Here is a 66,879-nt window from a genome sequence, read left to right as displayed (position 1 = left end):
TTTATTTTGGGTCTTTTTTTTCCTTCTTTTTTGTTTTTGCAGGGCAGTGGGGATTGGGTAGCTTGCATGTCACATGGCTGGGTGATTGTTGGGTTTATGAAGCTGGATATGGACTCAGGTGCTCGTGGCTCCAGGGCTGGTGCTTCATCCATTGCGCCACCTGGCCATACTGACAATTATTACTATTATTTTTTTAATTTTAATTTTTTTCTCTCCCCTTTACTTTTTTCACCCGAGAAAGTCTATCTATATTCATGGGGGGAGGGGCATTTTGTTTACTTGTAAGCAAGAATATTTTATTAATGTAAAAAACATTTGTAGAAAATGAGAATAAAAAATAAATTTAAAAAAAAGGAGTAACATTTAACTTTATCTGTTTCAGAGTTTAGACACTAAGACCCTCTCAACACACAAAAAAATTATTCTGTATTTCAAACTTATTAAAGCGAGATTGTTGGACACCCTGGCTGGCACCAAAATCTCAAAATATAGAAACATTCTCCCACCTCTCCAGGTCAGTAGAGAGTTGTAAAATGCCCTATAGATGTTCAAATACACACATACACACACATAACCAATCAAGACCAATCAACAAAAATATAAGCCATAGGCACAGACGTCATTTGAAAGACAAAATCCAAATTTCCCGATCTCAGAAAAAAAAAATCTTCTTCCCCTTTTTTCTTAACTAATTGAACCTCGAAGCTTCTCAGTCAATAACCTATTGAAAAACATACTCATTGCCTAAGCCCCCTTCCTCCCTGAACCAGGAAGAAGGCGTAGGGGTCCCTTGATTTTTAAACTAAGTTTTTGGAGGGGTCTTGTCCTTGTCGCAAAGCCTGCATTCCATTTGAGACATAAGCTTGAGTTTTGAAGTTCCAAGGAGGATTTCCCTTCTCCCTCCCCGCTCCTTCTGCAAAGGGTGGGAAGGATAGAGAATGAGAGAGAGCATTTGAAATCACCTAAGGGGTTAACACCAGTGTAACCTAGAGCTGCCCACCTTGTGAACAGTAGCCATCACCATAACAAACTATCTAACAGCATGTGACACTCTCAACACAGGAAGGGAGCAACTCGTAGCCCTCTGCTGCTGAAGCAACAGCAGAGTTGCACCAGCCTGTAGGTTGAAAACAAACTCCTTCTTGAGAGAAACTCATCCTCTGAGTCAAGGTCTGCATCAACAAAGAGAGGTTTCTGCAGCTGGTCTCAGGTCCAGGGGCCCGGTTGCACCCAGAGTGCACAGCATGGTCAGGCAGGCAGCCTTGGTCTAAAAGAACAGCAAACAGGTACTCCACATCTGGTTCGTGGCTAGTATGGACTCCTGCTGAGCAAGAAGCTTCATCCCCGGGACATTGCCTCTGAGACTACTTACCTTCTGACTCCTTAACTTTAACTACTTCATTGTTTTCTCACTTGTGCTGCTTCCTCTTTGTTTAAAATCAGACCCCTAAGTAACAAATCAACTTGTTATTTTCTCCAGAGTCCTCCGCTCTTGTCCTGATTCTCTTACTGTAGCTGCTATGTCCTTCTTCTGTACTTTACTCAAATAACATGCCTTTATGCCATGTTTAGTCCCTGTTGGATGCCAGTATGTTGAGTCCCAGTTCATGGACTCCACATAAGAGTTCAGGAACTGGGACTTAACAGGAATCTATCTGCTAAGGCAGACTCAAAAACTTTTTGAAAACAATTACAAAACGCTTCTCACAGAAATAAAATCAGATTTAAATAACTGGACAAACATCAACTGCTCTTGGATAGGCTGAGCTAATATAATAAAAATGACAATTCTATGAAAACTAAATTACCTATTTAGTGCCCTACCAATAAAATCTCCAAAAAATTACTTTAATGAGTTAGAAAAAGTTGCAAGAAAATTCATATGGAGAAATAAAAAGTCAAGAATTTCCCAGGATTCAATGAAAAAAGTGCAAAAGAAGGTGGCTTAGTCTTACCAGATCGAAATTATATTATAAAGCATCACTCATCAAAACTGTCTGGTACTGGATAAGAAACAGAGTGGTGGATCAGTGGAATAGATCAGGTGCAATAGCAGGAAATGATTATAGTAATCTGCTGTTTGATAAACCCAAAGAGTCCAAGCATTGGGATAAAAACTCTCTCTTTTATAAAAACTGTTGGGGAAAATCAGAAGTTAGTATGGAAGAAACTTAGATTGGACCAATACCTCACACCCTATACCAAGATAAGATTAAAATGGATACAGGATTTAGACTTAAAAAACATAATTATAAGCAAACTTGAAGATCAAGGAATAGTTTACCTGTCAGATCTATGGAAGGGGAAGCAGTTTATGACCAAGGAAGAGATGGAGAACACCATTAAAAATAAACTAGACAATTTTGATTACATTAAATTAAAAATCTTTTGCAGAGACAAAACCACTGCAATCAAGATAAAACGAAATGTAGTAAATTGGGAAACAAATTTTATAATTAGTATTTCTGTCAAAGGATTCATTTCTAAAATATACAGAGAACTGAGTCAAATTTTCAAAAAAAACCAAGCTATTCCCCAATTGATAAATGTTCAAAGGATATGCAAAGGCAATTTACAGTTGAGGAAATCAAAGCTATCCATGGTCATATGAAAAATTGCTCTAAATCATTACTTATTAGAGAAATGAAAATTAAAGTATCTCTGAGATACCACCTCACAGCTCTCAGATTCATCAATATGACCAGAAAGGACAATGATCAGTGTTGGAAGGGATGTGGGAAATCTGGGACACTAATACATTGTTGGTGGAGTTGTGAACTTATCCAACCTTTCTGGAGAGCAATTTAGAATTATATCCAAAGGACAACAAAAATGTGCATACCCTTTGATCCAGCAATACCGCACTAATGGGTCTATACCATGAAGAGATAATGAAAAAGGGTAAAAACATCACTTGTACAGAAATATTCATAGCAACCCTGTTTGTGGTGGCAAAGAATTGGAAATTAAGTGAAAGTCCTTCAGTTGGGGAATGGCTCAACAAACTGTGGTATATGTATGTCATGGAACACTATTGTTCTATTAGAACCAGTAGGGATGGGAATTCAGGGAAGCCTGGAAGGATTTGCATGAACTGATGCTGAGCGAGATGAGCAGAACCAGAAAACCATTGTGCACCCTAACTGCAACATGTAGGTGATGACCAACCTTGATGGACTTGCTCATTCCTTCACTGCAACAATCAGGGACAGTTTGGGGCTATCTGTGATGGAGAATACCATCTGTATCCAGAGAAAGAATTGTGGAGTTTGAACAAAGACCAAATGATTTCTCTCATCACATTCAATTTAGATCAGTGTATACCAAGGAAACAATGTAAAGACTAACAGACTGCCTTCTGTGGGTGGGGGAGGGAACGAAGACTGGGCAAAAAATTGTAAAACTCAAAATCTTAAAGAAAAAAGATGACTAATTTTGTGTTTCCCTCCATGGTATTTTTCCCCCTATTTATATTTTTCTCTTTCCTTTCCTCTTTTTCCTCCTCACCAAAGTTTTACTTCCTTTCCCCTATAACTTTTCTTTTAAAATTTAGCTTTCATTTTATTTTCACTTATACCTTTGCTGGTGCAACTGTTTTTAGAGGTAGTTGTGGGAGTCTCTAAGTTTTCATTTCTTCTGAAATGGTATAATCCAAGGAGATATGTTTTCCTAGTCTCCAGAGCTCTCTTCAGGCCTATAAGTAACCACAAGTACTCTTTTCTTCCCTGGAACTCTGACCTGTGACCCCGTTCCCCTCTGGCTGGGACCAACTCTGGATTGCAAGAACAAGTGTGACTTGAATTTGTTTGTGTGCATTCAACAGATTCCTTCACCCAGTGCCAACCAAATACACCCCCTGTAGTGTCCTTATGACCAGTCATCCAATCTCCTTACAAGCTGTGTACTGAGAGTCGTGGAACCCTGCCATTGCAGCCACTGATTCAGTTCCCCATAGGTCTGCTGTGCATTTGTGGCTTCATGGTCTGGGCTAGAGCAGCTTATACTAGAGAGGCCATGTTCTCCTCTGTCACTCTGGTGACACAGGCCTTTCCTTCCTGCCCTTCTAAGTGTCCTGAGTTAAGATATCATTTCACGCTATGCTTTTGTGACTCCCTGCTGCTCCAGAATTTGTTTTGAGGCTTTATTTAATGTTATCTGGAGATTGGGAAAGCTCATAGAAATCTCTATCTTTTCTTGGCTATCTTAATGCCAATCCTGTTTTTCAGTTTTTGACAGTTCTTTATATTCCAGAAAAATTCATCTAGTCCTAAATGTTGTATTGTTTTCAACATAAATAAATATTGCTTTGCCAAATGCTCTTTTTTTTTTTTTTAGGCTTTTGCTAGGCAATGGGGCTAAGTGGCTTTCCCAAGGCCACACAGCTAGGTAATTATTAAATGTCTGAGACCAGATTTGAACCCAGGTACTACTCCTGACTCCAAGGCCAGTGCTTTATCCACTGCGCCACCTAGCTGCCCCAACCAAAAAGCTCTTTTAAAAAAAATCTAATTCTGTGTCTTTGGGGGCTTTTAAAAATATATAAACCACACAATTTCTTAATTTTGAACTATTCTTATTTATGAGTTTGAATTGATTTTGCTCACATTGAATGATATTTTTCAAAAATTGCTATACTCTGATGATTTGATTATAAATATTTGAGTAAATATTATTAGTGATATTTATTTTTTCTTTCATATATTCTTAGTCATGTAGATCTGTAGTTTTTCATCTTTCTTTTATCTCTTTCCCTGTTATAAACCATAAACCTATATTTTTTTAAAAGAGTATTTCAGTTTTTCTAACTTTTTTAGAATAATTAGATTAGCAGTTAGTTAATTGTTTCTTTGGTGACTGAATTGTCATAATTTGGTAAAGGCTATTGTCATTATTTTCATTTATAGTTCACTTAACAATATTACAATTCATTTTATTGAAAGTGAATGAGTAAATACTGCCATTTGTTCTATAAATATTGCTAACTTGTCTTTATACATAAGTCCATATTTTTTGAATTTTCACAGTTGTTTGCATATAATTTGGTACAGAAAAATATAAAAAAATTATATTTTTTCTATTCTATGTCTTATAACTATTTTCATTGATTTTTGTGCCCTCATTTTGTTAGTTTTTTGATAAATTAGCTCAGTTTATTTATGAATTCTATAGTATTTCACAATTCCAATTTTTGCATTTTTCTTGAATTTTCTAGAATTTCTTTCTATCCTGTTTGGGTTTCTTTATTGGAATTTCTTGGAAAAAATCATGTGTTCAGTTCTTTGATGGTCATAATATTCTCTAAATATTTTTGCTATACAATATATATTCTTTTAATACTCATAGAACAAAGAATAAATAATGGTGTGTTATCTCATCATCATTTCTTTAAACAGTTTAGTAACTATTTCTCTAATTTTACTTTGACATATATGGCTAGAATTATGTTATTTAGTCTCCATTTCTATTGCTTTTGCTTCTACTCCCTTCATAGGTTTCTTCTTATGTAAATTATAATCTACATAAAGTATGAGCTCTTTTACTGACCACAAAAATATGAATTAATAAATACTCATTTAAAGTGAATTTGGTAGCAAATTCAGAATTATATGAAAGAAGGGATTTTTAATGAAAATATTGAGCATGATATAAGAATAAAAATAGGAACAAGATAGAAGAGAAGAAAAATGATGGACAGAGTGCCTAGAACATAAAGTATATGAAAAAAAATAAGGTAAGTGGATATAGGTTGAATATGGCCTAAAGAGCCTTACTGGTTCCATGAATTTTTATTTGGAAAATTGTTAAACATATTTAGAAGATCTTTAAAATTAAAAAAATTCCACCTTATAACAATTAAAACACTTTAAAACACTATATAAATTTTATTAAAACTGTTTAATTATTATTTACTTTATAAGGTAATTAGTATAAATATTATTAGATCCATTTTAATAGGAGAAGAAATGCAAGCTATGAGAGCCTTAGAAATATGCTCTGGTTATAACTAATAATTGTCTTAAATAGGATTGAATTAAAATATTTTAGGTCCAAATCTGATATCCTAGATGATAGGACACAGTGACTCTCATGTAATAGCTCATATAATAGTACTCATATAGTAACTTATAGTCAACTGTTGTAAACTAGTAAATGTCAACAACCAGTTCTCCAAAAAATATACAGCATATTTTAAATTATTTAAGTTTAAATGGCATTAGTTACCTATTTTTCTATTTCTTTCTTAAATCAAGACAATCAACAAAGCAATAAAACAAGCCATGATGTAGAATGTTTACCTGTTTCTAAAGTGTTCATACCCATGATGAAAAGTTATGAAAATGAGTTTGTATAAGCAGTCTTCAGATCATCTTGTTTGTGAAGCACTTTATATACATTATTTAGTAGAGCCCTCATCACTGTGACAGTGAGAGTTGGGTCTCATGGTTAAAAAGGGCAATAACTAGAATTTATATCCAATCATTCTATCTCCAACTTATATTCATTTTTCCCTAGGGTTGGCAATGGGGAATCACAGGGAGAAATTGAGTAAGGGTATATATATTAGAGCAAAGTAAGATTACTCAGCCCATTTTCAGGAGGAGAAATTGGACAGAGGATAACCTGGGCTCAGGAAGAGCAGATAGGAAACAATTAGAATGGCTTTAGCAAAAAGAGATCCAGACTTGAAGAGGTTGGTTGTGGAAGGTGAGACAAACTAATTTCAAGAACATTGCAGAGGCTGACAAAGAGCTGGAGAACAAACTATACATATAGAGGGGGGCAGAGAGAGGAATTACAAATGATTCCAAAATGAACAAAGGATGACCCTGGTAGTGCTAACATAAGCAGAACAGTTTCTGTCCTTTCTTGAAGTTTTTCAAATAAATTAAGGTAACAGAAATAAAAGGATGTAGAATTTCTTTTGGGGATTTTTAAAGTTTCAGAATGCCCTTTTCTCTAGATCAAAAAATCTTCGAGAGCAAAAGGGATGTGAAAAAACAAAAGGAAAGTGAATTTATGTCAAACATTGAAAAAAGAAGCAGAGAAAGCAGCTTCATCTTTTGACAATAAAGAAAATTTAGATGAGGTAACCCATTGCAGTGAGCTCCGCAATCAGTGTACCAGCAAAATTAAAACTACAGCACCATGATTTAAATAAATCCTGGCAAGTAAAAGAGCTGTATCTGGGGGCTGGATCATTAGCTGAGGGGATTCTGTGAATCTGAAAGGTCCAGATAATTCACACACAGTTACACTATCATTTCCCAAGGAAATACAAAGTTAGGCTATATGAGGGGGCACCCCACAACCCTAATGAACCTTGAGTGTCTCCTGGTAGAACAAGTGTCAAAGGGGAATCACAGGACAAGAGTCCCTGCCTTACTCTACCTCATGATGAGAGTAAGAACTGAGATCACAAGTGACTCCCTGAAATGGAATCTCAACTATCTGACTTCACAGGAAACCTCTTTCTCCTTGAGGCATAAATCTCAGATAAGAGAATGTTGGAAACAAGGAGGAACTTAAGAAATAATTCCCTGTTGATTTATTAAATTCTCAAATTAGGCACAATTTGATTTGAAAATAGATTCAGTTCAATGAGCTTATGTAAATATCTTTGTCTTTGTGTAATTCAATTAAATTTTCTTTATGAATTTGAAAGGTCCAAAGGATAATGAATACATGTTTTAATTGGTTAATTTTTATAATTTATATTTTATAAATTTTATAAAAAATTAATTTTAATTGGTTAATCTTTATGCTGTTATTAAATTTAGAACCTTGGTTTTTTTCTGAAAGGACAATGATTTTTTTCTATTTTTGCTATGTTTGAAAGCATTTGTCTTTCAGATGATTGTGTACTTTCTCCATTACTGTGCCATCTCATCTATGAGTCCATGCATATGAGCAAACACAAGCTTATGGTCACACAGTCCTGCAAGCCAGTTGCCCCCAGGAACACACAGATTCCTTTCTCATTAACCAAGATGCCATGAATGGAGACAAAGCATTTTCTTAGAAAAAAGGTCCAGAATAAAACCATTATAAGTTGACCTGCCTTCTCTATGGTTATATTATTTGATCACTAGATGAGCCAGGGATTCAAAGATGATTTGAAGGCATAGGAACACAGTTTCATATCTACCCTCTAGGCAAGAGCCTAGAGGATGATAGTGAAAGATTGAAGAATGACCCCTTCAAGGATCAGCAATCTATGGGGTTCTTTGATAAGGATTTTGCCTTGTGAGGTTACTTCTCTATTTTCTCTTTATGAATTCTGCTATAATTGATCTATATCTAGCACCTGATTCCTCTTGGAATAATCTTTGGGTCAAGAGAAGGTAACTTACTCTCACTGTTAAGTAGTGATATGATCCTCTTTAAGGATCCCATATTCTAAGAATTAGAGAAAATACATGTAGGGAAATGTCTTCGGGGAGGAGTATTTTCTTATGCAATGTCAGAAGTGCATAATATACTGTTGATAGAGTTGTAAACTGACCTACCCATTCTGAAGAGCAATTAGGAACTATGTCCAAAGAGCTATAAAGCTTTGTATATAATTTAAAGCAGCTACACTGATATATATATGTATATACATATATATATATCCTATAGAGATCAAAAGAAGGGAGAAAGACTTACATAGACAGAATTATTCATTTGCAAATCTTTTTGGTAGCTAAAAAGGAAAGGCACAACAAACTGTAGTTTATGAAAAGAGAAAATGTTATTGTGCTATAAGAAGTGATGATCAGGTTGATTTAATAAAAATTTGGATTTATATAAACTGATGCAAAGTGAAGTGAGCAAAATCAGGAAGACATTGTCTATTTAACAACAATATTATACAATGAAGAACTTTGGATAATATAGCTATTCTAAATAATCCAATGATTCAAGATAATTTTAACATGCTACCTTCCTCCAGATAAAGAACTGTTGTTGTCTGAATACATATTCGAGCACAACATTTTTTTTTACTTTCTTTAAGTCTATTTTGGTTTTCTTTTACAAAATGGTTAAGGTGTAAATAATTTGCATGATTTTTTATGAATAACCTATATCAGATTACTTACTATACCAAAGAAGGACAGAGGGAGAATGGGAAGAAAAAGGGAAAGAAATCCAAAACTTAAAAAATGTTAAAATGATTTTGACATGTAATTAGAGAACAAATAAAATACTATTTTTACAGAAGTTACAAATCTATTTCCTCTGGGGAATGGATTTGTATAACTTCCCAAGAACATGACAGAGATAACCTGAATATTCCCTCAAATTTGGAAAGAATGAGGTTAGGGAAGGCAGACCACAGAGGTTATATACATGCTTAACTATAACATAGCAGAGTTAAATTAAGTATGACTGGAGGAAATTTTAGATGTAGTGAATGATATGAAACAACCATTACTCAGGAGGATTAGGTCATATTGTCAGAAAGATAGGGCTACATTTATCAGAATATGATTTCTGATCTGAATCATTGGAGAACAGGTAAAGAGGAGACCAGGGAGTGAAGTAAAGGAAAGAATATACTTGAAACCAAAGGAAGACACAAGATAAGGAAAACCTAAACACATATGATTAAAATAGAGTTAGTATGAAGAGGACTGGAATGAGAAATATTTGAAGGATTAAATTAATAGCATTCTATAAATCATTATATTTGCCTCTCAAGGGAATGAGTAAAAATAAGTAAAATGAGATGCCTTATTTCAAAGATCTTTATCTGTAAATTCCCTTTAATGGCAAATTTGGTTACAGTTCCATAAATATTTTGAAGATGGGGTTGTTTCTAGATGAAAAAGGAAAGTAGCTTAAAGAAAAATGGAAATTCCATTATAAGTAATGAAAATTATTTCAGCACTATTTAAAAGACATTAGCCCAGAGGCCAGATAACCAAGACACTGAGACAAAGACTCACTGATCTCCCAGCTCAGTCAGACCAAAACTATCTATCAGCATCAACATGACCTCCTGGGCCTTATTGCCACTTGCCCTGGTGTTGCTCTGCTCCAGCTCTTTCTGCTCTCTGGGCTGTGACCTGACTCAGGACCTGCAGGAAGACTTCTTACTTCTGAACCAAATAAGCACATTTCCCCTGGTGCCATGTTGGAAGGACAGGACCAGCTTTAACTTCCCAAAGGAAGTCATGGAGGGCAGCCAACTGCAGAGGGGGAATGCCACAGTCATTATTCATGAGATGCTCCAACAGATCTTCACCATCTTCAGTCTGAAAGCTGTTCCTGCTGCTTGGAATCAGACCCAGTTCATGCAACTGTTCATTGGACTGGATCGGCAGCTGCAACAGCTGGAGAAGTGTCTTGGGCAAAATGGGGAGTGGGAAGAACCTTTCTTGGAGAGTGAAAACCTCAGGCTGATCTTGAAGAACTACTTCCAAGGAATAAGCCATTACCTGCAAGGAAAAAAGTATAGCCACTGTGCCTGGGAAGTTGTGAGAATAGAGATCAGGAGGGTCTTCCTATTTATGAGTAAACTAACCAGAAAACTCAGAGACTGAGCAAGTAAGAAATAAGACTTTCAGTTCTTCAAAGAATCATCTGCTTCCTACAATTGAGCAAGCTTTAGAAAGAATTATTACTACGACAAACTAAAAATCATCTATATATTCACTAAATGATTTTAACACAATATAAATTGCCCTTCCTCTATTGACAGGAAATTTGAATTCAGGGAATCATCATCTGTGTTTAATAGTTAAACATTTCAAAATTTGGCATTTTTATTTATATATCTTAATTTATAATATTTATTCTTGTGCTAGAATTTATATTTATTCTTCATAGAAGGGATATTTTTCTAGTACTTACATTGATGCTGTTGTGAACTGTTATATTTGTCATATAAAATTCATTCTTTTAAAGAACTCTATTTTATTAATAAAACCTTTGTATTAATAAGCCTCATGTGAAAATGTTCACTTAATCATCCATGTTTTCAGAGGAGATTCATTGCAAGAATGTGGTTCAAGAAATCAAATCATCATTGTTCGAGACACTGTGCTACTTAGTAGGTCTATATAGGTGCAAAAATCATATAGACATTGGGGCCTCAAATGAGTTTCAGTCTACAGAAAAAGTATAACCTGTTCCAAAATACATTTTTCCACAAGCAAATCATGATAGAGACACCTTTGCAGCACTTTGAAATGATAAGACAATTCCAGGAAAGGTATTATAATCAAAGAAATAAAAGGACTAAAATTTTCATAACTGTTGGCTGAGAAATTCCATTATTAAGTTTATGCCCCAAGGTAATCACTAATAAGAAGATTGTCCCCGATTGAGTCAAAATATTTTCAGGAACACTTTTAGGAGCTAGAAAGAATTGGAAACAAAGCATATCACCATGGAATAAAAACTAGAACCATTGGTTATATTGTGACCAGAAACATTCCCATGTGCTGCCTAAACTACATTACAAATGTAATTGGGAAATGTTTAACAAAATAATGAAAAAATAGAATAAAGATAATTTTCATAAATCAATTTCCTAAGTCAATATGTGGCCTTCAGAGATCCTTATATTCAGAACTAGATGGCACAGTGGATAAACTTAGTCAGGGAGATCTCAAAATCCTTTCAGAAGCACTTCCTGAATAACTGTCCTTGGACAAGTCACTTCAGTACTTTCAACATTATTATCCTCATCCTTAATTGGAGAAAATAATAGCACCTACCTGAGAATCAAATTATTTGACATATGTAAGTGTTGAATAAGTGACAACTCTCATTGTTATCAATAATTACAATCTGAATTATTCAAAAATTATTCCCACATGGAATGTTCCCATTTTAGAGAATTTAAAGCATCCTGTACAGAAATATCAAAGTAAATTAGAAAGTGGAATAGTGAATAGGAAAGGATCTTAGACATTTAGAATTATGAATTTTAAAAAAAAATGATGATAGTTGTAGCATATTATAAGAGAGGAGAAAATCCCAGATTTCGGGTGATTTATAAAGACAACACTTTTGTGTTTTCCCAAATAAGAGAAGGGACATTTCTGTTTCATGTGTCTTTCAATAGTGCCATTTTCTGATCAGGCACAATTCTATTCTTTTTTTTTTTTTGCAAGGCAATGGGGTTAAGTGGCTTGCCCAAGGTCACACAGCTAGGTAATTATTAGTGACTGAGGCTGGATTTGAACTCAGGTACTCCTAACTCCAGGGCCAGTGCTCTATCCACTGTGCTGTGCTATGTAGCCTCCCCAGGCACTATTCTTAAAGCTCAGCCCTGTATTCACATTCATAAAGGAGGGAAAGGGAACTGTCACATATTCATGAAGAGATGAAGGGTCATATCTTTTGTCTGTGATTCACTGAGGGAAACTTGCCCCATTTCAATGTTGATTCTTTTCTGATCTTTTCAAGCAGGGTTTGGAGTAAGCAGATAATAGGGAGCAAAGGAAGGAAAAATACTGTTTGCTGCTCTTTAACATTAAGAGTTTCTCTTTTCCTCATTTGACCTTAGAAATCTTATTGTATTGGCATCACTGGATGGGGTACCAAGAAACCTGAATTCTAATGCTAACTTTCCTATTGATTATCTGTTTCAGGGAAACCCATCTTGTCTTCTTTTTGTTTCACTTTGCTAATTTTCAGACAGAGGGGATGTGATGTAGTTTCCAAAGTCTCTTTGGAAAGTTTTTGATATCTGAATTGGATAGATGTGTTTTATGAGAATGCTTGCATTACTACAATCATTATGTACATCCACTCATCTTCCCTTTGTAGCCTACACTTTCAACTCTTCAAATAGGGAAAAGACCTGCAAATAGTTTTCTCCAATGCCTAACAAAGGCAATAATGGACATTAATAATTTCTTTTACTCTCAAGTCATTACATTTGATAATTTACTCTGCACCTGGATTTTTTACTGACTCATAATCAGGCAAAATTTTTTTATCTCCCTGGAACCATTTCTATCCCTACTCATAGTTGTTCCCATAAACAAAAGTATTAGATTAAAATCCTGAAATACTAGCAGTTGGGATTATGGGTATGGAATCACCATTTTAAAGAGGAAGACTCTGAATCTTATAGAAGTTTATGGTCTCAATGGCAATAAATGTGATAAGTACAGAGAAGCTTGGAAAGATGCACAATGAAAAACCTCCAATGACTTGCAATGCAAAAGGAAAGAATAAACACCACTTTCATGTACACCAGAAACCCAAGACATTGGGACAAAGACTCACTGATCTCAGCCATACCCAAGCCACCCATCAACATCACCATGACCTCCTGGACCTTGTTGCCAGTTGCCCTGGTGCTGTTCTACTCCAGCTCCTTCTGCTCTCTGGGTTGTGACCTGAATCAGGACATGCAGGAAGACCTTACTTCTGAACCAAATGAGCACTTTTCCCCTAGTGCCATGTTGGAAGGGCAATAAATGTGATAAGTACAGAGAAGCTTGAAAAGATGCATAAACTGATTAAAGTGAAGTTAGTGGAACAATGAAAAACCTCCAATGACTTGCAATGCAAAAGGAAAGAATAAACATCACTTTCTCCTAGACCAAGAAAACTGAATGCTACAAAATTAAAATGATCAAATTTGATCTCAATGAAGACATATGAGAAGACATATTTGCCCATTTCTTTGCAGAGCTGAGGAGATCATTAGCAGAGTACTTTGCACATAATACTACTTTATTACAATCCATTTGCTAATTTTGCTGTCCTTTTTTTCCCCTTCTTATAAGTGCTAACTCTCTAGGAGGATGGGAAGAAGGATACAGTAGGAAATGTAGGCAATGATAAATGTTAACTTTTTTAAAAATAAAGAACAGAAGTTCATTGAGAGCAGCAACTGTCTTTTCTTTTTAAGTAGCAAGCTCTGCTCTTCATACAGATGCTCATTTAGCATCTTATATTCTAATAATTTCACACAATATATCTAGAGACATGTTGCCAAGATGGGATATTTTCTTCTTAAATTTTAGAAGTGCATAAGGTACTGTTGGTGGAGTTTTACACTGATCTAATCATTTAGCAGCTTAGAATTATACTATAAAACTGTGTATATCCCTTAATGCAGCAATATACTGCTAGGCTTATATCCCAAAGGGATCAAATGAAAGCAGGAAAGACTCACTTGTACAGAAATATTCATAGAAACTCTTTTTGTAGTGGCTAAGAATTGGAAACTGAAGGTATGTCCATCAAATGGGAAATGGCTCAACAATTTATGGTATATGATTGAATGTCATCATGTTATATGAAATGATGATGAGGATAATTTCAGAACAACCTGGAAAGACTTACATAAACTGAACCAAAGTACAGTAAGCAGAAACAGAGGGATTTTGTACTTAAGTAATATTATACATATTATACATATGTATTATATAATATTATACAAGAAAGAATTGTGGATAATTTAGCTATTCTTAATAATACAATGATCCAAGACAACTTCAACATTTTCTCTTCCTCCAGAGAAAGAATGAATATTGTCTGAATACATACTTCAAGCATACTTTATACTTTTTAATTTAATTTTGCTTTTCTTTTACAAAATGACTAAGGTGAAAATGGTTTATGCGTTTTCGCATGTATAGCCTATATCAGATTTCTTATTGTATCAGAGAGGGACAAAGGGAAGATGGGAGGAAAAAGAGAAAGAATATTTAATGAAATGAAAACTTAGAGAAAAAATGTAAAAATTGCTTTAATGTGTAGTTAGAATACAAATAAGATACTATTTTTTAAAAAAGTTACAAGTTTGTTCAGGAAATCTAAAGTGCAATAGATTGGCATAACTTTTCAAAAACATGATGGGGTTAGCCTAAATAAGCTCTCAAATTTGTAAAGAATGATGTAAGGGAAGGCAGACCTCATAGGTTTTCACATGGCTAATTAGTAGATAGCAGAGTAAAATCAAGTATGACCGGAGGAAGGTTTATATGTGGATGATATGAGGCAAGTATTTGCAGGAGGACTAGGTCACAGGTTGTGAATTATTGGGATGAAAGGGCTAATAGGTTCATCAAAATATGATATGGTCTAAATAGTGGAGAACAGGTAAAAATGAGGCCATGGAGTGAAGAAAAAAAGGAATATTATTGAAACCAAGGAAGATAAGAGGTAAAGAAAAACTATGGATAGATGGCAATGGAGGAGTGGGAAGAGGACTGGAGTGAGAAACATGTCAGTGTAAAAATTAATAGCATTTCATAAAGGACTTTAAATGTCTTACAAGAGAATGAGAAAAAATAAGTAAAATAGAATTCCTTGTTTCAAAGAGCTTAATCAGTAAACTCTCTTTAAGAGTAAATTTGGTTGCAGTTACATAAACATTTTAAAAGATGTTGTTTTAATATTGAAAAAGGGAAAGTAGCTTAAAGACAATGGAAATTTTGTTATAAGTAGTGAAAATAATATTCAGCACTATTTAAGAGAGAGTAGCCCAGAGATTAGAAACCCAAGATATTGAGACAAAGACTCACTGATCTCCCAGCTCAGTCAGACCCAAGTCATCCATCAACATATCACCATGATCTCCTGGACCTTGTTGCCAGTTGCCCTGGTGGTGCTCTGCTGCAGCTCCTTTTGTTCTCTGGTTGTGATCTGACTCAGGACCTGCAGGAAGATTTCTCACTTCTGAACTAAATGAGCACATTTCCCCTAGTGCCATGTTGGAAGGACAGGACCAGTTTTAACTTCCCAAAGGAAGCCATGGAAGGCAGCCGATTTCAGAGGAGGGATGCCACAGTCATTGTTCATGAGATGCTCCAGAAAATCTTCACCATTTTCAGTCTGAAAGCTGTTCTGCTACTTGTAATCAGACCCAGCTCATACAACTGTTCATTGGACTGGATCAGCAGTTGCAACAGCTGGAGACATGTCCTGGGCAGGGGAATGGGAAGGGCCTTTCTTGGAGAGTGAGAACTTCAAACTGGCCTTGAAGAGTTAATTCCAAGGGATAAGCCAGTACCTGCAAGGAAAAGAATATACCACCTGTGCCTGGGAGGTTGTACAAATAGAGATCAGGAGGGTCTTCTTGTTCAAGTCTAAACTAATAAGAAAACTCAGACTGAGTAAGAAAAAAAAATACTTTCAGTTCTGCAAAGAATTTACTATTTTGTAAAATAAAGCAAGAATCAGAAAGAATTATTTATTCATCAACTAAAAATCAACTGTATTCACTAAATGATTTTAATACAATATAAGTTGCCATTCCTCTATTGAAAGGGAATTTGAATCCAGGGAAACATCATCTGCACTCAATAACTGAATATTTTATGATTTGGGACCTTCTATTTATATATCTATTTATAATATTTATTTTTTATATTATATTTATATTGTCTTCATAGTAGAAACATTTTTGTAGTACTTATATTGAACCTGTTATAAATTGTTATATTACTCATAGAAAGTGCATTCTTTTCAAGAACTCTTTTATCAATAAAACCATTTTATTAATAAGCCTCATGCGAAAATGTTCATTAAATCATACATGAGTTCAGAGAAAATTCATTGCAATAGTGCTGTTCAAGAAACCAAACCATCCTTTGTTTAATGGTACAAATTGAACTGGGGAACTGTGCTACTCAGAGAATATATATATATATATATATATGTAGGTGTAAAGTCATATAGACATTGTGGCCTCAAATCACTTACAATCCAAAGTAAAGATAAAATTTGATCCAAAGTACATGTGTCCGTAGGCAAGACATGAAAAAGACAAATCTGTGGAGCTCTGAAATGGTAAGACATTCTGGGAAAGAAATTATAATGATGAAAATAAAAGGACTAAAATTTTCATATCCTTTGAGAAATTCCATTATTAAATTTATGCCCTATGGAAACCACTGATAGGAAGAATGTCTCCAATCAAACCAAAATATTTTCAGGAACACTTTTAGTGATTAGAAAGAATTGGAAACAAAGTATACTGCCATGGACTGAGAAATGGCAAAACTTGGACCATTGGCTATATTGCAACCACCAACATTCCCAAGTGCTACCTGAAATACAATAAAAATGTAATTGGGAAATGTTAACAAGATACTTAAAAATGAAATCGAGCACAGATAATGTCCATAAGTGATTTTCTAAGTCAATATGTGACCTGGGGAGACCCTTAAATTCAGAGAGGGATGACTCAGTGAATAACTTGGAGTCAGTGAGCTCTTAAAATCCTGTCAGGGAAACTTAGATAGTGACCTTGGACAAATCCCTTCAGGGAGAAAATAATAGGACCTACCTTTCAGGGTTGTTGCTGTGAGAATCTAATTAGTTGATATATGTAAGTGTTGCATAAGTAACAACTCTCATTGTTACCAATAATTACAATCATAATTATTCAAACATTACTCCCACATGGAGTGTTACTGTTATAGAGAATTTGAAGGGTCCAGTATAGGAATATCAAAATAAATGAGAAAGAAGAAGTAAATAGTGAATAGGAAAGGAGCTTAGGAATCTAGAATCATGAATAAAAAAATGATGGCAGGAAGCAGTTGTAGCATATTATGAGAGGAGAAAATCCCACAATTCATGTGATTCATGAAACAACTGTTTTTAGTCTTCTATAGTAAAGGAATTGACATTTCTCTATTTCATTTGTCTTTTGGTTGTTCCATTTTCTGATCAGGCACAATTCTTGCAGGTCAGCCCTATATTCTCATTCATAAAAGAGGGAAAGGGAACTGTCATATATTCATGAAGAAGTGAAGGGTTATATCTTTTGTATGTTATTCACTGAGAGAAACTTGCCCCATATCTATGCTGACTCTTTTCTGATCTTTTCTGGCAGGGTTTGGGGTGAGCGGAGCCTAGAAGCAGTGGAAGGTAAAAGGATAATATTTATGAATCTTTAAAAATAAAGATTTCTCTTTTTTCTCATTTGACCTTAGAAATCTTGGTGTAATGGCATATTGGTGTAATAATGGTGTAAAGGGATACCAAGAAACCTAAAATCTAATGCTAACCTTCTTACTGATTATCTGTCTCAGGGAAACTCACATTGGCCTGTTTTTGTTTCACTTTCCTAATCTTCAAACAGAGGGGATTTGATTTGACAAATTGCAAAGTCTCTTCTGTCTAGGAAGTTTTTGTTATCTGAATTGGATAGATGTGTTTTATGTGGATGTTTGCTTCACTACAATCATTGCATACATCCACTTATTTCTACCTCTGGAGACCACTTTAATTTTTGACTGCCCTCTTCAAATTGGGGGAAATCTTGATCATAGTTTTTCCAAAGCTATAAAAGACAATTAATGAAAATTAATAATTTCTTTTATTATTGGTCATTATATTTGATTATCATTACAATATAATTTTAGTTTTCCCCAATTAACATGAAAAAAAATTTGGACATTTGGTTTCAAATTTCTGAATTCCAAATCTCCTTTCCTCTCTTTCAATTCTAATTTATGAAATTAGAAGGCAAACAACTTCATGTAGATTATACATGTACAGTCATATAAAACATATTTGCTTATTAGTCTTGTTGTAAAAGAAAACAGACCAACCTCCCCAAAAAAATAAAGAAAAAATTTTTTAAAGCATGCTATCCTTTTCCCCTAAGATAGCATGGCAGGAGAAAATAGGAAGCAGTTGCTTCTCCACCCTCCAAGATAGAAGTAAAGTCTAAGTCCTTGAAGACCAAGAAGGTGGTGTTGAAGGGTGACCATAGCCACAAAAAAAAGATTCTAACATCCCATAGCTTCTGGACCCTTGCAAAAGTGGCTCCTGAAGAAATTAGCCTGATAATGATAGCATCATGCTTTCTTTAACTACTGAATCAGTTTTGAAGAAGATAGAGGACAACACCACCCAAGTCTTCATTGTACAGATCAAGGTCACAAGCATTAGATCAAGCAGGCCTGCTTGTAAAGAAGACATCAATGTGACTGAGGAAAACACACTAATGGCCTGATGGAAAGAAGAAGAAGAAGGCCTATGTCCTATTTGGTCCAGACTATGATGCTATGGATGTTGCCAAGAAGATTGGAATCATCTAAACCCTGTCCAGCTATATTGTTCCACCTACCATTAAAAAAATTTCTAATTTAAAAAAAATTACTTCCCCCAGCTTTTGGGCTAAGAAGTCAGAAAACAACTACTGGGAAAACTGGAAAAGAAAACCACATTATGTACCAAATACTTCACACCATGTACCAAAATGAGGTCAAAATATAGGTATGATTTTGAGATAAAGGATGACACCATAGGCAAATAAGATGTGAATGGAATAGTCTGCCTGTCAGATCCATAGGGAGGGGAAGAATTAATAACCAAAGAAGAGCTAGAAATCATATCAAAATGTAAAACAGATATTTTTAATTATATTAAATTAAAAGACTTTTGCACAAAGAGAAACTAATGTAACCAAGATTAGAAGGAAACCAGAAAACTGGGAAATAATCCTAAAAGCAAGTGACTCTGATAAAAGATTCATTCTCAAATGTATAGAAAATATATTTAAATTTATAAGAATACAATCCATTACTCAATTAAAAAAAGGTCAAAGGCTATGAATAGGCAGTTTTCAGATTATTGTACATGTATATACTGTAAGCAGCTGATAATGAACATTTTCTGAGGTGAGGAGAAGAGGGAATAAGTAAGAAAAATTTGGAACTCAATATCTTCTGAAAATGAATAAGAAAATTTTATTGATATATAATTGTGGGAGGAAATGAAATACTATTTAAAAAGTAGCCATCAATCCATTCTGACTAAATTAGTTTTTTCTCTGGAGATAGCATTTTTCATAATAAGTATTTTAGTATAAAGACAAGGACTTGCCAAAGCTCTCCCTCAAACTCCTCCAAATACCTTTAAATAATGACTCTGAACAAATTTTAGAGTTACAGAACCCACAAAGAGATGGAGTGAAATAATTTTCCAGCCCAAGCCAACTTGGAAGATTGATTGGGAAAGGCCTGTTGCTTTGAGGTGAGAGGAGCACAGTGCAGGGAAGACCAGGGCAGCACCAAACAGCCCTAACAATCCAGCATCAGGGATCCAAGTGAAGGAGTCAGTGGCACATTGGTGGTTTCCAGACCTCCCAGCCCAGAGACTGCCAAGAACAACTTTCTGAAACTTTCATATTTGTTAAGAAAATTTATGAAAATGAGCTGGTATAAGCAGTCTCCAGAATATCCAGGTTTGTGATGTACTTTATATATGTTATTTTATAGTCCTCAACTCTGTGACAGGGAGAGACATGTCTCATGGTTAGTAAGTAAAAGACCTAGGATTTACACTCAGGTCTTTCTATCTCCAGCTAATATTCTTTTCTCTGCCATGGTTGGAATTGGGAAGCCACAGGGAGCATCTGAGTAAGTGTCTATATTAGAGAAATGGAAAATTGTTCAGTCCATTTTCAGAGGAAAAACTGGACAGAGAATAACCTGGGATCACAAAAAAGAATTAAGAAACAATTGAAAGAGCTTTAGCAAGGAGATCACAACCTGAACAGGAATGGTTGTTGAGGAAGGTGAGACAAACTAATTGCACACAAATTTCAGAGACCTACAAAGATCTGGGAATGAACTGTATGTAAAGGATGAAGGGGAAAGGAATCATTAATGGTTTCAAAATGAAATAGGAATGACAACATTATCATTAGCCAAAATATAAGAATTTATATCCATTCTTGAAGTTTTTCAAATGAATTAAGATAATAGAAATAAAAGGATATAGATTTCTCTTGGGGGTTTTTAAAGCATCAGAATTCTGTTTTCTCTAGATCAAAAATTCCTTGAGGGTAAAAGGGATGTGAAAACACAAAAGGAAAATGAACTCCTGTAAGACATTGAAAACAGCAGTAGAGAGAGTGGTTCCCTTCTAGTCAATGAAGCAAATTTAGCTGAGGTAAACCCAGTGCAATGACTTCAGCAATTTAGGGTACCAGCAAAACCAAACTACAGGGCCATATTCTAAGTAAATTCTGGCAAGTAAAAGAGCTGTACTTGGGAAGTGTATCACTTAGCTGGGGTGGGGGGGATTCTGAGAATCTGAAGGGACCAGACAGTTCACACAGGTACACCTTCCCCAAGTGTAGGGAAATGCCAAGTCAGGCTATTTCTGTGGGCACCTAGTGTTTCTTGGTAGAGAAATTATCAAAGGGATAGTCACAGGACAAAAGTCCCTGCCTTACTCTAGCTCATGATAAGAGGAAGAACTGAGATCACAAGTGATTCCCTGAAGTGGAGTCTCACCATTCTGACTTCAAAGGAAACTTCTTTCTCATTCTTGAGGCATAAATCTCAAAATAAGAGAATGATGGAAGAATTTTAGAAATAATTCCTGTTGACTTTTAGAACCCTCAAACTTAGGTTCATTTTGATGTGTTAATAGATTCAATTCAATAAGCTCATGTAAATGTGGTTGTCTTTTTGTAATTCAGTTAAATTTTCTACAGTATAATGTATGTATCTTTTAATTAGCTAATTTTTATGCTGCTTTAAAGGATAATGTCTTCGTTTTTCTGTAAGGAAAATGATAATTTTTATTTTTGTTTTGTCTGAAAGCACTTGTCTTCTAGTTGATTGTGCTCATTCTCTTTAACTGTGTAATCTCATCTGCCATTCGAAGCATTTGAGTCAATATAAGTTTATGCTCACCCTATTCTGAAAGATAGCTGTCCCCAGTAGCTCACATTTATGCCCTCATGAATCAGGATGTTATTTATGGCGAGAGTATTCTCTTAGAGAAGAGGTTCCCCATGGCACTAACTCTTCTTAGAATAAACCTTTTGGAAGCTGACTTCCCTTCCCTGTGGTAATACTATTTAGTCATTAGATGAGAGAGGGATTCCAAGATGATTCAAAGTTTGGGAAAACAGTTTAATTTTTAAGTGCTAGGCAAGAACCTAGAGAATTGTAGTTGAAGGGTTGAAGAGTGACCACTTTAAGGATTAGTAAAGTAAAATTCTACTGTAATTGATCTATGTCTAGCACCTCATTCTTCTTGGAATAGTTCATTGGGTTTGGAGAAGGTGATTTGTCCCCACTGTTTATCGATGATTTGATGCTCATTTAGCATCTGATATTCTAATAATTGGAGACAATAGGGAAGTATCACCTGGGAGGGATATTGTCTTCTGAAATTTTAGAAGTGCATAATGTACTGTTGGTGGAGTTATAGACTAATCCAACCATTCTGGAGAGCAATTTGGAACTATGTACAAAGAACTATAAAACTGTGTATATATCCTTTGATGCAGCAATACTAATAATACATCTATATCCCAAAGCGATCATATAAGAGAGGGAAAGATATTTTTTGTGCAGAAATAATTATAGCACCTCTTTGGGGGATGGTTAAGAATTGATAACTGAGGGTATGCCCAACAGTTGAGACATGAATCAGAAAGCTGTAGTATGTGGTATTGTGTGTCATAAGAAATGATGATCAGGATAATTTCAGAAAAACCTGGAAAGACTTACATAAACTGAAGCAAAGTGAGCAGAACCAGAAGAACATTGTACAGAGAAATGTGGTACAATGAAGAATTGTGGATAACTTAGGACTTCTCTGTAATATAATGGTCCAAATCAGCTTCAACATGCTATATTCCTCCAGAGAAAGAAATGATATTGTCTGAATAAATACATAAGCATGCTATACTTTCTTTCCTTGGTGAATTTTTTTGGTTTTCTTTTAAAAATGATCAATGTTACAATGGTTTACATGATTTCTCATATATAAGACAGCCTACTGTATCAGAGAGGGGCAAAGGGAGAATGTGAAGAAAAAGGGGAAAATACGAATTTGAAAACAAAGAAAAACAAATGTTTATTTTTTAAGAAAGATTTTATTTATTTTGAATTTTACAATTTCCCCCCATTCTTGCTTCCCCGCCGAAAGCATTCTGTTAGTCTTTACATTGCTTCCAATCTCAGTTGAATGTGATAAGAGAGAAATTGTATCCTTAAGGAAGAGAAATAAAGTGTAAGAGACAGCAAAATTACATAAGATAACTTTTTTTCCTAAATTGAAGGTAATAGCCTTCAGTCTTTGTTCAAACTCTACAATTCTTTCTCTGGATACAGACGGTATTCTCCATTGCAGATAGTCCAAAATTGTCCCTGGTTGTTGCACTGGATGGAATGAGCAAGTCCATCAAATTTGATCAATACTCCCATGTCGTTGTTAGGGTGTACAGTGTTTTACTGGTTCTGCTCATCTTGCTCAGCATCAGTTCATGCAAATCCTTCCAGCTTCTCTGAATCCACATCCCTCCTGGTTTCTAATAGAACAATAGTGTTCCATGACATACAGATACTACAGTTTGTTAAACCATTCCCCAATTGAAGGACATTCACTTAATTTCCAATTCTTTGCCACAACAAACAGGGCTGCTATGAATATTTTTGTACAAGTGATGTTTTTACCCTTTTTCAAAATCTCTTTAGGGTATGGACCCAGTAGTGGTATTGCTGGATCAAAAGGAATGGACATTTTTGTGGCCTTTTGGGTATAATTCCAGATTGCTCTCCAGAAAGGTTGGATGAGTTCATAGTGCCACCAACAATGTATGAGTGTCCCAGATTTCCCATATCCCTTCCAACAGTGAGCATTGTCCTTTCTGGTCATATTGGCCAGTTTGAGAGGTGTAAGGTAGTAAGTATCTTAGAGATGCTTTAATTTTCATTTCTCTAAAAGTAATGCATTTCTCTAAAATATAATGATTTAAAGTTTTGTAATTGTTTTCAAAAAGATGTTGAGTCTGCCTTGGCAGGTAGACTCCCAGGTATTTTATATTGTCTGAGGTTACTTTGAATGGGATTTCTCTTTCTAGCTCTTTCTACTGTATCTTGCTAGTTATATATAGAAACGTTGAGAATTTATGAGGGTTTATTTTATATCCTTCTACTTTCCTAAAGTTTCTAATTGTTTCTATATGATTTTGTGGGATTCTCTAGCTATACCATCATGTCATTTGCAAAGAGTGAGAATTTTTTCTCTTCTTTCCCAATTCTAATTCCTTCAATTTCTTTTTCTTCTCTTATCGCTGAAGCTAACATTTCTAATACAATATTGAATAGTAGTGGGATAATTGCATCCTTGTTTCACCCCTGATCTTATTGGGAATGCCTCACACCTATCCCCATTGCATATAATGCATGTGATGGTTTCAGATCGATATTGCTTATTATTCTGAGGAACAATATATTTATTCCTAAACTCTCTAGTATTTTATTAGGAATGGTTGCTGTATTTTCTCAAAAGCTTTTTCAGCATCTCTTGATATGATCATATGATTTTTGATAGGTAGGTTATTGATATAATTAATTATACTAACAGTTTTCCTATTATTGAATCAACCCTGCATTCCTGGGATAAATCCTACTTGATCATAATGTATTATCCTAGTGATAACTTGTAATTGTTTCGCTAAGATTTTATTTGAGATTTTTGCATCAGGGAGATAGGTCTCTAACTTTCTTTCTCTGTTTTTAACTATTCCTGGTTTAGCTATCAGCACCATATTGGTGTCATAGAAAGAGTTAGGCAGAATTCCACCTTCACCTATTTTTCCAAAGAGTTTATATAGAATTGGAACCAATTGTTCCATAAATGTTTGATAGAATTCACTTCTGAATCCATCTGACCCTGGAGATTTTTTTCTTAGGGAGTTCAATAAAGACTTGTTGAATTTCTTTTTCTAAGACAGGGTTATTTAGGTTTTTAATTTCCTCTTCATTTAATCTGGGAAACTTATATTTTTGAAAATATTCATCCATTTCACTTAGATTGTCAAATTTATTGGAAAAGAGTTGGGCAAAATTATTCTGAATTATTACTTTAATTTTCTCTTCATTAGTGCTGAGTTCACCTTTTTCATTTATGATACTAGCAACTTGGTTTTCTTCTTTCTTTTTTTTAATCAAATTGACCAGAGGTTTATCAATTTTGTTGGTTTTTTTCATAAACCAAGCTCTTGGTTTATTTATTAGTTCAATAGTTTTCTTGCTTTAGATTTTATTAATTTCTCCTTTAATTTTTAAAATTTCTAATTTGGTATTTAATTGGGAGTTTTTAATTTTTCTCTAATTTTTAAGTTGCATATCTAGTTCATTGATTTCTTCTTTCTCTAATTCATTCATGTAAGCATTTAAAGATATAATATATCCCTTGATAGCTGCCTTGAGTGAATTCCAGAGGTTTTGGTATCTTGTTTCATCATTGTCATTATGTCATATGAAATAATTCTTTCTATAATTTGTTGCTTGTTCCACTAATTCTTTAAAATGAGGTTATTTAGTTTCCAATTAGTTCTGGGTCTATATCTCCCTGGACCAATATTGCATATGATTTTTATTGCATTATGATCTGAGAAAGATGTATTCACTCTTTCTGCCTTTTTGCAATTGATCATTAGGTTTTTATGCCCTAGTACATTGTCAGTTTTGAAAATTGCAGAACAAAAAGTACATTCCTTTCTATCGCCATTCACTTTTCTCCATAGGTCTATCATATCTAGGTTTTCTAACAATTTCTTTAACTCCCTTTTTGGTTTTTTAAGATTAGATTTATCTAAATCTGAGAGCAGGATGTTGAGGTCTCTTACTAGTAGAGTTTTGCTGTTTATGTCTTCTTGTAGCTCTTTCAATTTCTCCTCCAAGAATTTGAATGATATACGATTGGGTGCATACATATTTAGTATTGAAATTATTATTGTCTATGATACCTTTTAGGAGGATATAGTTTCCTTCCTTGTCTCTTTTAAAGCTATCTATTTTTGTAGCTGCTTTGTCTGAGACAAGGATTGCTACCCTTGCTTTTTTTCACTTCAGCTGAAGCAAAATATATTTTGCTCCAACCTTTTACTTTTACTCTATATGTATCTCTCTGCTTGCAATGAGTTTCTTGTAAGCAGCATTCTGCTGTCTTGGTTTTGTGTAAGAGAATCTTATTGTCTCATGAAGTCATGAGTTTCCACTGATTCCATTCTTTTTCTTAGAGAAGAATTTTCTTCATTTACCTTTTGCAAAATCCAGGATTCTGGTTTTTAATCCACTCTGCTATTTGCTTATATTTTAAGGGAGAGTTCATCCCATTCACATTCAAAGTTAGCATTACTAACTCTTTATTGCCCTCCATGCTATCTCCCTTCTGTTTGTATTTTCCCTTTTCCCCCTTTTATCCATATTCCTCAGTGTTTTGTTTCTGAATGCTGCCTCCTTCAGTGTTTTTGCCCTCCTATATCAACCCCCCCTCCCCTTTATTTCCTTTTTCCTCTTTACTCCTTCTTCCCTTCCTTCTGTTAGTTCCCCCCTTTCTCCCTTTCCCATCACTCTCTGCCCTTTTCTCCTTTTAATGCCTGAAAGGTAAGATAAGTTTCTTATCTTAATTAAGTGTGTCTAAGTTAACTTTAAGCCAAGTCTGATGAGATGAAGATTCAGGTGGTTCTTACCTCCTTCCTTCTTCCCCACCATTACAATAGGTCTTTTTGACCTATTGATCCAATGAGATTAACCCCATTCAGTCTCCTCCATCCTCCCATCTCCTTACTGTCCTCCTTTCTAAGGAGGTATTGCTTTTAAATCATTCTATCCAGTCACAGAAAAGTTGAGTGTCTATCACTTCTGGGTAAGTATATTCTCTCTAATAGAGTTACAATTCTCAAGATTTATGAGACTCTTTCTCCCAAGTGGGTATACAGCCAGTTTCATCTTATTGGATAGAAGTTTTTTTCCTTTACTATTTTTTTTACCTTTTCATGTGTCTCTTGAGCCTCCTGTTTGAAGTCCAAATTTTTCTTTAGTTTTGGTCTTTTCATCAGGAGATATTGAAAGTCTCCCATTTCATTAAATGTCCATCTTTTTCCTTGGAAGAGAAGGCTCAGCTTTGCCAGATAGTGGATTATTGGCTGCATTCCAAGCTCCTTTGCTCTTTGGAATATCTTATTCTAGGCCCTTTGATCCCTTAAAGTTAATGCAGCCAAGTCCTGTGTAATCCTGACTGTGGCTCCTTGGTATTTAAATTGTTTCTTTCTGGCTGCTTGCAGGATTTTTTCTTGTACCTGATAGTTCTGGGATTTCATCACAACATTCCTTGGTGTTTTCATTTTAGGATCTCTTTCTGGAGGGGATAGTTGTATTCTTTCATTAACTATTTTGCCCTCTGGTTCCATGATATCAGGGCAATTTTCCATCACTAAATCCTGTAATATTAAGTCTAGGCTTTTTTTTCCTCTTCAATGTTTTCAGGAAGGCCTATCATTTTCAGGTTGTACCTTCTTGATCTATTCTTGAGGTCAGTGGTTTTGCTGATGAGGTATTTTCTTCTACTTTTTTATCTTTTGGTTTTGTTTGAGAGAATCTTGTCTCATGAAGTCATTAGTTTCCCTTGATTCCAATCTTTTTTTTTAGAAAATTTTCTTCATTTACCCTTTGCAACTCCTTTTCCATTTGGTCAGTTCTATTTTTGAAGATGTTTTCCATTTGCCCAAGTGTAGTTTTGAGAGAATCATTTTCTTTTTGCATTTGCCCAATTGAAGATCTGAGTGAGTTATTCTCATTTTGTTTTTGTCCAGTTGTAATTTCCAAGGATTTGTTTTCTTGTGGCAAGAAATTAATTTTCTCTTGAGTTTATTTTCCCAATATTTTCCAATTGATTTTAAAGTCCTTCCTGATTACATCAAGGAAGTCTTTCTGGGCTCTAGATCAATTCATATTCTCCTCAAAAGTGCTAGATCTCTCTGGGTTAGAATTTATTTCTTCTAAGTATTTCTCCATGGGTCCCACCCCCCTTTTCCCTGGCCTCTCTTCATATTTCTAGGATCTTGTATTGGGGGGGGGTGGCTGACCCTCAGAGATTTGCTTTAGAAGATCCTAGAGGCTTTGTTCCCTTGGTTTAGCAATTCCAAGGGTCAACTAGTATCGAGCACAGTTTGTTTTTCCTGGAGTGTTTGGGGCCCTCAGCATCAGGGTCTGAGTTGACTTTGAATAATGTGCTGAGCCCTGGGTGAGGGAGTTAATCTCTTTCCCTTGAGTGAACTCTATTGCTCACCCTTAGCCTGAGGGGGTGGGGAGTTGTTTATTCTTTGTTCTGGTCAAAGGGCTCTGCTGAAAGTTTGGAGCTCAGTTCCCCAGTCCAGCTGGTTGTTCTGCAGGTGTGCTCTGAAACTCTATGCTGGAACTCACCAGGTTGGCATAGCTCCTCTCCCCTGGCCAAAGACTCTGCAGCTAAAATGGGATCGCCACCATCACTCACCAAAGTCTCTATGGCTAAGGCTGGCCCTTTGGTTTCCCCTAGCTGCTGTCCTTGCACTGAACTTCTGCTCTTATCTCATGGTTCACCCACCGTCCCCTGAGATAGACCTTGGTAGGTGTTCTCCTAACTTCTCTTTCTGGGTTTTGTCAATCAAATTTCTGCTAAGAGGTTTCTTTCATGTTGTTTTTGAGAGGAAAGAGGAGCACTTAATACAGTGCCTGTCTTCTCTCCACCATCTTGGCTGGAAGTGCAATCCAAAAAAAAGTTTGAATTGCTCTAACAGGTAATTAGAGAACAAATAAAATACCATTTTTAAAGAGTTAAAACTTTGATCAGGAAAGTCATAGGAGAATAGAATAGCATTTCAAGAACACAACAGAGTTAAACAGTATAAGTGCTCAAATTGAAAAAGAATGAGATAGGGGAAGCCAGACCACAGAAGTCATACACATGGCTTAGTAGAAGATAGCACAATGAAATCAAGTAAGAATGGAGAAAGGCTTAAATGAAGTAGATGGTGTGAGACAACCATTTACCCAGAGGACTAGGTCACAGGGAGAGAATTATGGTAATGAAAGGTCTAAGTTTATCAAATATGATTTCTGGTCTGTGTAGTTGCAGAACAGGTACAGATGAGGGCATGGAGGGAAGTAAAGAAAAGAACATCATTGAAACCATAGGAAGTCAAGAGGTGAGGAAGACATAAACACAGATGATGACAATGGACATACTAGGAAGAAGACTAAATGATAAATATTTCAGGGATAAAATTAGTAGCATTTTGTAAATGACTACATGTGCCTTACAAGGAGATGACAAAAAATAAGTAAAATAGGATACTCATCTCAAAGAACTTAATATGTAAATGCTCTTTAAGGGGAAATTTGGATGCAGTTGCACAAATATTTTTAAAATGGGTTTGTTTTAAGATGAAAAAAAGAAAGTAGCTTAAAGAAAGTAGAAAGTGACAGGAAATTCCATTTATAAGTAATGAAAATTACATTCATCCTTATTTAAGAGATAGTAGACCAAAGACTCAATACTCAAGACACTGAGATAAAGACTCACTGATCTCTCAGCTCATCCAGACCCAGGCCATTCATCAGCATCACCATGACCTCCTTGGCCTTGTTGCCACTTGCCATGGTGCTGCCCTGCTCCAGCTCCCTCTGCTCTCTGGACTGTGACCTGACTCAAGGACTTCAGGAAGACTTCTCCCTTCTGAACCAAATGAGCACAATTCCCTTGGTGCCATGTTGGAAAGACTGGACCAAGTTTAACTTCCCAACAGAAGCCATGGAAGGTAGACAACTTCAGAGGAGAAATGCCACAGTCATTGTTCATGAGATGCTCCAACAGATCTTCACCATCTTCAGTCTGAATGGCACTCCCATTGCTTGGAATCAGACCCAGCTCATGCAACTGTTCATTGGACTGGATCAGCAGCTGCAGCAGTTGGAGAAGTGTCTTGAGCAAGATGGGGAGTGGGAAGAGCCTTTCCTGGATAGTGAGAACCTCAGGCTGGCCTTGAAGAACTACTTTCAAGGAATAAGCCAGTACCTGCAAGAAAAAGTGTATAGCCACTGTGCCTGGGAGATTGTGAGAGTAGATATCAGGAGGGTCTTCCTGTTCATGAGTAAACTAACTAGAAAACTCAGAGACTGAGGAAGGAAAAAAAGACTTTCAGTTCTTCAAAGAATCATCTGCTTCCTAAAATTAAGCAAGCCTTAGAAACAACTATGCCTACACCAAGTAAAAATGATCTGTATTCATTCATTGATTTTAACACAATATAAGCTCCTATTCTTCTCACAAAAGGAGATTGGAATCCAGGGAAACATCATCTGTCTTCAATAACAGAACATTTTATAATTTGGAGCTTTCTATTTATGTATTTTTCTGTGTATTTATATTATTTATTGTTTTGCTAATATTTATATTTATTCTTCAAAAAAGTCAATATAATCATACTGCTTATATTGAGCCTACTGTGAATTTTTATATTTATCATATAAAATGCATTATTTTAAAGAATTCTGTTTTATTAATAAAACCATCATATTAATGAACCTCTTGTGAAAATGTTGATTTGATTGCCCATGAGTTCAGAGAATATTCATTGCATGAATGCAATTCAAGAAACTAAATTACCTGGGCTACTCAAAGGATTTATATAGTTGCAAAATATACTGTGGCCTCAGATGAATTACAGTCTAATGGAAGGGTACAATGTGTTTCAAAATACTTGGGGCTATAGGCAAGATATAACAGAGAAAAAGCTGTGGAATTTTGAAATAATGAGACAATTCCAAGAAAGAAATCATTATGATGGAAATAAAGTCACTAAAATTTTTATACCCTTTTGTTGGGAAATTCCATTTATACCCTAAGAAGAGTGTCTTCAATTGAGCCTAAATATTTATAGAAACACTTTTAGTGATAGGAAAGAATCCGAAATAAAGTAGACTCATTGACTGAGAAATGCTGCCTGTACTACAGTAAAATTATTTAACAATATAATAGAACATGGTTAATGACCATATGTGATTTTCTTCATCAATATATGTTTTGCAGAGATCTTTATGCTCAGAGCTAGATGATGCAGTGAGTAAGCTTGGAGACAGGGAGATCTTAAAATCCTGACAGAGTCACTTCCTAGATAAGTGACCATGGGCAAGTCACTTAAGTTTTTTTCACTTGTTTTTTTCCTCATCTGTAAAACAGAGAGAATAACAGCAACTATCTTAACATGGCTATTGCTGTGAGAATCAAATTACTTGACAAATGTAAAGTGTTAGATAAATGTAAACTTTTGTTATTATTAATAATTTTCATCAGAATTATTCAACAATTACTTCCATATGGAATATTCCCATTATAGAAAATTTGAAGAGTCCAATACAGAAATATCAAAATAAATGAAAAAGTGAAGGCAAATTAGTGATTAGGAAAGAGTTTAGACATTGATATTCATGAATGAAAAAGAAAAAAGGTGGCAGGAAATAGTTGTAGCACATTGGAATAGAGGAGAAAACCCCACAATTCATGTGATTCATGAAAACAACTGTTTTTAGTCTTCCATGGAAAAAGAATTAGCATTTCTCTATTTCATTTGTCTTTCAATTGTGCTGTTTTCTGATGAGACACAATTCTTTTAGTTCAGCCCTATAGTCACATTCCTAAATGAGGGAAGGGGAATGGTCATATGTTTTGTCTGTCATCCACTGAAGAAAACTATGCTGACTCTTTTAATGTCATTTCAGGCAGAGCTGGGAGTAAGGAGAGCATTGGGAGCAAGGGAAGGAAAAAGAATAATATTTGCTGCTCTAAGGGTTTCTCTTTTTCTCATTTGATCTTAGAAATCTTGGTGCCAATGGCATCACTGGATTGAGTACCAAGAAACCTCAGTTCTAATGCTAACTTTCTCACAGAATATCTGTCTCAGGGAAACTTTACCTTGGCATCTCTTTGCTTCAATTTCCTAATCTTCAGACAGTGGGGAATAGATTTGGCAAATTCCAAAGTCTCTTCTATCTAGAAAGTTTTTGATATCTGGATTGGATAGATGTGTTTTATGAGGATGTTACTTTCACTGCAATCATCACATACCTCTCCAGAGCCCACACTTTCATCTGGGCTTCCCTCTTCAAACAGAGGGAAGTCCTGCTCATAGTTTTCTCCAAAGACAATAATGGAAATTAATCATTTGTATTACTCTTAAGCAATTACATTTTATTTTTTTACTCTTCACCTGGGCACTTCATTGCCTAATAATCAAGCAAAGTTGTTTTCTCCCCCCAAATCATTATTGTACCTTCTTGGGATTGTCCACATAAAGACAAGTGATAGATTAAAATCCCTAAACCATAGTATCTGGAATTATGAGTGTAGAATCACCATTCTTGGACATCTCATTTTATAGATGAAGAACCTGAGGCTTAGAGAAGATTATACTCACAATTGCAATAAATGTAATGAATTCAGAGAAGTTTGGAAAGATGTACAAATTGATTCAAGTCCAGTTGAAAAGAGAAATGAAAAAACAATATACCTCCAATGACTTATAATACAAAAAGAAAGAATAAACACTGCTTCCAATTGGACCATGAAAATTGAGTGCCACAAATTTAAAATAATATTTGATCTCTAAGAGTAGATATAAGTAGACATATTTCCCCCATTTATTTGCAGAACTGTGGGACCATTGATAGAGTGCTTTGTACATAATGCCACTGTATTTAAATACATTGGTTTATTTTGATGACATTTGTTTTTCCTCTACTTTTTTCTTGTAAGTATTAATTCTCTAGAAAGATGATAAGGATACAGTGGGAATGTAGGCAATGTTAAATGTTAAGTAGTTGACTTTTTTAAGAACAGAAACCCCATGAGCACAGGGACTGTCTTTGTATTGCACAGTGTTCAACATACGATAATGGATGAATAAATAATTTTTCTGAGACAGTCAAAATGGCAGAATAAAGGCAACATATTATCTCCCAACATTCCCTCTAAACAAATTTACACTGTTGCAAATAGAATTTTAAGTCAGTACCAAACAAAATGTAGAGAGAAGATTTTTCTCAGTCCAGGATAGCTTAGGAGGCCAGAGACCAGCCTAAAGTGTGAGTCCCAGCAACTTTAACTATGTATGTACTTTGGAGGTGACAGCAGCAGAAGCTGAAGAAGCTTCAGGAACTCTCAACTCAGAGATGGAAAGGTGATCAGGAGATTGCTCAAAAAGAGACCCCTTTGTTAGGGACTGGCTGCCACTTTATATCTCCATTGCCTGTGACTGATATCCATATCAGACTTGCAGGGCAGTGAGGAGCATACCCAGGAAGAATACAACTAGGTCTATATCCCAAAGAGATCAAAGAAGATTTGCACATGACTGAAGTCACTAAAGAACAAAAATGTCTATATATCCTCAAAGCATAGTACACTATCACACCTAATAGAGAACATTTCTTTTGATTGGCCCAACAACCAAAAAAAAATCTCATATTTTGTTATAATAATTACACACTGGGCAGCTAGGTGGCGCAGTGGATAGAGCATTAGCCCTAGGAGAACCTGAGTTCAAATTTGAAATCAGATGTCACCTGTGTGACCTTGGGAAAGTCACTAAACCCCATTGCCTTGCCAATTTATATCTTCCCTCAGTTTCTTAACAACTTTGCATTTATTAACTTTTCTTGATTCTTAAAAATCACCTCTTTTATCCCCATTTATGAGACATGCAACTGAAGGCTCAGATAAGTTGAATGAGAGATATAAAACATGCAACCAGCCAGATTAAAATGCAAAATGTTAAATAATTAATAAAATAAATACAAAGACAGAAAAACAGAGATAAAATAAATGACATTTTTGAAGTCAATATTTAGCTCATGATGATCCCGAGGTAATGTAGAGTGTCCTATTTCTTCTTTCCATTTGAAACTACTGAGTTAAATGACTAGTCCAAGGTCTTTCTGTTAGTAAGTATCCAAAGTGGGAGTCAACCTCAGCTCTTATGATCGCAACATTTGTGTTCTATTCATTTGTCAAGAATCATTTCCAATGTGCAGGTATTTGCAATTGGATTGACAAAGAAAAATTTAAGTTCTGGAAGCAGACTCAGGAAAAAAAGTCCCACAGATAGCTTTGTCAACTCTTTGTTTCTCTGTAGTACTTTAAATATTTTGCTCACAGCTTGTTGCTCTTGCTACATTTTAAAAATTATGTCAAATAGTTATATTGTAAAGAGATGAGCTTAGTTTTATATATATATATATATACATATATATATATATATATATATACTTTTGTATTTATGGAAATGGTTTCTAGTGTTTCTTCATTCCATGTAAAGCTATCTTTAATTTTTTTTTGGAATACTTTCTTTTTTTTCCTGAATTTTATAAAAAATAATGTTAAACATTTCTTTTAACTTTCTCAATTCCAAGTCTTCTCCTTTCCTCTCTTTCATTCATTCTCATTATGAGGGCAAACAATTTCATGTAGATTATACATATGCAGTCATCCAAAATATATTTGCTTATTAGTCATGTTTGGAAAATAATCCAAAGCAAACCAAACCAAACACCAAAAAAAAAAAAAAAAAACAAAACCAAACAAACCCAGAACTGCCCCCAAAACCAAAAAAAAAATAAAGAAAAATGTTTTGTGTTTAAAATATGTATTCTATTTCTTCCAAAAATGGCACTGAAGGCAAAAAAAAAAGCAGTTGCTCTCCCTCCCCCCCAATATAGAATCAAAGTCCAAGGTCAAAGAAGATCCAAATGTTCCCTACCTTACAGTAGCCATTAAGGTTTTGAAGGCATCTCAAATAGCTTTGGAAAAGTTATATTTGGAGAAACAAGCTTGATAACTAGGCCAAAACTAAGTTTCCCTTAACCAAACCACTGAATCTGCTTTGAAGAAGATTGAGGTCAACAACACCCTAGTCTTCATTATAAAGTTTAAGGTCAGAAGCATCAGATCAAGCAGGTAGTAAAGAAGACATTGACGTGGCTTAGATCAACAAACTGATCAGGCCTCATGGAAAGAAAATGGCTAATGTTCTTTTTGCTTCAGATCATGATATTTTAGATGTTGCCAACAAGATTACAATCATCTGAACTGTGTCCAGTGAGTTTAGACCAAAGTTTTCTAGAAAAAAAAACAGTGCTTCCCCCAGTTTTTGTGAAAAAAATTCACACAAAATCTCCTGGAAAAACTGGAAAAGAACCATTAACTAGGTTTAGTCTAGTACCTGACACCAAAATGAGGTCTAAATATTGTTCTGATTTAGATAGAAAGGGTGATACCATAAGGAAACAAGATGAGCAAGGAATAGTTTGCTTGTCAGATCTATGTGGAAGGGAAGAATTCATGAACAAAGAACAGATAGAAAGTATGACAGAAAGTAAAATACTTTATTCTGATTATATTAATTTAAAAAGTTTGTGCACCAACAAAAGCAATGCAATTAAGGAAGGAAAGAAAAGTAGATAGCTGGGAAATAATCCTAATAGCAAGTATCTCTGAACAAAGGGAAATTTCTCAATTATATAGGAAACCAAGTCAAATTTATAAGAAGCAAGCTATTCACCAATGGATAAAGGGTCAAAAGATAGAAGCAGGCAGTATTCAGATGATTGTTCATGTATATACTATATCCAAATGTCTACCAATTTTGGAAAGAGGGAGAAGAGAAAATGAGGGAGAAAAAATAAATCCTAAAATTTTATTGATATATAATTGTGGAAAAAATACTACTTAAAAAGATGGGATAAATCTACATTTTGACTCAGTTTTTTCTCTGGAGATAGATGCATTTTTTATCATAAGCAACCAAGATGTCAGAGTAAAGGCAAGGACTTGCCAGAGCTTTCCCCCAAACTTCTCCAAATACCTTTAAATAATGACTCTAAACAAATTATAGAGTGACAGAACCCAGAAAAAGATGAAGTGAAACAATTTTTCAGTTCAAGACAACTTAGGAGAATGGCTGGGAAAGGTCTGTTGCCCCAAGATGAGAGAGGAGCACAGTGCAGTATAAACCAGGGCAGCCCTGAACAGCCCCAACACTCCAGGAGCAGAAAGCCAAGCGAATGGGACAGTGGCACATTGGCGATTTCCAGACCTCTCAGTCCAGAGACTTCCCAGACCAACTTCAAATTCAGCATGAAAAACCTGTCTAAATAGGGTGAGTGTGGAGCACAGTCCAGTGCAGGCTTCAGCAGCAATTCCAACTGACCAGGTGCAATCCTTGGGAGCCATTGCATTAGCAGCCATAGTTGAATTCAGAGTTCTCAGCCTACAGACTATAAGGATGTCAGAAGGAAATTTCAGGGATCTCTTTGCTATCATTGAGGTAAGACACTGCAGTTTTGCTCCTATGCTGATCCAGGTCACAGGCCAGGTTTGCAGTCCCAGAAAGAAGAGAAGTATTAGCACAACAGAGCTTATTATCACCACAACAGAGCAGGTACCCTCCTCACAATTTCAGTGACGAAAGGAGTGTTTTGGTCACTTAGAGACCAGAGCACAGCCCAGAAGAGTAAAAACCTCTCCTTAGATCATATCACTTCAGATGAAGTGAAACATTGAGAATAGAAATAGCTCTGAAAAGGGTTTCACCAAAAAACTTGCCATTTGGGATCATGTCCCTTCTACCCTGGAAGCACAGTTCAACTTAAACATATAATGTTAAAAATCAAGAAATAACCTGAAATTATGTGTAAACAAAAAGAAAGGAACCTAGCCATAGAAAGTTACTGTTATGATAGGAAAGATCAAAATTTAAATTCAGAAAACAACAAAATCAAAACTTATATCCAAAGATACAAAAGTGTATTTTCAGTCTATGAGAAAGCTCCAAAAGAATTTTAAGAATCCAGTAAGAGGGGCAGCTAGGTTGCACAGTGGATAGAGCACCAGCCCTGGAGTTAGGAGGACCTGAGTCCAAATCCAGACTCAAAGGCTTAATAATTACCTAGCTGTGTGGCCTTGGGCAAGTCACTTAATCCCATTTGCCTTGCAAAATCCTAAAAAAAAGAATCAAGTAAGAGAAGTAGAGTAAAAAATTTGGAAGGAAACTGCATTAATATCAAAGAAATATTTAAAAGAGGAGCTATCAGTTTGGATAAGGAGGTGCAAAAATGGAAGAAAATAACAAATGAAAAACAGAATATGACAAATTGTAAAAGAGGTCCAAAAATTAATTAAAAAGTACACCTTAAGTAGATTAGAACAAATCGAAAGAGAGATCTTAGAACTCATTCAAGGAAATCATTCATTAAAAATTAGAATTAGGCAAGTGTAAGTTAATGATTCTTGGAAACATAAAAAATGATTAAACAAAATAAAAGGAATGGAAAAAAAGATGAGAATTTAAAATATACCATAGAAAAAACTAAAAAACTAAAAAATAAATTCAGGAGAGAAAATTAGACAATTATTGATTTATCTGAAAACTATAATTTTTTTTAAAGGTCTAGATGTTTTCCCTCAAGAAATTATCAAGGGAAACTGTCCTGACATGCTAGAGGCAGAGGGTAAATTAGATATTGAAAGTATCTACCAGGGGCGGCTAGGTGGAGTCAGGAGTACCTGGGTTCAAATCTGGTCTCAGACACTTAATAATTACCTAGCTGTGTGGCCTTGGGCAAGCCACCACCAAACATTTCCTGAAATAGGTCCCAAAATGAAATCTCCTAGTAGTATCATAATCAAATTTCAGACCTCCTGTCCCAAGGAGAAAATATTTCAAGTTGCCTGAACAAAACAGTTCAAATATCAAGGAGACACAATCAGGATATTACCTGATTTAATAGCTTCTATATTAAAGGATCAGAGTGCCTGGAATATAATATTCCAGAGGTCAAAGAAGCCAGGATTATAACCAAAATTCACCTGCCAAAAAAAAAATTAAATACAATTCTTCAGGGCATAGGTGGGACTTTAATGAGCTAGAGGAGTTTCAAGTAGACTTGATAATTTTCTTTTTAAATAGTCATATCATTTCATATCTACTCAGTTTTTTTCTCTATTCTGTCTTGCCTTTAGACCCAAATATCTTGGACTCTGACTGTACTCTTATTTCTTGACTTTCAATGTTACATGACAAAATTGAACTCTGCTCCCAGATGGGAGGGGGCATTATCCCAAACTTTGGATATTTTGATGCAGCTGTTTTTAGAGCTACTAGTGAGAGTCTGTAAGTTCTTCTGATTATAATCAAAGAAAACAGGTTTTGCTACTCTCCAGAATTGTACTCAGATCTGTGAATAACCACAAGTACTCTTTCCTCCCCTGGAACAGTGACCTATGTCCCTGAAAAACATAATATGACAAATGGTAAATAGTGATCGATGTCCCTGTTCCCTTGGGGCTACCACCAACTCTGATATGCTAGTGGACATGTAACTTGAATCTATTTGTGGGCATTCAAAAGAATCCTTCACACAGTCCCAGCCAAATACACTCCTGTAGTCTCCTTGTGACCTCTTTATAATTTGTGGACTGAGAACTGTGGAAACTGCCACTCATGTTTACTAAGTGCAAGAGTAGAGATTAACACTCAGATCTTAATTTCTCTAATTCTTGTATTTTTTTCTGCCCATGGCTGGAAATGGGGAACCACAGGGAGAATTTGAGTAAGAGTGTCTATATTAGAGCAATGTGAGATTACTCTCCATTTTCAGGAGGAGAGACTGGATTGAGGATAATCTGGACTCAGAAAAAAGAATTAAGAAACAATTAAAATTGAATTTTGCTAAAGAGATTAGTACCTGAATAAGATGGTTATTGTGGAAGGTGAGACAAACTAACTGTAGGTACATTGCAGAGGCCAACAAAGAGCTAAGGGATGAGCTGCATGTGGAGGGTGAAGGAGAAAGGAATCATAAATAATTACTAAATGAACAAGGGGTGACATTGGTATCATTAACAGAAATAAAACAATTTCTGTCCCTGCTTGAGGTTTTTTTTAATTGCAAGGCAATGAGGTTAAGTGACTTGCCCAAGGTCACATAGGTAATTATTATTATTTCAGATTTGAACTCACATCTGCCTGACTTCAGGGACAGAGTGCTATCCACTTGAATACCTAGCTGCCTCATTTTTCAAATAAATTAAGGTAACAGACATAAAAGGATGTGGAATTTCTCTTTGGGAACTTTAAAGCATTAGAATCCAGCTTTTTCTAGATCATGAGTAAAAGGGATGTGAAAAAAGCAAAAGGAAAGTGAACTCATATCAAACACTGAAAACAGAAATAGAGAATGTAAGTTCCCTTTTTGTCAATGAAGAAAATTTAGCTGATGTAAACCCAGTGCAGTGAGCTCAGCAATTCAGGGTACTAGCAAAACTGAACTACAGGGTCAATACGTAAGAAAATCCTGGCAAGCAAAAGAAATGTATCTGGAGACTGGATCATATTGATGGGGGGAATTCTGTGAATCTGAAGGTCCAGAAAATTCACAAATAGCTGCACCATCACTAACTAGAGAAATCTAAGTTAGGTTTTTACTCTGGGCACCCCACAATCCCAGTAGAACCCTGAGTGTCTCATGGTAAAGAAAGTGTCAAATGGGAATCAACAGGACAAGAGTCCCTGCCTTGCTCTACCTCATGGTGAGAATAAGAGCTGAGATTACAATTGATTCCCTAATGGAATTTCATCAATTGGATTTAACAAGAAACTTCTTTCTCATTGAGGCATAAATCTCATAATAAAAAAAAATGTTGGAGGAAAGAGGAACTTTAGAATTAATTATTGTTGATTCTTTGAATCTTCAAACTTAGACATAGTCAAGATCATGTAAATGTCCTTTTCTTTTTGCAATTCAGGTAAATTTTCTTTATGGATTTGGAGGCTCTACAGGATAATGCATACAGGTTTTAATTGTTTAATTTTTATGCTGCTATGAAATACAGTGCTGTGGTTCATCTGATAATTTTTCTTTTTGCTTTGTCCAAAAGCACTTGTCTTCTAGATGATTGTACTCTAACTCCTTAACTGTGCTGTCTCATCTATGAGTCCATGCATTTGAACCAACACAAGCTTATAGTCACATCATCTTGAAAGCCAGCTCTCCCCAGGACCACACCTAACCCTTCTCATTGACCTGGGTGTTGTGTATGGAGATAAAGCATCCTCTTCTAGAAGGGGTTCCCTGTGGCACCAATTATTCTTGGATTAAATCATTTGGAAGCTGATGTTCCTTCTCAGTGGTAAATCTATTTGATCACTAGATGAACCAGGGATACCAACATGAATAAAGGCATGAAAACACAGTGTAATTTCTACCTGCTACCAAGAGCCTAGAAGATGAGATTCAGGAGAGAGAAGAGTGACCACTTTAAGTGTTAGTAATTTATGGAATTCCTAGATAAGGATTTTTTTACCTTCCAGGTTACTTTGCTATGTTGATCTATATCTAACACAATTCCTCTTGGAAGTCATTGACCCTAGAGAAGGTAACTTGTTCTCAATGTTAAGTGATGATTTGACCTTCATATTCTAATAATTGAAGACATTGAATTGAATTGAATTGAATAATTGAAGACAATACATCTAGAGAAATGTGGCCAAGGAGGGGTATTTCCTTTTGAAATATAAGAAGTGCATAATATACTGTTGGTGGAGTTGTAAACTGATCCATTCATTCAGGGAAGCAGTTTGGAACTATGACTAAAGAGCTATAAAACTGTCTATATCTTTTGAAGCAGCAATACTGCTTCTAGATCTATATCCCATAGAGATCATAAAAAAGAAGCAAAGACTCACTTGTACAGAAACATTCATAGTTGTTCTTGTAGTGAAGGCTAACAATTGGATACTGGTGGCATGCCCATTAACTGAGAAATGGTTCAACAAGGTGTTGTATATGGTTGGGATGGAATATTAGTGTACTACAAGAAAGAATGATAATTTCATAAATACATGGAAAGGGGCGGCTAGGTGGCGTAGTGGATAAAGCACCGGCCTTGGAGTCAGGAGTACCTGGGTTCAAATCCGGTCTCAGACACTTAATAATTACCTAGCTGTGTGGCCTTGGGCAAGCCACTTAACCCCATTTGCTTGCAAAAATAAATAAATAAATAAATACATGGAAAGATTTACTGAAGCAAAGTGTGGGAAGCAGAATCAAGAGGACATTGTATACTGTAACAGCAATATTAGACAATGAAGAATTGTGGATAATTTAGTAATTCTCAATAATACATTGATCCAAGAGAACCTCAATGTGCTATCTTCCTGCACCTGGCTGTGCTGTGACTCCTTCCAACCCCTGGTCCCAGTAAAACAGACATTTCCTGGGGAACATCTAAGTTGTCTTAGACTGGGAAATTGTATCACTGAGTCTTTCCATAGGTTCTGCCCCTCTAAATTTTGATTAGAGTCATAATTTTATAGTTTTTGGAGTTTTGGAAGGACAATTTCCCAGAAATTCCTACCTTTATGCCACCATCTTGGCTCTGCCCCTAAACTATTATCTTTTAAAAGCTTACAATATTGTTCAGGAAAGCCACAGGGTATTGCATAACTTTTTAAGAACATGACAGAGTTAACCTGAATAAGCTTTCCTATTTGGAAAGAATGAGGTAAGGGAAGGCAGACCAATGGTTAACTAGAAGATAGCAGTAGAGTGAAGTCAAGTAGGACTAGAGAAAGGTTTAGGTGTAGTTGATGATGTGAGACAATCATTTATTGGATGACTAGGTCACAAGGTAGGACTTACAGGAATGAAAGGGCTAATAGGTTTATCAAAATATGATTTCTGGTATTAATAGTTGTAGAACAGGTAAAGTGGAGACCATGGAGTGAAGTGAAAAAGAGAATATTGTTAAAACCAAGGAAGATATGGGATAAGAAAGAACTAAACCCAAATGATACTAACAGAGGTAGTGGGAAGAGGACTGGAGTGAGAAGTATTTCAAGGAGAAAAACTAATATTTTGTAAATGTCAATATGTGCCTTAAAAGGGAATGAGAAAAAATAAGAAAAATAGGAAGCCTCATCTGAAAGAGCTTAATCTCTAAACTCTCTTTAAGGGTAAATTTAGTTGCAGTTGCACAAATATTGTAAAGATAGGTTTGTTTAAAAATGAAAAAGGAAAGTAACTTAAAGAAAGTGGAAATTCCATTAAAGTAATGATAATTACATTCAGTACTATTTAAGCGAGAGAGAGTAGACCAGAGACCAGATACCAAAGACACTGAGAAACTGAACTCTCAGCTCAGTCAGAATCAAACCATCCATCAGCATCAACATGACCTCCTGGACCTTGTTGCCAGTTGCCCTTATGCTGCTCTGCTCCAGCTCCCTATGCTCTCTAGGATGTGACCTGACTCAAGGACTGCAGGATGACTTCTCACTTCTGAACCAAATGAGCACATTTCCCCTGGTGCCATGTTGGAAGGACAGGATCAACTTCAACTTCCCAAAGGAAGTCATGGAAGGAAGCCAACTCCAGAGGGGGAATGCCACAGTCATTGTGCATGAGATGCTCCAACAGATCTTCACCATCTTAAGTCTGAAATCTGTTCCTGCTGCTTGGAATCAGACCCAGCTCATGCAACTGTTCATTGGACTGGATCAGCAGCTGCAACAGCTGGAGAAGTGTCTTGGGCAAGAGGGGGAGTGGGAAGAGACTTTCTTGGAGAGTGAGAACCTCAGATTGGCCTTGAAGAGGTATTTCCAAAGAATAAACCAGTACCTGCAAGGAAAGGTGTATAGCCACTGTGCCTGGGAAATTGTGCGAGTAGAGATCAGGAGGGTCTTCCTGTTCATGAGTAAACTAACCAGAAAACTCAGAGACTGAGGAAGAAACAAAAAGACTTTCAGTTCTTCAAATTATTGACTGCTTCCTAAAATTAAGCAAACATTAGAAAGAATTATTTCTACACCAACTAAAAATCATTGGCATCCACTAAATGATTTTAACATAAGTTGCCATTCCTCTGTTGAAAGGAGATTTGAATCCAGGGTATCATCATCTGCCTTCAATAGCTGAACAGTTTATAATTTGTAGACTTCTATTTATATATCTATCCTTTTATTTATACTATTTATTTTTATGTCAATATTTATATTTATTCTTCATAGAAGGGATATCTTTTAGTACTTATATTAAGCCTGTTGTGAATTCTTTTTTACATGAAATACATTGATTTAAAGAAAATTATTTCATTAATAAAATCATTTAATTCATAAGACTCATGTGAAAATGTTCACTTAATTATCCCAGGGTTAAGAAAATCTTCATGGCAAGAATGCAATTCAAGAAACTAAACTATTGATGTTGAAGGGGTTGTGCTACTTGGTGAATTTATATAGTTGTCAAATCTTATCAACACTGTGGCCTTAGATGGATTACGGAGATGTGTATCCTGTTCCACAATGCATATGTCCCATAGGCAAGACATAACAGAGACAAAGCTGTGGAGCTTTGAAATGATGACAATTACAGGAAAGAAATTATAATGATGGAATTAAAGGAACTAATATTCCCCTATCCTTTTGCTGAGAAATCCCTTTATAATGTTTATACCTTGAGGAAACCATTGATAAGAGGAATGCCTCCATGGAGCCAAAATATTTTGAGAAACACTTTTAATGTTTGGAAAGAATTGGAAACAAAGTAGACTGCCACGGACTGAGAAATATCAAAACTAGGACCATTGGTTATATTGTAACCAGCAACATTCCCAAGTGCTGTCTGAACTACATTACTACTGTAATTGAGAAATGTTTAAAAAATACCTAAAAATGTAATGGAACACAGATAATGTTCATATATAATTTTCTCTGTCAAAATGTGGCTTGCAGATTTCCCTATCTTCAGAACTAGATTTCAGAGTGGATAAGCAGGCAGATCTTACTGATAGGGGCATTTTTTATATATAGGTGACTTCAGGCAAGTCCCTTCAGTTCTTTCAACTTTATTTTCCTCATCTGTTAACTGGAGAAAATAATAACACCTACCCTACAGGTAGAACCTTAGAGGGTTCTTTTTAGTGAGAATTGAATGAGCTGACATTTGGAGGTGTTGAAAAAGTGGCAACTCTCATTATTATCAATAATTACAATGATAATTATTAAAAAATTGCTACCACTTGGAGTGTTCCTATTACAGAGAATTTAAAGGTGCCAATAGAGAAATATCAAAGTTAATGAGAAAGTGGAGGTGAATAGTGAATAGGAAAGGAAATTAGCCATTCAGAATCATGAACCAAAAGGAAAAGGATGGCAGAAAGAAACTATATTATATTATATTATATCATATTATATTATATTATGTTATAGAGAGGAGAACATTCCACATTTCAGGTAATTTCTGAAAACAAACCCTTCTGTGTTTTCCCAGATAAATGAACTGTCATTTATCTATTTCATATGCCTTTCAGTTGTTGCATTTTCTGATTAGGCACAGTTCTTAAAATTTTGCCCTATATTCTCCATTCATAAAGGAGGGAAAGAGAACTGTTATATAGTCATGAAGAGGTGAAGGGCCAGATCTTTTGACGGTGATCAACTGATGGAAACTTGCCCCATTTCTATACTGACTCTTTTCTGGTTATTTCAGGCATAGGGAGCAGAGGAAGGAAAAAGAATAATGCTTGGGTATCTTTAACATTAAGAATAATGCCTGGGCATCTTTTACTCATTTAATCTTAGAAATTTTGGTGTAATGGTATCACTGGATTGGGTACAAAGAAATCTGAATTCTAATGCTAACTTTCTCATAGATTATCTGTCTCAGGGAAACTTATCTTGACCTCTCTTTGTTTCCCTTTCCTAATCTTCAGATAGAGGGGATTTGATTTGACAAATTCTAAAGTCTCTTCTCATTAGAAAGATTTTGATATCTGAATTGGATAGATGTGTTTTGTGTGCTGGACTGTAATCATACCACACATCCACACTGGGTTTCACTCTTCAAATAGAAGTCCTATGAATAGTTTTCTCCTAAGGCTATCAAAGATAATAATGGAAATTAATAATTTCTTTTGCTCTGAAGTCATTACATATCATTTTTTACTCTGCACATGGCATCTTCACTGACTCTTAATCAGGCAAAATTGTTTTCTCTCCTGGAACCATTTCTGTCCCTTCTTGTGGTTGTTCACATCAATAAAAGTGTTAGATTAAAATCCCTAAATTTTACCAGCTTGGATTATAGATGTGGAACCGTGCTAGGACACCTCATTTTTATAGATGAACAACAAGTTTTATGGTCATAATGGCAATAAATGTGATAAATACAGAGAAGCTTGAAAAGATGCATGAAATGGATTAATGTGACGTTAAAGGAACAATTAAAAACAGTATGCTTCTAATGACTTACAAAGTAAACAACAAACACCACATTCAACTAGACCATGAAAATGTTACAAAATTAAAATAACCAAATTTGATCTCAATGAATAGATATGAGTAGATATATTTGCCTCTATCTTTGCAGTGCTGGGGGCCATTGGTGGAGTACTTTACACATAATGCCACTCTATTTCAATATATTGGTTAATTTTCTTGACCTTTTTTTCTCATAAGTGCTGAGTCTCTAGAAAGATGATAAAAAGGATACAGTCTGAAATGTTAACTTTTTTTTTAGAAAAAGAAGTTCCATGAGAGCATAGACTTGCCTTTGCTATGTAAGTAGTAAACTCTACTCTTTGCACAGTGTTCAACATATGACAATGGATTAATTAATGCTTTTTCTAAGGTAAAACCAAAATGAGAGTAAAGGCAGCAGGATAACAACTAACATTCACCCTAATTGCTACAAATAGGATTCTAAACCAGCATGACCAACAAAATATAGAAACAAGAGAATTCCCAGGCCAAGACAAATTAAGAGGGCAGAGACTAGTCCAAAATGGGAGCCACAGCAACATTAGCAGTGATAGCAGCAGTATCTGCAGCAGCATCTGCAGCAACTTCAGGAGCTTTCAACTTGGAGATGGGAATGTGATCAGAGGACTCTCAGAAAGAGTTGATATTGGACTCCTTTGCTAGGACTGGCTGCCACTTTACATATTCATTTTCTATGACCTAGTTCCATATCATAGTTGCAGGGCAGAGAACAGCATAATCTTTTGATCTAGCAAGAATATTACTAGTACTATATCCATAAGAGCTCAAAGAAGTGTCGAACATGACTTAAGTCACTAAACAACAAATATATTTTTGAATCCTCAAATTGCAGCACATTGTGGAACCTAATGTAGATACATTTCTTTTGACTGACATAAGAAAAACCTCACATTTTTTGTAATTTAAAAATTGCTCACATTTATATAATCACTAAATATTTCTAAGATACTTTGTATTTCTTGTGTTGCTGGATTATTAAAACTGCCTTTTCATCCTCATTTATCAGCCAAACAACTATAGCCTCATATATAAAGGACATAGCCCAATTAAAATGTAAACTGTCAAACATTTAATGAAATGAATAAATAGACAGTAAAACTGAAAAAAAGTAATGTGTTATTTTTGAAGTCAGTATGTTAGGCACTGATGTTTGCCTTCGTTCTCAAGAAGACCATGACATCAGGGACATGATACCATGACAAGTACATGAATTAGACTTGAGTGAGGGGCTGCTAGGCTAAGTCATCAGGTTCACTTTCTACTCCAGAGCCTCTGGAGCCAGATATGAATCAGGATGACTGGTGATAGTCCTGGATGTGAGGCAATCAGGGTTAAGTGACATGCCCAAGATCACACAGGTGTCTGAGGATGGATTTGAACTCATACCCTTCTTACTCCAAAGTCAGTACTTTATCAACTGCACCATCTAACTGCCCTTTGTAGCCAAATACAAGATGGAGGTAAAGCTTAGAGGAGGATTTCTTCTTTACATTTGACACCTCTGAGTTCATGACTTGTCCAACATTGTGCTGCTAATATGTATCCAAGGTGGGAGTCCATCTCAGGTTCTCCTGATTTCAACATTTATGTTCTATGCATTATGTTGCCAACAAGTACTTTTTTACAAAGGAAAATTTGAGTTCCAGAAACAGGTCCAGGAAAAACAGCATCCCATAGGATGCTTTGTCAGCTCTTTGCCTCTCTTTAAATCTTTAAATATTTTGCTCACATCTTGTTGTTTTTGCCAGCATTTCAAAAATGTCAGATATTAATTGTGTAAAGGAGATAGTTTGTCTTTAGTTTTGAATTTATGGAAATGGTTTATAGTGTTTCTTCATTATATATAAAACATTCTTTAATTTCTTTAATTTTTTCCATTTACATGATAAAAATTTAGATATTTGTTTTAAAATTTCTGAATTCTAAATCCTTTCCTTTCCTTTCTGTCATCCAATCTTTTTAGAAGGCAAATAATTTCATGTGGGTTATACATATGTAGTCATCCAAAACACACTTGCTTATTGGTCTTATTGTGAAAGAAAATGGAAAATAAAAAATCATCAAGAAAATAAAGAAAAAAAAATTAAAAGTATGCTTCCCATTCCCCAAAGACAGCACTAAAAGTGAAAAAGGAAGCAGTTGCTCCCCCAAGATAGAAGCAATATCTAAGTCACTGATGGTCAAGAATGTGGTGTTGAAGAGTATCCATAGCTACAAAAAAGAAGATTCAAGTATACCCTAGCTTCCCATATTCACTAAGGCTTTGAAGGTCTAAATAGCCTTGAAAAAAATGTCCATTGAAGAAACAAGCTTGATACCTATACCATTATTAAGTTTCCTTTACCACTGAATCTGCTATGAAGAAGACTGAGACAACAGTCTTCATTGTATATGTCAAGGTCACAAGCACAAGTCTGTCAAGCAGGCAGTAAAGAAGACATCAGTGCAGCTAAGATCAATATGCTGATCTAGCCTGATGGGAAGAAGCAGACCTATGTCCTATTTACTCCATACTGTGATACCATAAATATTGCCAACAAGATTGAAATCATCTAAATTGTTTCCTGCTCTATCAGTTCATCTATAATAAAAAAAATTCCATTTTAAAAAAGATTGCTTCCCCCAGGTTTTGTGATAAGAATTCAGGCAAAATCTTCTAGGGAAACTGGAAAAGAATAGGAATTGAACTAGATTTAAGCCAGCACCTCACACTACATTCTGAAATGAGGCAAATATACGTATGAACCAGGCATAAAGGTGACATCATAAGCAAATTAGATGAGCAAGGAAAAGTCTACTTGTCAGGTCTATGGGGAAGGGCAAGAATTCATGCCCAAAGTAGAAATGGAAATCATGACAAAATGTAAAAGAGATCATTTTGATTATGTTATATAAAAACAATTTTGCATAAGTAAAATCAATGCAACTAAGAGTTGAAAGAAAGGAAAAAGCTTGGAAATAATCCTAATAGCAAATGTCTCTTGAAAAAAAAGGCTTTATTTTTCAACTATATATATATAGAAAACTTAGTCAAATTTATAAAAATACAAGACATTCCCCTATTTCTAAGTGGTCAAGGACTCCATTAGATTTTCTTTGGAGATAGCATATTTCATCATAAATTTTTTTAAAATTGGGGGTGGAGCTAAGATGTTAGAAGAAAGACAGAGACTGTCTGAAGCTCTCCTCTAAACTCCTCCAAATACATTTAAATAATGACTCTAAACAAATTATAGAGTGTCAGATGACACTAAAAGATGGAGTGCAACAATTTTCCTGCCTAAAGGAACTTGAAAGATTGGCTGGGAAAGGTCTGTTGCCCTGAGTTAAGAGAGGAGCACAGTGCAGAATTGACCAGGCCAGTACTGAACAGCCTCAATCATCCAGGGACAGGGAGCCAGGAGATTGGGTCAGTGGCAATATTGGTAGTTTCCAGGCATCATAGCCCAGAGATTACCAGGAACATAAATATAGCAGGAAAAATCTGATTGACCAGGTGAGAGTAGAACACAGTCCATTGCAGGCCTCAGCAGTAACTCCAACTGACCAGAAGCAGTGCTTGGGAACCATTGCATTAGCAGCCACAGCTGCTCACCCAGGTTTTCAGCCCACAGGGATTACATGAATTACAGGGGTCTCTTTGCTATCACTGAGCTAGGATACTGCAGTTCTGTGCATACTCTGATCCCTGTTGTAGTCTAGGATTGCAGCCTTAGGAGTAGAGAAGCATTAGTACATCAAAGCTTATTGCCACAGCAGAGCAGGGATCCTCCTCACATTTCCAGTGCAGAATGAGTACTTGTGGTCACCCACAGACCAGAGCACAGACCAGGAGAGGAGAATAAAAAAGACTTCTCCTTAGATCATACCATTTTAGAAGAATTGAAACATGAAAGATTACCAAAAATATCTCTGAAAAGTATTTCACCAAAAAAACCCTCCCTAATCTTGGGATAATGTATCTTCCATCATGGAAGCATAGTTCAGCTTTAACATATAAAGTTAAAAGTCAAGATATTAACTGAGATTATGAGCAAACAACGAGAATGGAACCTGACCATAGACAGTTACAATGGGGGTGGCTAGGTGGTGCAGTGGACAGACCCTGGAGTCAGGAGTACCTAAGTTCAAATTCGGCCCCAAACACTTAATAATTACCTAGCTATCTGGCCTTAGGCAAGCCACTTAACCCCATTTGCCTTGCCAAAAAAACTAATAAAAAAAAGTTACTATGATGATGCGGAAGATCAAACCTCAGATTAGAAGAGAACAGAAACAAAACTGCTGCATCCAAAGGTTCAAAAGTTAAGAAAATGTGATTTTAGGCCATGAAAGAGATCGATTAAAAATCAAGGAAGAGAAGTAGAGGGAAAAATGTGAACGGAAATGGCATTAATACAACATAAATCTTTAAGAGGAGTGGAAAATTTAGGCAAGAATCACAAAAATCATGGAAGAAAATAGCATCTGAAGCATGGCATATGCTAAATAGTAAAAGAAGTCCAAAATCCATTAAAGAAGAACATCTCAATTAGAATTGGTCAAATCACAAGGGAGGTCCAAAAACTCACTGATAGAAAATCATTCATTAAAAATTATAATTGGGCAAGTGGAAATTAATGGAAACATTAAGAACATAATAAAATAAAATCAAGAGAATGAAAAAAATAGAAGAAAATGTGAAATATTTTCTAGGAAGAATTAATGAGTTAAAAAAACCCCATAAATCCAGGAAAGATAAGCTGAGAATTATTTAACAGAGTCCTTCACCCAGTGCCATCATTATTACAACCCTGAAATCTCTTCATGACTAGCTGTCTAACCTCCTCACAATCTGTGGGTTAAGAGCTGTGGAAGCATCCACTGCAGTCACTGATTCAATCACCCAGAAGCCTGCTGTGAATTTGTGGTTTCATGGACCAGCCACGAAGGGCCTCTTGTGGGTCTCTGCCAGCTTGTGCTAGAGAGACCCTCTTCTCAACTCTCTCACTCTGATGACACAGACCTTTCTTTCCTGCCTTTTCAAGTTGTCCTGAGATGAGACATTGTTTCACTCCATGTTTTGTGTGTGGGTCCTGTAGCTAGAGAATTGATCTTGTGACTGTTTAAAGTTGTCTGAAGAGTGGGAGAGCTCAGACAAGTTCCTGTCTAATCTTGGTATCTTGACACCAATTCTACTTTTCAGTTTTGGATAGCACTTTTAACTCTATAAAAACCCATCTAGGCTTAAACATTGTATCATTTTGAAGATAAAAGTGTTGCTTTTTCAAAAACTTTTCATCTATAATATAACATTTCTATTTCTATTTCTATTTACATAACACTTAAAAAAACCTTAAAGCACTATGTAGATATTATTGAAATTGGATAATTATTATTTACTTCATGAGATAGTATAGATAGTCTTAGGTCCATTTTAACAGGGGAAGAAATGGAAGCTAAGAGAGCCTTAGCAGTTTACTCAGGTTATAAGTAATAACTGTTCCAAGAAAAATTGGATTTAGACCTTTAAGGTCCAAATTTAACATCCTAGATGAAGGGACTCTCATGTAATAGCTTATATAATAATGACATTACAACAAATTGTTGTAAGCTGGTAAATTTCAACAAGCAGTTCTCCAAAAATATGGCATACTTTTAAGTATGAACTGCATTAGTCACAATTTCCATTCTTTTCTTAAATCTGGACAATCAACAAAGCAATAGAAGATAAGTCATGGTCTGAAATATTTACCTATATCTGAAGTGTTCATATACATGATGAAAATTTATGAAAATGAGTTGAGATGAGCAGTCTCCAGAATATCCTTGTTTGTGACACAATATTTATTATTACACATTATTTAATTGCATTCTCAACTCTGTGACAGAGAGAGACAGTTTTCATAGTTAACAAGAGCAAGAGATAGGATTTACACTCAGGTTCTAATTTCTCCAAGTTTAGTATTCATTTCTCCCCATGGTTAGCAATGGGGAGCCACAGGAGAATTTGAGTAAGAGTGTCTACAGTAGAGCAATGTATAATTAACTCAGCCCATTTTCAGGTGGAGAGACTGAACAGAGGATGACCTGGACTCAGGAAAAAGAATTAGGAAACAATGAGAATAGCATTAAGAAGAAGAGATCAGGGACCTGAAAAGGATGGTTGTTGTGGAAGGTGACACAAACTAATTGCAAGCACATTGCAGAGAGATCTACAATGATCTGGGGAATGAACTACATTTACAAGAAGGGGAAAGGAATCACAATAGATTCCTCAAATGAACCAGGGATGTCACTGGTATCATTAACAAAAAGGGAACAATTTCTTATCCTTCTAGAATTTTTTCAAATGAATTCAGCTAGTAGGCATAAAAGGATGAGGAATTTCTCTTTAGGAGTATTTAAAAGATCAGAATTCTGTTTTCACTAGATCAAAAATTCCTTGAGGGTAAAAGGAATGTGAAAAAACAAAAGGAAAGTCAACTCATGTCAAACGCCAAAAAACAGAAGTAGAGAATGTTATTTCCTCTCTAGTCATTGAAGCAAATTTAGTACAGTGAGCTCAACGCTTCAGGGTACCAGAAAAATTAAAACTACAGGGCTATGAGGTGGCTAGGTAGTGCAGTGGATAGAGCACTGGCCCTGGAGTTAGGAGTACCTGAGTTCAAATCCAGTCTCAGACACTTAAGCTGTGTGTCCTCGGGCAAGCCACTTAACCCCATTGCCTTGTAAAACAAACAAACAAACAAACAAACCTAAAAATAAAACAACAACAAAAAAAAAAACTACTGGGCTATGATCAAAGTAAGTCCTGGCAAGTAAAAGAGCTATATCTGGCCACTGGATGGTTGGCTGGGGGGGGGGGGGGGAGGCTTCTGTGAATCTGTAGGATCCAAATTTACACAGACAGCTGCACTATCACTAACTAGGGAAATGTCAAGTTAAGCTATTTGAATGGGCACCCCACAACCTCAGTAGAACCCTGAGTGTCTAATGGTAGAAGAAATGTCAAAGAGGAATCAACAGGACAAGAGTCCCTGCCTTACCCTACCTCATAAGGACAGTAAGACTTAAGCTCACAATTGAGTCCCTAAAATGGAGTCTCACCAATCTGACTTAACAGAAATATAACTGCTAGGTCTAGATCCCAAAGAGATCAAATAAAATAGGGAAAGACTTGTACAGAAATATTCATAGCAATGCTTTTTCTGTTGGTTAAGAATAGGAAACTCAGGGTATGCCCATGATATTTGCTTCTGATTGATAGTTATTGTGCTATAAGAAATGTTGATCAGAATAATTTCAGAAGTCCCTGGAATAATTTGCTTCAACTGGCTCAACTGGAGACATTAATATTATCAATGGCTTCCTTAGGTTATAAACTTAGTAATAGAATTTCTCACCTAAGGGTATAAAAATTTTAGTCCCTTTGTGTCCATCATTTAATTTACAAACTTTAATGATAAATTTTGTTGCAGTTTCACAAATATTTTAAAAATAAAGTTGTTTTAAGATTAAAAAGGAAATTATCTTAAAGAAAGTAACAAGTAAAGGGAAATTGTTTATTTTAGGGTTTTTTTTTTGCTTTAGTATTTTTTTTTGCAAGGTAAAATGGGGTTAAGTGGCTTTCCCAAGGCCACACAGCTAGGTAATTATTAAGTGTCTGAGGCTGGATTTGAACTCAGGTACTCCTGACTACAGGGCCGGTACCTCTATCTGCTGGGCCACCTAGCCACCCTGGGAAATTGTTTTAAATATTGAAAATTAAATTCAGCATTATTTAAGAGAGTGTAGCCCAGGGACACATAAACAAGACCTTGAGAAAAAGACTCACTAATCCTCCAGTTCAGTCAAACCCAAGACATCCATCAGCATCACCATGACCTCCTGGACCCTGTTACTCAGTTGCCCTGGTGCTGCTCTGCTCCAGCTCCCTCTGCTCTCTGGGATGTGAACTGACTCAAGGACTGCAGAAGACTTCTCAATTCTGAACCAAATGAGCACATTTTCTCTTGTGCCATGTTGGAAGGACTGGACTAACTTTAAACTTCCCAAAGGAAGCTATGGCAGGCAGCCGACTCCAGATGGGGAATGCCACAGCCATTGTTCATGAGATCCTCCAGCAGATCTTCACCATCTTCAGCCTTAATGTTGTTCCTCCTGCTTGGAATCAGTTCCAGCTCGTGCAACTATTCATTGGACTGGATCAGCAGCTGGCGAACTGTCTTGAGCAAGATGGGGAGTGAGAAGAGCCTTTCTTGGAAAGCGAGAACTTCAGGTTGGCCTTGAAGAGCTACTTCCAACGAATAATTATGTATTTGCAAGGGAAAGAGTACAACCACTGTGCCTGGGATATTGTACAAGTAGAAATCAGGAGGGTCTTCCTGTTCATAAGTAAACTAACAAGAAAACTCAGAGACTGGGAAAGTAAAAAAGACTTTCAGTTCGGCAAAGTATTAACTGCTTCCTAAAATTAAGCAGCCATTTGACAGAATTATTTCTACACCAAGTAAACATCATATGTATTCAATCAATGATTTTAACACAATACAAGCTACTGTTCCTCTAATGAAAGGGGATTTGAATACAGGGAATTATCATCTGTTTTCAATAATTGAATGTTTAATAATTTGGAACATTCTATTCATGTATTTTTCTATTTTTTATATACTATTTATTATTATTATACTATTTAATTTATTTATATTTATTCTTCATAGAAGCAACTTTTCTAGTACTTATACTGTGAATTATTACATTTCTCATATAAAATCCAATCTTTTAAAGAACTCTTTTAATAAAACCATTTTGTTATTAAGCCTGGTGTGAAAATGTTGATTTAGTTACTAATGAGTTCAGAGAAGCTTTATTGCAAGAATGCAATTCAAGAAGTTAAACCACCTGTGCTAATCAGTGGATTTATGTAGTTCCCAAACACTTTGTGCCCACAAATGAGTTACAATCTAAAATCAAGATACAGACTATTCAAAAATACATGTGTCTCTAGGCTAGACATAGCAGAGACAAAACTGTTGAGCTTTGAAATAAGACAATTCTGGGAAAGAAATTATAATGATGAGAATAAAGGGAGTAAAATTTTCATACACTTAGGTGAGAAATTCCATTATTAAGTTCATATCCTAAGGAAGTCATTGATAATAAGAATGTCTGCAGTTGGGCCAAAATATTTACAGGAATGCTTTTAGTGATAGGAAAGAATTGGAAACAAAGTAGACTGTTATGGACTGAGAAAATGCAAAACTAGATCAATGACTATATTGCAGGAAGCAACAATGTCAAATGTTGCCGGAACTACATTAAAAATATTTAATAAAATACCTAACAATGTAATAGAACATACATAATGTGCATATGTGATTTGCTAAGTCAATACAAGACCTGTAGATATCTTTATGTTCAGAGTCAGATGGACACTAGATAAATTTGGAGTCAGGAAGATCTTCACATTCTTACAGAGGCCCTTCCTAGTTAGGTGACCAAGGGAATGTTCCTTCAGCTCTTTCAACCTGTTTTTCTTCACCTGTAAAGCATAGAAAATAATAACACATACTTTATAGATTTATTGCAATGAGAATAAAATTAGTTGACATATGTATTTGTATATATGGCAACTCAAAATTATTAATGTGTACAATCAGAATTATGCAACAATCACTCCCACATGGAGTGTTCTCATCATGGAGAATTTACCAGGTCTAATACAAAAATATCAAAGCATATGAGAAAATTGAGGTGAATAATAATAGGAATGGAGCTTAGACATTTAGAGAGGAGAAAATGCCACTATTCATGTGATTCAAGAAAACTACTTTTAGTCTTTCAAGGTAAATGACATTTCTTTGTTCTATTTGTCTTTCAATTGTCCTATTTTTTTTGACCAGGCAAATTTTTTTTTGGCTCAGCCCTATATTTTCATTCATAAAGGAGGGAGAGAGAATTGATATATTCATGAAGTGATGAAGACTCATATTATTTGTCTGTGATCCACTGATGGAAACTTGACCCATTACTTGAGTTGATTTGTTTCTGGTCTTTTCAGACAAGCTTTAGGGTAAGCAGAGCATAGGGAGTAGAGGAAAGAAAAAGACTAACATTTGATGCTTTTAATATTAAGAGAATCTCTTTTTCTCATTTGACCTTAGAAATATTTGTATAATAGCATCACTGATTGTATACTAAGAAACCTAATTTATTATTCTGTCTCACTGAATATCTGTCTCAGGGAAATTTACCTTAGTATCTCGTTGTTTCAGTTTCTTAATTTTCAGACAGAGGGGAATTGTTTTGGCAAATTCCAAAGTCTCTTCTGTCTAGAAGTTTTTGATATCTGGATTAGATAGATGTGTTTTATGAGGATGTTAGTTTCACTGCAATCATCATATACCTCCACTTATCTTCTCTCTGGAGACCACACTTTCATCTGGGGCTTCCTTCATTCCTTAGGGGGAAGTCTTGCTCATAATTGTCTCCAAACCTAGCAAAGACAATAAAGGAAATTAATAATATGCTTTACATTCAAGTGATTGCATTACATTTTTCACTCTGTACCTGGGCACTTCACTGGCTCATGACCTGGCAAAGTTGTTTTCTCTCCTTGGAACCATTATTGTCCACCTCCTTGTGGTTTTTCATATAAAGAAAAGAGATGAATTATAATCCCCAAACCTAGCAGTTGGAATTATGGCTGTAGAGCCACCATGCTTGGACACTTCATTTTACAGATGAAGAACCTGAGGCTTACAGAGGTCTATGGTCATAATGGCAATAAAATATGATAAATAGAGAGAAGCTTGGAAAAACACATGATTCAAGTAAATTTAACAGAAAAATGAAAAACAATAAACCTTCAATGACTTACAATATGAAAAGAAAGAACAAAGCCCACTTCCATCTAGACCATCAAAATTGAATGCTACAAAATTAAAATAACCAAATTTGAAATCAAAAAATAGGTATGAGAAGACATATTCTCCCCACTTCATTGGAGAAATGGGAGGCCATTAGTAGTACAAATAATGTCACTCTTTTAATACATTGGTTATTTTTCCTTTTATTCTTCTTTTCTTTTTATAAATATAACTCTCTAGAAAGATGGTAAAAATGATACGGTGGGAAATATAGACACTAATAAATGTTAAGTTTTTTGCTTTTTTGCTTTTTTTCAAAAATGGAAGCTCTATGAGAGCAGGGCCAAGTAAGTAAGTAGCAGACTCAGCTCTTAGTTCAGTGTTCAATGTTTGAGAATTGACTGATTGTTGCTTTTTCTGAGGCACAGCCAAAATGATAGTAAAGGCAGCATGATAACTCCCTACATTAACCCCCAAACATCTTTGAACTAGGGCTGCAAATGGAATTCTAAATCAGTAAAACCAACAAAATCTAGAAATCAATCTATTCCCAGTTCCAGACAATTCAGCAGGGCAGAGACCAGTCCAAAGTGTGAGTCACAGTAAAAATAGCTTGGAAGCTGCTTCAGGAGCTCTCAACTCTTAGCTGGGAAGATGATCAGATGACTGCTCAGAAATCGTTTGCATTGGACCCCTTTGTTAGGACTGGCTGCCATTTTACATCTCCATTGCCTGTAACTCATTTCCATATCCTACTTGCAATGCAGAGAGGAGCATATCCTTATATTAAGCAAGAATACTACAAGGTCAATATTGCAAAGAGATCAGACTCAGACATCACTGAAATCACTGAACACCAAAAATGACATCTTTAAAGGATACTGTAGAACTTAATAGAGAACATTTCTTTTGACTGACATTAAAAGAAAAAAACCCACATTTTTGTAATAATTATTATCCCTACTTATATCTTCCCTAAATGTTTCTTTCTTTTTAAAATTTATTTATTTGTTTTCATCCATACGTACATGCAAAGTTTCCCTCCACCCTCCCTTTTCACCCCCCCCCCCCCAAGCAGGGAATAGTCAAGGTAGCATTGTACATACAAATTTTGTTAAATATGTTTACAAATCAATAATTTTTGGCATGAGGAATTAGGATTAAGGGAAAGAGACACATAAGAGATAATTTTTATAAAGTGTTCATCAGATTCAGAAGGGTATTTCTCTCTCTGTGTTTTGTTTGGTTTTGTTTTCCTCTGGTTGGGGATAATATGTCTCTGGACTGCTGAGTAGAGCTGCTTCCATCAAGGCTGTTCATTTTATAATGTTTTGCTGATATGTACATTGTTCTCTTAGTTCTACTCCCTATGCCCGGTATCAGATCCCATAAGTCATTCCATGCTTATTTAGAGTCAGATCCTTTATGGTTTCTTATAGAACAATAGTATTCCAAGTATTCATATACCATAACTTGTTTAGTCAATCCCCAATTGATGAGCCTTCTCTCAATTTCTAATTCTTTGCCACTACAAAAAGAGCTGCTATGAATATTTTGGCAGATGTAGGACTTTTCCCATTTTTTATAATTTCTTCTGGATATAGACTTAGAATTGGAATTGCTGAGTCAAAGGGTATGAACAATTTTATTGCTCTTTGGACATAGATCCATATTGCTCTCCAGGAAAGTTGGATCAGTTCACAACTCCACCAGTAATGCATCAATGTCCCAGTCCTCCCACAACCTCTCCAACATTGTTTATCTTCCCTTTTTCTTATCTTGGCTAATCTAACAGGCATGAGATGATACCTCATTATTGTTTTAGTTTTCATTTCTTTAATCAATAGTGATTTGGAGTATTTTTTCATATGATTATATAGCTTTAATTTCTATATTTAAAAACTGATTGTTCATATCCTTAGATCATTTATCAATTGGGGAATGACTTGTGATCTTACAAAGTTGATGCAATTCTCTATATATTTTAGAAATGAGACCATTATCAGAATTCCTAGTTTTGAAGATTGTTTCCCAGCTTTTGCTTTTCTTCTAATTTCAGCAGCATTGATTTTATTAGTGCAAAAATGTTTTAATTAATATAGTCAAAATCATTTATTTTGCATTTTATAATGTGCTCTAACTCTTGTTTGGTCATAAATTTATCCTTTTCCCCAGATCAGATAGATAGAGTATTTTTAGTATTTTAATTTATCTACAATATCATTCTTTGTGACTTAATCTTGTACCCATTTTGACCTTATTTTGGTATAGGCCATGAGATATAAATTTATGCCTAGTTTTTGCCATACTATTTCCTGGTTTTTCCAACAATTTTTGTCAAATGGTGAGTTTTTATCCCAGAAGCCAATGTCTTTGGGTTTGTCAAATAGTAGATTGCTGTAGTCATTTACTGCAGTTTCTTTTGAACCAGTCCTAATCCACTGATCCATTATACTATTTCTTAACCAGTACCAGGCAGTTTTGATGATTGTTGTTTTATAGTATAGTTTTAGAGTTGGTAGAGCTAGGCCACCTTCCTATACATTTATTTTCATCAATATCCTTGCTTCTTGCCCTTTTGTTGCTCCAGATGAATTTTGTTACTATTTTTTCTAGCTTGATAAAGTAGTGATTTGGTAGTTTGAGTGGTTTAGCACTGAACATATAATTTCATTTGGGTAGAATTGTCATTTTTATTATATTAGCTTGACTTAACCATGAGCATTTGACATTTTTCCAATTATTTAGATCTGACTTTATTTGGGTGAGGTGTGCTTTATAATTGATTCATACAGTTTCTGAGTTTGTGTTGGGAGAGAGATTCCCAAGTATTTAATGCTGTCTACAGTTACTTTAAATGGAATTTCTCCTTCTACCTTTTGCTCTAGGGTTTTGTTGTTTATATATAGAAATGCTGATGATTTATTTTATATCCTGCTACTTGGCTGAATTTGTTAATTGTTTCAAGGAATTTTTAGATTATTTTCTCAGGTTCCCCAGGTATGTCATCATATCATATGCAAAGAGTGAGAGTTTTACTTCCTCATTGTCAATTGCGATTACTTCAATTTCTTTTTCTTCTCTTATTGCTACTGCTAGCATTTCTAATACTAAACTGAATAGTAATGGTGATAATGGGCATCCTTGTTTCACCCCTGGTTTTTTTGGAAACACTCTGAGTTTATTCCCATTAAATATAATATTTGTTGATGGTTTTCATTAGATACTATTTATTATTTTTAAAAAAACTCCATATATTCCTAAAATTTCTAGTGTTTTAAAAGAAATGGATGTTATATTTTATCAAAGGCTTTTTCAGCATCTATTGAGATAATCATGATTTCTATTGGTTTTGCTATTCATATATTTAATTATATTGAGTGTTTTCCTCATGTTGAACCATCCCTGCCTGCCTGGTATAATTGCAACCTGATTTTGGTGTATTATCCTGGCAATAACTTGCTGTAGTCTCATTGCTAAAATTTTATTCAAGATTTTTGTATCAATATGCATTAGGGAGATTGGTCTATAATTTTCTTTGTTTGTCTTGGTTCTTCCTGGTTTAAGTATCAGCACCATGTTGGTGACACAAAAGGAGTTTGGCAGTACTCCTTCCTCTCCTATTTTTAAATAGTTTATGTAGAATAGGAATTAATTGTTCATTTAATGATGGGTAGAATTCACTTGTAAATCCATCTGGACCTGGAGACTTTTTCTTAGGGAGTTTATTGATGATTTCTTCAATGTCTTGTTTCTGAAATGGGGTTATTTAAGTAATTTATTTCCTCTTCTGTTAATCTGGGCAGTTTGTATTTTTGTAAATATCCATCCATTTCAATCAAGTTGTCCAATTTATTGACATATAGCTTGGGAAAGTAGCTCCAAATTATGTCTTTAATTTCCTCCTCATTGGTGGTTAGTTCACTCTTTTCATTTTTGATACTGTTAATTTGGTTATCTTCTTTCTTTTTTTAAAATCAGATTAAGCAGAAGTTTGTCTATTTTATTGGTTGTTTCATAAAGCCAGTTCTTAGTTTAGATTATGAAATCAATGGTTTTGTTGCTTTCCATTTTATTAATCTAGCCCTTGATTTTCAGAATTTCTAATTTGGTATTTAATTGGGGGTGTTTAATTTGTTGTTTTTCTAGCTTTTTTTAGTTGCATACCCAGTTCATTGTTCTCCTCTTTCTCTATTTTATTCCTATAGGCATTTAGAGATATAAAGTTTCCCCTTGAAATTGCCTTGGCTGCATCCCATAAATTTTGGTATGATGTCTTGTTATTATCTTTTCTTGGATATAATTATAAATTATTTCTATCTTTTTTTTGCTGTTTGATCCACCCATTATTTAAGATAAAATTATAATTTCCAATTAGTTCTTGGTTTATCTTTCCCTGACCTTTATTACATGTAATTTTTATTGCATCATTGTCTGAGAAGTGTGTATTCATTATTTCTGCCTTTCTGCATTTGATTATTAGGGTTTTGTTCTTTAATACATGGTCAGTTTTGGTGTAGATGCCATGTACTGCTGAGAAAAAGTTATTTTCTTTTCTATCCCTATTAAGTTTTCTCCAGAGATCTATCATATCTAAGTTTTCTAAGATTTCATTCACCTTCTTAACTTCCTTCTTGTTTATTTTGTTGTTAGATTTATCTAGTTCTGAGAAAGGGAGATTGAGGCCTCCCATTATTAAAGTTTTGCTGTCTATGTCTCCTTGTAATTCATTCAGCTTTTCCTCTAGGAATCTGGATGCTATATCACGAGGTGCATGCATGTTTAGTAACAATATAGCTTCATTACCAATGGTGCCTTTTTAAGAAGATCTAGTTTCCTTCCTTGTCCCTTTTAATGAAATTGATTTTTGCTTTTACTTTGTCTGAGATTACATTTCCTACCCCAGATTTTTTTTACTTCTGCTGAGCCATAATATATTTTGATCCAGTGTTTTACCTTTACCTGTGTATATCTCTCTGCTTCAAATGTGCTTCTTGTAAACAACATGTAGGATTTTGGTTTTTGATTCATTCTGCTATTTTCTTCCATTTTATGGGACAGTTCATCCCATTCACATTTACAGTTAAGATTACTAATTCTGTACTTATTTCCATGCTATCTTTATCCATTTATATTTTTCACTTTCCTTTTTTCTTATTTCTCTTCACCAAAATTTTACTACCTTTCTCCTTTGACTTTTCTTTTAAAAAATTAACTTTCAGTTTATTTTCACTTATTCCCTTCCCTTTATCCCTTCCTCCCTTATCTTTCCCTTTCCCAGTCTGGGAATGTATCTTACTACCTCATTGGGCTAAATCTATTGAATAGAATTTACTCAGCATTCCCATTAAAAATGTTTGTGCTTCTTCCCTGGGTATTATTTATCACTCTAATATTATTAATCAGGTATCATCAATCACAGTTTGATTATTTGATTGTTTGATAACTTCCTATTGTTACCAAGATATGATCACAAATTATTTACTTGATTGATTGATAAGCAGCACTGACTCAAATTGCATCAAATTATAATTATAATTTTTTTTTATCTTATCACATTTTCAAGTATTTTTCAAACACACACAATCATCCTCAAGAGCCAAAGTCTCATCCAAAGTCATATCATTTCTTGAAATTTGTGCCCTTCCCCAGGCCTATTTTCTTTTATACTTTACCTCCCCCCTCTCCACACAGGGGACTTAATACCTTGTTAAGTGAAGCAAAGCCTATTCTCTCTCCTACTTTGCCTCCCTCCCCACCCATGGTACTTAACCCCTTGTTAAATGAAGTGCTAGTTAAGTCAAACCCTGATCTAATTAACTGAAAGAATCTTAATGGGCTCTAAATACTGGGAAGCTCTGGAGGTCTCACCTGAGAACTTTATAAATTATTGTAAGTTGCTGAGACACTGACTCAGGTCTTTACAATTCATGATACCCTCATTAGACAAAGGGTTAAGCACTGTGTGATTAAAGTGATTCAAAGGACAATGAAAAACACTTAAGTTTAAAGCTAACACCCCTGCTTTTCTTCAGGGCTTTTTGTCTCAATTGTAGTGATGTGATCTTGAACCTCTACAATGGAAAGATAAAATCCAATTATACCCATATCCTTTAGGTTCATTCTCTTCAATTATATTCTACCCTCTAATTATCCTTAGAGCAATAAAGTTCTAAAGAAATAGAAGTGTTATATTTCCCCTTCAGGGTTGTATACAATTTGATAGTCTTGACCAACATTTGATTTGTTTTATTTTCTTTTTTCCTTCCCCTTTCATTTACCTCTTTTATATGGAACTCTTAAGTTGTGTATTTGGTAATTGAGTTCTCTGTTCACTTCTGGTCTTTGTGTGAGGAAATTCTGGAAGCCATCTACTTCATTGAACATCCATCTTTTTCCCTGACAGCATATGCTGAAATTTAACAGGGTATTACATTCTAGTTTGTAATCCCAGGTCTTTTGCTCTCTGAAATATGTTATTCCAGGTCTTCTGATCTTTCAGTGTTGAGCCTGATGGGTCTTGTGTGAGGTTGATTCTGTTTCCTTTATATTTGGATTGTTTCTTTTTTGCTGCTTGCAATATTCTCTCTTTTATTTGAGAATTCTGGAATTTCCCTATTACAGCTCTTGGAGTTTTTATTCTTGGGGGTCTCTTTCTGGAGAGGTGCTGTGGATTCTTTCAATGGTTATATTGTTATCTTGTTCTAGTAGATTTGGACAGTTTTCCATTATAATTTCCAACATGGTATTTTCCAGGTTCTTTTCTTGATCCAGGCTTTCTAGTAGTCCAGTGATTCATAGATTGTCTCTCCTGGATCTATTTTGCAAGTTATTTGTTTTCCCTAAAAGTTACTTTATTATTTTTTTCAATTCTTCAGCCTTTTTATTTTGTTTGATGGAATCTTGTAGTCTTGTAGATTTATTGATTCCTATTCATTCAATTCTAATTTTTAGGGTTTTATTTTCTTCAATTAACTTCTGTGTTTCCTTTTCCAGTTGGTTATTTTTACTTTTATTGGAATTGGTTTCTTTGAGCAATTTTTCATGCATGGCTTTCATTTCTTTTTCCATTTTAGTTCAATTTAAGGGCTGTTTTGATACTTTCCCTGTGAGTGATTTTTCCCCTGCTTTCTTTAGATATGGCATTGATGTTATCTTTGTCTATAAAGTATTTTTCTATAATGAGCATTCTTTTAACTTTTTTGTTCATCTTGGGTGTTTTAGCTCTGCTCCTGGGGTATAGGGAGTATAGATCCAAGCTTTTTTTCTTTTTTTTTTTGGCTGGGGCTATTGTCTAATCTGCAGCTTGCCATTGACCAAGATGTTACCTATGCAGTACAGGCCTTGCTTTTGCAGAAGTTATTTTTCCCTCCCCTTTATGTCCAGGTTCTGATTAACAGTAGTTTCTTCCCAATCCAGTCCTGTCTTTTACCCTGGTGTTCTCAGGGTTCAGACTTTGTTCGGGACTGGAGTCTTCCCTGCTGGTTTGCCATCTAGCTGCTCAGACATCAGTTGTTATTAAGCTCTTGGAGACCTGGACTGCACTTGCCTAAAAGCCCTCTTCTGGCTTTCCCACTTCTATCCCCTGGACTTTGCTTCCATTTTTGCACCAAACAGACAGACTTTCACTGAAGACCCTCCACAGTTGTCTACAGTTGAAAACTTCTTTGTTTCTTCTCTTTTCCTTGGTGGGATCTGTGGTTTGGATGTCAGAGTAGAGGCTTCATTTCTCTTTAGAAGGGCTTTCCCATGCTCAAGTAGCATGTTAGCTTCATGATGTCATATTGGCTCCACCCTAGAAATCCCTAAATATTTCTTAAGTTATTTGCATTTATTATCTTATTTGATTCTTCAAACTATCTAATTTATACTCATTTATCAGTCAGGCAACTAGAGACACAGATAAGTTATATCAGAAGACATATTAAAATGTAAAATGTTAACTATTTAATAAAATAAATAAAATGTCAGTAAAGCAGAGTGAAATAATATGATGTTGTTGAAGTCAATAAATAGCCCACAAATGATCCCTAAGTAAAGTTTAGTGTTTGTCTCTTCTTTCAATTTGACACTATTGAGTTAAATGACTCGTCCAAGGTCATGTTGCTAATAAATTTTCAAGATGGAAGTGAATCTCAGATCTTTCTGATTTTATCAATTTTGTTTTATTCATTTTGTCAATAAGCATTTTCGATGTGTAGATATTTGCATCTTGATGGACAAAGGCAAATTTAAGTTCCATAAATGGACTCAGGAAAAACAAAGTCCCACAGGAAACTTTGTGAGCTCTTTACCTCTCTTTAGTTCTTTATTTTACTCACAACTTGTAGCATTTCCAAAATTATGTACACTAGAAAGTAATTGTGTAATGGGAGCAGCTTGGCTATACTTTTGCATTTGTTGAAATGGTACCTAGGGTTTCTTCATTATATATAAAGTAGTCTTTACTTTCTTTAATTGAATATTTTATTTTTTCCAAATTACATAAGAAAATAATGTAAAACATTTGTTTTCAATTTTCCGAATTGCACATCTTCTCATTTCCTCACTTTCAGCCTTTCTCATTGAAAAGGCAAAGACTTTCATGTAGGTTATATGTATGCATTCATACAAAACACATTTGCTTGTTAGTATTGTTGAGAAAATAAACAGAACCAAAAAAATCCCAAGAAAATAAAAATGTTTTTTGTTTAAAGTAAGCTTCCCCTTTCTCCCAAGATGACACTGAAGACAAAAAAGAAAGCAATTGTTCTCACAAACTCCAAGATAAAAACAAAGGCAAGACTTGAAGGTAAAGAAGGTGGAGTTGAAGAATGCCCATAGCTATAAAAAGAAGTGTGAATGTCCCTTACATTACATGACTCACAAAAGTTTTTTTTATTTTACATTTCCCCTGATCTCACTTCCCTCCCTCTCCCCCACCACAAATGGCAAGCTGATAGACTTTACATTGTTTCCATGCTATACATTGATCAAAATTGAATGTGTTGAGAGAGAAATTATATCCTTAAGGAAAAAATAAAATGTAGGAGATAGCAAAATTACAAAAAAGTTAACTTTTAAAAAAATTAACAATAATAGTCTTTGGTCTTTCTTTAAACTCCACAATTCTTTCTTTGGATACAGATGGTATTCACCATAAATATCCTAAAATTGTCCCTGGTTGTTGTACTGATGAAATGAGAAAGTTCATTAAGATTGATCATCAAATCCATGTTGCTGTTACAATGTACAATGTTCTTCTAGTTCTACTCATCTTGCTCAGCATCAGTTCATGTAAATCCTTCCAGGCTTCTCTGAATTCCTAACCCTTCTGGTTTCTAACAAAACAATAATGTTCCATAATGTACATATACCACATTTTGTTCAGCTATTACTCAATTGATGGACATTCACTCATTTTCCAATTGTTTGCCACCACAAACAGACTTGCTATGAATATTTTTGTACAAGTGATGATTTTACCCTTTTTGATGATCTCTTCAGGGTATAGACCCAGTAGTGGTATTACTGGATCAAAAAGTGTGCATATTTTTTACTGTCCTTTGCGCATAATTCCAAAGTGCTCTCCAGAAATGCTGGGTGAGTTCTTAGCTCCACCAACATTGTATTAGTGTCCCAGATTTCCCACATCCCTTCCAACATTGATCATTGTCCTTTTTGGTCATATTAGCCAGTCTGAGAGGTGTGAGATGGTACCTCAGAGATGCTTTAATTTGCATTGCTTTGATCAGGAAAGATTTAGAGCAATATTTCATATGACTATAGATTGCTTCAATTTCCTCATCTGTAAATTGCTTCTGCATATCCTCTGACCATTTGGCAATTGGGGAATGACTATTTTTTAATAAATTTGACTCAGTTCTCTATATTTTAGAAGTGAGTCCTTTGTCAGAAATACTAGTTGTAAAAATTGTTTCTCAATTTACTACATTTCTTTTTATCTTGGTTACAGTGGTTTTTCTTGTACAAAAGCTTTTTAATTTAATGTAATCAAAATTATCTAGTTTGTTTTTAATGATGTGCTCCATCTCTTCCTTGGTTATAAACTGCTTCCCTTTCCATAGATCTGACAGTTTTTCTTAGTTTGCTTATAATATTGTCTTTTATGCCTAAATCCTGTACCCATTTTGATCGTATCTTGGTAAAAGGTGTGAGATGCTTGTCTAATCCAAGTTTCTGCCATACTAACTTCCAATTTTCCCAACACTTTTTATCAAAGAGAGAGTTTTTATCCCAGAATGTGGAGTCTTTGGGTTCATCAAACAGCAGATTACTATAACCATTTCCTGCTATCTCTTTTGCAACTAGTCTATTCCACTGATCTACCTCTCTATTTCTTAGCCAATACCAGACAGTTTTGATGACTGAGGCTTCATAATATAATTTTAAACCTGGTAGGGCTAAGTCACTTTCTTTTGTACTTGTTTTCATTAAATCCCTGGAAATTCTTTACATTTTCTTTCTGCCTATGAATTTACTTATAATTTTTTTCTAACTAAAGTAATTTTTTTGGAAATTTGTTTGGTAGGAATTATCATTTTTATTATATTAACTTGCCCTATCCATGAGCAATTTATATTTGCCCAGTTATTTAAATCTGATTTTATTTGCATGAGAAGTGTTTTGCAGTTGTTTTCATAGATTCTGATTCTTCTTTGGTAGGTAGAGTCCCAAGCATTTTATATTGTCTGAAGTATTTTTGAATGGGATTTCTCTTTCTAGCTCTTGCTGCTGTATCTTGCTAGTAATATATATATATAGAAATGCTGAGGATTTATGAAGGTTTATTTTATATCCTGTGACTTTGCTAAAATTGCTAATTGTATATAGTAGTTTTTAGATGTTATTTTAGGCTTCTCTAAGTATACCACCATGTCATCTGCAAAGAGAGAGTTTTGTTTCTTCCTTCCAAATTATAATACCTTCAAT

The 66,879-nt window shown here is 35.1% G+C and overlaps 3 protein-coding genes and 2 pseudogenes across 3 annotated transcripts; all 5 read left to right on the top strand.

The window, feature by feature from the left end:
- The first annotated feature begins 9,974 nt into the window (after positions 1-9,974).
- LOC141499835 (interferon alpha-16-like) lies at positions 9,975-10,526 on the top strand. The gene has a single exon (XM_074202600.1). It carries the CDS (start codon positions 9,975-9,977, stop codon positions 10,524-10,526), a length of 552 nt encoding a protein of 183 aa, XP_074058701.1.
- A 2,739-nt stretch (positions 10,527-13,265) lies between these two features.
- LOC141498931 (interferon alpha-16-like) lies at positions 13,266-16,120 on the top strand (annotated as a pseudogene).
- A 13,214-nt stretch (positions 16,121-29,334) lies between these two features.
- LOC141499901 (interferon alpha-3-like) lies at positions 29,335-29,886 on the top strand. Its single transcript, XM_074202688.1, has one exon. The coding sequence runs from the start codon at positions 29,335-29,337 to the stop codon at positions 29,884-29,886; it is 552 nt and encodes a 183-aa protein (XP_074058789.1).
- A 12,104-nt stretch (positions 29,887-41,990) lies between these two features.
- Positions 41,991-42,542, top strand: LOC141499977 (interferon alpha-16-like). The gene has a single exon (XM_074202808.1). It carries the CDS (start codon positions 41,991-41,993, stop codon positions 42,540-42,542), a length of 552 nt encoding a protein of 183 aa, XP_074058909.1.
- A 10,416-nt stretch (positions 42,543-52,958) lies between these two features.
- Positions 52,959-53,550, top strand: LOC141498930 (interferon alpha-1-like; annotated as a pseudogene).
- The last annotated feature ends 13,329 nt before the right edge of the window (positions 53,551-66,879 follow it).

The sequence above is a fragment of the Macrotis lagotis genome, chromosome X (genome assembly GCF_037893015.1).
Source record: "Macrotis lagotis isolate mMagLag1 chromosome X, bilby.v1.9.chrom.fasta, whole genome shotgun sequence".
Classification (NCBI taxonomy): domain Eukaryota; kingdom Metazoa; phylum Chordata; class Mammalia; order Peramelemorphia; family Peramelidae; genus Macrotis; species Macrotis lagotis.
The sequence above is the reverse complement of the archived record's forward strand: the minus strand, read 5'-3'. Positions and strand labels throughout refer to the sequence as shown.

Coding starts and splice junctions, on each gene's coding strand:
- LOC141499835 (XM_074202600.1), top strand. CDS start 9,975: ATGACCTCCTGGGCCTTATTGCCACTTGCCCTGGTGTTGCTCTGCTCC.
- LOC141499901 (XM_074202688.1), top strand. CDS start 29,335: ATGACCTCCTTGGCCTTGTTGCCACTTGCCATGGTGCTGCCCTGCTCC.
- LOC141499977 (XM_074202808.1), top strand. CDS start 41,991: ATGACCTCCTGGACCTTGTTGCCAGTTGCCCTTATGCTGCTCTGCTCC.